This window comes from Camelus ferus, chromosome 10, assembly GCF_009834535.1.
Source record: "Camelus ferus isolate YT-003-E chromosome 10, BCGSAC_Cfer_1.0, whole genome shotgun sequence".
Lineage (NCBI taxonomy): Eukaryota > Metazoa > Chordata > Mammalia > Artiodactyla > Camelidae > Camelus > Camelus ferus.
The window spans coordinates 11,162,006-11,234,094 of record NC_045705.1 but is presented as its reverse complement, the minus strand read 5'-3'; the positions used below and the strand labels follow the sequence as shown (position 1 = coordinate 11,234,094).

General features: G+C 36.4%; 1 long non-coding RNA gene across 1 annotated transcript; it reads right to left on the bottom strand.

Annotated features, from left to right (window-relative positions):
* Nucleotides 1-26,234: 26,234 nt before the first annotated feature.
* LOC116666324 lies at nt 26,235-48,244 on the bottom strand. The gene is made up of 3 exons (XR_004323111.1): nt 48,234-48,244; nt 44,118-44,124; nt 26,235-26,316 (listed from the first exon to the last, which is right to left on the bottom strand). It is a non-coding gene; the product is annotated as an uncharacterized LOC116666324 (long non-coding RNA).
* Between the last annotated feature and the right edge of the window lie 23,845 nt (nt 48,245-72,089).

The window sequence follows — 72,089 nt, the reverse complement described above, 5'->3', positions numbered from 1 at the left end:
ATTGTTTAAGCATAATATAAAAATGCTAAATAAGTTTGCTCAGGGCATAACAAAGTAACACAGGTAAGTTACTATCTTAACAATAAAAGCTAAATATTTTTAACCAGCATATTATGTACCTCCTTTAAAATTGCTAAATAACTTGAATATTTACAAATTACCTAGCTTAGTTAATTAGTTACCTAAGTAATCAATTAGTTCCCTAAGTACTCAATTAGTTATGAAAGTAATTTGTATTTCAATTGAATGTATGTTAACTTATATCTAGTGGAAGGAAGGGCTCCCACGGAAACGTTACCAGAGGTAAACCTCTCTCAGAGGCACAGTCCCACCTTCATCCAGGCTGTCACCCCCACTAGAATAGTATCATTCACTTTGTAGGTGGCCATCCTGGATTTCTTTAATTAATGAATAAATCAGTAATCTATGAAGCTTTAATAATAGAAGAGCCTCTTAATTGACAATATCCCGAAAACATCACAGAGCCACTCTAAACTACTCAGAATCCCCATTTTCAATATTCTACTTAGTCTATACATTTCTTCATTTTAACTACATAATAAGCTAATCAAAAGCAAATGAACAGTAAAAACTGATTCCAAATATTATTGACCAAAAATTATACTTTGTGACACTTAGATTATGACAAATATAGACAAAAATAGATTAGGACAAAATACAAATGTCTATAAGAAAAATGGAAACACTTCCTTAGGTAAATGTGTATTTCTTTAAAAGCCTGTAATTCAGGGGGTGGGAACAGCCCAACAAAAGAACACACTGAGGTTCTAGAAAACATATTATGAGTTAATTAGGCTTATATAGGCCATCTGGTCACCTAACCAGAATTTATAAAATTGATTTCCTAAGTGAAATATTCTGGGATTTAAGCCTATTATTTTCAGATGAATTCTTTTAGTATTACACATTTTCCTGATGGTGTCTGATGTACTGGCATCACACTGCCACTCCCTTTTATGATGAAGAACATGTTAAATTACAAGTACCAACCAAAGGTAGAAAAACATATCGTGGAAGATTATTATTTTTCATAAATAATAATTTGCTTATCAGATTCTTTATTGGTCACCTGCTAGGCAGCACATATCTGATGGAGTGGAAGAAAGGATAGCTGATTTTTGAAGAATCAGACAGAAAGGGTTGTAGAAAAGAAAGCAATACATTTTGTGCGGGGTGGGTTTTAAATGCATAGAGTTAATGTGGCAAAGTAGTAGCAGAAGTCATCAGGCCAATGAAGAAGAGAGAATAAAGGAGAAGAGATGAATGAAGCCTAGTGGAGAATACTTTCACCTGCTTACAAGTCTTGTCTAGAACTAGTTTGGCTACTTTTGTGTCCAGTCTATGAAGCCTGATATCAAACAGCCAGGATAGCCTTCCTATGATTCTCCGAAGCCACAGAAATGTATCAGTCAAAGCATTTTCTGTCTTCAGTGATTTTCCTTGATTTCTCCACTTAAATATCCCAAATGAATTCCCACACTGATGATTTCTGTTAACTTTTGGGATTACCAAGGAGCTAAATGCATTTTAAAGCCAAATTTCAAAACTGTATGTTCAAAATTTGTTTTTACTTCTTTGTACCAGATGATGAATCTGGTAAAACTAGAGGAACAAATAAATTCTGTTGGACTATTTAATAGGGGGTCTCAATCAAAGTGCTTCTGGCTTCATCATTTTAGTCTTTTTAAACTAGACTGGACAAGTCACCAGGGAATCCACTGTGAAGAGCTGCCTCCTGGCTGTGGACTAAATGGCCAACTACACCATGACTTTCTTCTCTGTAATTCTGTTACAAGTGACAGCTGTGTTCCTAGCGCAAAAATAAGAACTTAAAACCACCCACAGAGTTCTTCCCCAAAATAACTTATTTCCAGAAGATCTGAATCTGTGCTGGAAGGATTTGGGGTTTTTTTTATTATTATTATTATTTTTTTGTTTTTTTTAAATGAACACTGAGATCAGTGTACTTTGACAAGCTTGTGTTTGGAAATATAAAATTCACTTTTCTATAGACTATAGGATGGAAATAATCAAATCTCTGGGATTTCTGATAGCATGATACACCCTGTTACGGTTGTCACCTAAGTCCCCTGGCGATTCTAAACTCAGGTGACCAAGGGAAGATATTTCCTTTAAAATGTGTGTGTGTGTGCATGTGTGTGGAGGACGGTGGGGTGGGGAGCTTCTCCTCTACCCCCTCCGCCAGCCTTACTGCAGCTTAATAATCACTGCTGCAGATTATATAACTGCCAATCAGGACTTGCTCTGGTTACTTTCCCTTAAGAATATTTGTTTCCAGTTCTTTTATCTGAACGTAATAGAATATATGATTGCTTCTGATAGACACAATTGTTAGAAAGAGGAGCAGAATTAATGTGACTGGTATTAAATCTTGAAACACACAATAGTTTTAAAAAGCTAACATATTGGAGCATCTCAATGCAATTTACAAGCGAATGAGTCAATGCCAGCTCTTCCACTATTTTTCTGAACAAATTGAGCAGCTGATATAAGCAGTTGGTAAGACTTGTTTTACAGACTTGGGAACTCTGATCTGTCTTCCTCTGATAATAGGAAGTTTTAGAGGTTGTTATAAATCCACAGAGTACCTCCTAACAGATTGACTGGTGCCAGATGAGCCATTTTTTAAATCGGATGTCTTTTTTAAGGTGGAGTTGCTGGTACACTACTAATTATGACTAGCTCCAATATCTCATTGCTCTATTTCAGTATTTCTATATTTCTTTACCCTGATAATCTGGTTTCAAATCTCTCTGTGTCCATCGGCTAGCTCTTTACACACCTTTCTTTCATTACTCTAGCCCCCTTAACCCCACTCCAGCCTCTCCAGTTTGTTTCTTGACTATCATGACATGGAGTTAGATACTTCAACTCTGTAAAATGGGGATGCTGTCAGCACTTGCTTCACTGGGTAGCTGTCAGATAAAAGATAACTATGCATGTTAGGTACTTTTAAAATTAAATACAGACTGGAGACCAGACTCGAAATTCCTTGAGCAGGCAAGACGATCTAAGCCACGTAAATGAAACTTAATTTAGCTTATCCTGCAAAACATGTGAAACTGTAAATGCCTCTGATAATCATAAAAGAAACATAAGTCATCTTCCTAAAAATGGTAAGACAATCAACTTTTAACCAATCCTTTGCTGTTTGGTAACCTCTATTGTAATAACCAAGCATTGTAAAGGTTAAACAACTTTCCCATTTTCACTTTATAAGCCGTCCTGTAAAATCAGGCCCATGAGTTTCACGTCAGTCTTTGAATTTGAAAACTCCAAGTTCATGAACTGATTACTGTGTGCCCAATAATCAATAAATTTTACTAATTTCTATTTCTGTGATCCAGGGTTTGACGCCTGCTATTTCTAAGATGTTGGCAGTACTTGGCCCGGGACCCTCCCACTAGAATTCCTGCAAACAAATTCTTGCTGTTATTAGTATTATTATTGTCATAGCAATAGTATTTTCTGTGCATCTCAGCCCTGGTTTTTATAGCATTCACTTTGGCCTTATCTCTTCCTGTGCTCTTCATACAGAATTAGCTGAGCACAGATCTCACCGAGGTGCCCACAATAGCCCCCTTGAGTTTTCATCATCTAGCTGCCTTCTCTTATCTGATTCTGTCTTAGACTTGGTGGAATTCTATACATAGTTCCACTGTTAAATCTGGCTTGTTTGTGAGGGAAATGATAGTCAATATCTAGATTTTACCTACATGGTGGGCAAGGAAATAGTACAGATTTTAGATATTTGATGAAAAATGGTTACCATTAACTGGAGTACTTCTCTGTTTTTGAGTTTGTATCTTCATCAGGAAAGCATTTATTCAATTAAAAAAATTATTCTTTTGAATGTCTTCTTGGAACTTCAGATTTTATCAGTATGTAATCTTTATATATATATATATATTTTTATTTCAATCAGTTTGCAATGTTGTGTCAATTTCTGGTGTACAGAGCTATAGTTCAGTCATATAGGAACATACATATATTCGTTTTCATATTCTTTTTCACCATAAGTCACTACAAGACATTGAATATAGTTCCCTGTTCTATATAATATAAACTTGTTGTTTATCTATTTTATGTACGTATTAGTTAGTATGTGCAAATCTCCTCACCACAAAGGATAAACTACTTGTTTAATTGAAATTCTGCTCAAGAGAGGTATTTAAAGAGCTTAGAGCTGTGCTGTCCAATATGGAAGTCATACATGGCTATTTGAATTTAAATTTAAATCAACAAAAATTAAATGAAAACAAAAATCAATCCTTCAGTCACACTAGTCACATTCAAGTGTTCAGTTGCCACCTGTGGGTAGTGGCTACCATATTGAACAACACCGAAATAGAACATTTCATCATCACAGAAAGTTCTGCTGGGCGCTGGTGATCTAGAGAAAGGCAACCGATATTCTATTCTAATTTATCTAATGTAGAGATGTCAAAACTCACAGAACAAAATAGAGGGCCAGATGTAAAAAAAAAACTGGCCTTCAAGTTGCCTATGATCTAGCAGCCAAAAAAGATATTAAGTACTGTTTCTCTGAGTATCTGTGTGTACTTTGTCCTGGTGGACTCAATTTGGTTCCAACCACTGAAGAATTCCCTGTCAGACTGATGCTTGTTTATTAGGGGCACCCCTAGGTATCTGTGTCAGCAAGCTTATTCATAGCACAAATTAGAGACTTGGACATCACCTGTATTTGGAAACTTGTAATCTGGATCAAAAGAGTTTCTCGTTGGCATTCCTTTGCCAACATATATTGCTCCAAATATTGGCTGAATCATCAGCTGCAAGAAGAGGTGCAACAAATCCATCAATAAACTGGAAAAAAAAACTGTCTACTCAACCTAATTATTTAATACCAATTCGAACGGTCTGAAGTATCTACTGATCATCTTAGTTGACCCAGAGAACTTTGGTGACGCACCCCAGGATAAAGGTTGTTATTCAACCCTTAAAGAATTATGGTGTATGTCTTCTCCTATTAGTGTTCCTGCCATACTGGTCATTAAATGCCATTATTTGAGTGTCACTCTTGCCCAAGAGTCAGTCTGTAGAACCCTAAGTTAACTCCTATGTTTACCAGACAGCTGGATGTTAGAATGTTGATTGGCCTGTTTTGTTTCAGAAGTCTGGTTTTTAAATTTGATACTTAGAAAAAATGAAAATATTCAATAAAGTTTAAACATCTTAAACTTTTCCAAAATGAGATTAAGAAACAATTACACTTTTTTAGTAAAATAGGAAAATAATGCTATTAAAACATCAAATGGAATTGGAAAAAAAAACACATTGTACAAGGTTTAAAAACTCTAAACCATGTAGGTGATTAGTCTTCCCTTTGAAAACCTTTTTAAAAATTACATTCTTTGTTTAAACACTTCTAGTTACAGTAACTCAAAAAGAAGTGCATGCCATTAAAAAATGTATTTCCAAAATAAGAAAATAATACATGTACAAATGTACAAATTTTAGAAAACACAGAAACATATATGGCAGGATCATGTATTAAAATGTTAATTGGTACTTTGCTCTTAAAATGTTTTTCCACCCCTTATTCCAAGAGAGCGGTTAGAGCCCTTTGTTCTTCCTTACTCAGGAAAGATTTCTGTTGCTAAGCTGAAAGCAGCTGTTTGCAGATAATGTCCTTTCTTGGATTTAGTTTTCAGAAAGCCTGAGCTCCTGGGGGCGAAGAGTTACTTTTAGGAAACAAGACATATGAGTGCTTTTAGGAAGAAGAAGTGGCCTTAATGGTCCTAAGACTATGAAAACTGGTAAAACAAATGTGAGCTCTTAGGTTTGAAAGGGTTTGGGACACATGACTCAATTATTTGCAGTAACTGAAGAAAGGGTGGCAGGTCTAGGGGGGTTGTGGATGTAAATGAGATGTACCATGGTTTAAAAGTATTCTGAAACCACAGGGAATGAAAATAGAGCTCTAAGATTTCAAAAGACTATAGAGACATTCAATGGACATCTTACCAAAACCTGATACCAGAAAATCTCAGATATTTTACACCAAATCTTTTACTCCCATCCTTGTATTCCAAACTCCACAGGGTCTTCACATGGCTTGTGGAAGGAGAGTGGTGGTTAATAATAATAATTGAAATAAAATTTCTCGGCAACCAAGAATGGGGCTTGTAATTAGGTTCCACTTAATTAAAATAAATAATAATTCTTGCGTACTTGCATTTGTGGAGTAAAATTCACATGTTCTATATATGTATAGAACAAAATTTAAATCTTTTAAAAAAATTTTATCTATTTATTATTGTATTACTTTATTATTTTTTTTGGTGGGGTGAGGGAGGTAATTAGAGTTACTTATTTTTAACAGAGGTACTAGGGGTTGAACCTGGGACCTCGTGCATGCTAAGCATGTGCTCTACCACTTGAGCTATACGCTGTCTCCAAAATCTAAATCTGAAGATGCATGAGTCTAGTTCTGTTCTAGGATAAGAATATGTTGAAAATGATAGAGTTGTATTGTAAAGGTGAGTATAACTGAAAAGTTTAAGTACAGAGTCCCTTTCATAAAGATATTTCTCTTATAGACATGTAATGAAGGAAAAAATATATACATGGCAGGACTAATACACTATGTAACTAAGAATCTCTGTCCATTTGACATGTCCATTGTTGTCCATTAGTAAATGAAAGCAAGTTTGGATTTCAAAGTGTGCTCTTAAAACTCAGCTTACATTTCTGTAATTCAATATGCATAATAAGGAGCTACTTAAATCTTACTTAAATAGTTAAGCTCATTTTTGTGGATTTATTATTACTTGGATAATTCATAATTTGGTTCATCTTAATGTATTTAGAGGGGAAAAAAAGCATGTAATTCATGCTTTGGTCTTCTTCCTTTTCTGGAAGAAATAGCAGTTCTAAGCTTCTGGCAAACTCCCAGTACTTCCAATTGCCGTTCCAATTTTGGCAATATTAAAAAGTTTGGTACTTGTTTCAGATACATCATATAAAAATCCATAATGAGATAAATGTATATGAAATAAATGCATATGTATGTATATGTCCACATTAGAGTTTAAATTGAATAAACAGAAGAGGTCTCTCATATACATCAATTTATATCAGTATTTTAAAGCTCAAAGTCTGTATTCTAACTCATTCCACAGTGATGAACATGAAACCTCTCCTCACCTCCCAACAGGAAAAAAAATACAATTTACCCATGCATTAGTAACCTGCAATAAAAAATGTGTGCCCTTTAAAGTTGAGATTTTCCCTTTCACTACTTAAATAATTAATTTAAAAATGAAAAGAGGACTCTGAGCATAATCAGAACTCCCTCTAGTGTTCAGAGTTGTTTGGTTCCACTATGAAACAAAAAAAAAAAAGAGACAGAGAAAAAAATAGAAGAAACAGCTTAGAAATGTTCCTTTTCCTTCTGACCAGACAGCTAGTGTGGTTTCCCTGTTTGGCTCTATAACACAAGCATGTGGGGAGACCCTGGCAGTTACTGACTGACTAGGAGGCTCCCAGGCAGGCTGTCCCTGTGACCTTGAGCCAAGAGCACCAAAATGCCAATCTTGGCTCTTAGAAACAATTGCCCTTCTCTGTGCATCTTGATGCAAAGGCGAAAGGGCATACTGGTTCCATTCCAAAGAGCAAGCATTAATGCTATGCAACTGGCAGGAATCGCCTTCCTTCTTGAGACTTTGAGTTCTCTGGTAGCATATGTTATTCATCTAAACACAGCTGATTTCACATGTTCAGTTATACCATGAGCATATACGCTTATAACGCCCCCTGTAACTCCTGAGTTAGGTGAACATACCCCCATCTTCCCTTTGTCTCTTTTCTGCTGTGTTCTGAGCCTATTCTTAAGGTGTTGCCACTTTTTTTTTTTTTTTAAAGGAAACTCCCATTTAGACTTGCCGGCTTGTCAAAGCCACGGTGGTGTTGTGACTTGTCAGTGCTCACTATGAAAGGAGACGAAGCAGAAATTAATAAAATCACCCACAAGGAAATCTATGCAGATGTATTCACCTTGAGCCAAACGCGGCTGCTGGCTTCCCTGGGAGTCGAGTGTGAATTGCATGAGGGGTGGGCAAAGTGGGAGCTTTTTGAAGGTAAAATGATTATTGATGGACTGGCCCCCCTGAGGCTTTTGGCTGTGGTTTTCCTTGGTTCATTATCAGGGGCATCTCTCCGATTTCCCCCCACAGTTGTTCCTTTGTTTCCCTGCAAGGAGATGTTAATTTTCACATCTCCAGGTTCCTAACATCAGCATGACATACGGTACTAGATATTGACACTTTAGTTGGATTTGCAATGACGCTTCCTTTCTGAACCATATGTTTTAGGAGATTGGATACTTGTATATTGGTGGAAATGTTGTGATGCCTGATTTTTATTTAAAATCATTTAAAAATCTTTAGTCAGACAGTTCTAAAGTTTCTCCAGTGTATAAGAATACAGATTTGTGTTACTACTTACTTAGGAACAATGCTGTAGCAGGCACTAGGCAGAATATCAAGTCGCACGAAAAAAACTGGGCTCACAGATAGCAGGGCAAGAATGGCTTTTGGAGTATGTGTGGTCTGACAAAGTATTATTTTGAATAATTAAAACTGGCAAGTGATTTCACTTCCAGCAAACATTAATCTTTTCCCAGCAAAGTTAACAGGATGCTAAACATGAATTAACATTCCTGATGACCATCTAAGTATTTCTAGGGAGTCTAAACTTTGCTCTGAAGGGTCCTGAGTAATCTGCCTTCCTAAACCTTTCCATGCCTAGGAAGTAGAATTTAATTGGTGTAATAAGTTTCTCCAAATGAAGCAGGGTCATATGAATAAGTATTCTTGATAGAGAAAAGGAGCTAAAGAAACATAAATTGAAGACTGAAGTGGAATTGTTTAAAAAGAAAGAAGAAATTCTCCCCGCTTTGCCTCCAGTGTGTAAGCATAGGTTGTTGAGATGATTCACTGGAATAAAGAGCTTGGCGTGATGACTGCCCATGACACATGCGCGATACATGTTAGCTGGAATATTAGGATGTCAGTACAAGTTCCTATTCCCTTTTGTACGTTCTTAATTTGGAACCAGTTATACAAAATAAGTGGCAGCTTTATTTCTGACAAGCTAAAAGGTGAATGTAGCTCTGACCTGAAGGCAAGAGGGCTTTCTACCATTATCTCTAGGTCCCCTATAAGACTGCACTGTGGAAGCACATTCAAGGAACGCCTGAGTGCAGAGGGCAGACCTCTTTACCAGGAATGCTGTCTCACACTGGTCTGGGGCAGAGAGAAAAGAAATAAAGAGAATGCATCCCCAATAACTGCCACAGTTTAATAAAATAACTCATGAGCATGGACCAATGAATTTCACTCACCAGTTTACTGGAGTGTAACTCCAGTCAAAATTCCTCCATGTAGAAGTATCAGACTAAAGGGAAATAAGGGCTACTCCCCAACATTAATTGTTACTATTTATTGTAAGTATGACTACTACTAACACACATTTACAGTGGCCTTTACTTGCTTGTTCAGCTCAAGAAGTAAAGAAAGCAAAACACATGACCTCAAGGAGTTTAGCAGTTTGGAAGCAAGAAGGACCTAACACTACTGTTGCACAGGTTATTTCATTAAGGTCATTTTTCACACTATTTGCAAACAAACCCTTTCCTGCTTATGGACTTTCTAATATACTCCCCAGATGCCTGTGGCCAAGATTCATGGTCCCCAGGGACTTGGTCTCCACCAATGTAAGTGAGTTCCCAGAGCAAAACAGAGCAAAACATGGTGAACTTTGCCGAACACTGAGGAGAGTTTATAAAGTTGATGTGCAGGAAAATGGTCATGTGCTTTCATTTCAGGGATAAAAATTCCTATGATTGAAAACTTTTTGTGTGTGGATATTAAAATCTGTCACAGCAGGAGAAGGTTGGGGAGGCTGTGGGTAGGAGTAGGAAAAAACATACTGTTCTTGTCAGTCATTAACACACACACACAGAGTTCGTTTCTAATGAAAGAGTAGAAATTCAAAGAAACAAAGTATTTAGAGTAACTTGGGTTAGATGAGGAAAAGAAACATGTGGAGTGGAGGATACTCTAAGAAAGTAAGAATCTATAGTGAGGAGGCAGTCAGCTAACTCTGGGGTTTGTGGTGGGAAGAAAGTAATAGGACAGAGAATACAAAAATGGATAGAGCGCCGAAAATGGAAACCAAGTATGTTTAGAGTGTGATAAAAAAAAAAAAAAGAATAAATTTACCTAGCTTTCCTTCTTTCCTTCCTTCCTTCCTTCATTATTGTGGCAAAATACACACACATAAAATGTACCATTTTAATCATTTTGTAGTACACAATTCAGTGGCATTTAGTGGCATTCAGAATGTTGTGTGATCATGGCAACTATCTAGATCCAAAACAGGTTTGTCACTCCAGAAGAAAACCTCATATTCATTAAACAGTCGCTCTCCATTCCCTCCTCCCCCAATCCCCTGGCAACCACTAATCCATTTTCAGCATCTATGGATTTGCCTCTTCTGCAGATTTCATATAAGTGGGTATGATGGCTTGAACTGTTTCCTCCAAAACTCTATGTTGAAGTCCTAACCCCCAGTATCTCAAAATGTAAACTTCTTTGGAAATAAGTTTGTTGCTGATATGATTAGTTAAGATGAGGTCATACTATAGTAGAGTGGACTCTTAACTGAATGTGACTGCTGTTCTTAAGAGAAGAGACAGATACACAAGGAGAGATGTGCTATCCAGAGGCAGAGGCTGAAGGGCTGCAGCTTCAAGTCAGGGAATGCCAAGAATTGCCAGCAAATCAACAGAAGCTGGAAGATGGATTCTCCCCTACAGATTTCAGAGGGAGCATGGTCCTGTCAATACTTTGATCTCAGACTTTCAGATTCCAAAACTGTGAAAGAAAACATTTCTGCTGTTTTAAGCCACCTAATTAGTGGTACTTTGTTACTGCAGCACTAGGAAACTCATACAATGTGATCGTACAATATGGGGTCTTTTGTGTCAGGTGTCTTTCAGTTAGCATGTTTTCAAGTTTCATTCATGATATTGAGTGTATTAGTATATCATTATTTTATATGGCTTATTAGTATTTTGTTATATGGATATACCATATTTGGTTTAGCTAATCACTAGTTGATGGACTGACTTTTTCTAAGCACTCTCTAAACTGCAAATAATGTAATAACTTTAATTAATATAAAAGACATGATAAAACGTAAAAAAATCTGGTATTTAAAAATCAGTGCACATAAAACTAAATTCTAGCCCCAATAACCCCACTAACTAGAAGTTATTTGAAGTAATTTTGTTATTTTAATACTCTATATATTTCATATCACAATAGAAAAAAGATCCAATGGAAACTTTAAAAATATATATATAATGCTTCCAGAATTGTTTTTAAATGAGTCATCTTCACACTTGTCCTTAAGGCTAATGCTCCTTAACAACAGACCCATCCTACATGCCTGAGCCGGGACACCCACTCCTGGCTGTTCACTTTATGTGGAGCTGTCTCGGCACTCATCACACTGTATTATAATTGCTTGTTTATTCTTTTCTCTTTCCTTTAGACTTTGGGAGAAAGTACTGTGTTTCACTCATTTTTGTATCCCTTTGTATACTTGGCACTTAGTGCGTTCTCAATAATTATTTCCTGGCTGATGAAATAATTGAGTGAATAAATAAATGAATTAGCCCAGTCTGCTCTCCCTCATTGGGAAGAATATCATTCTACCATTTTGCTGAGCATAGAATCACTTGGCAACAGTATCAAATCTTTGATCGGCACCAGCTAGCGTAGGAAGGATTAATGATCACCCTCAGTAAAGTTTAAGAGGCTGAGCCCTGCTCACTTATTAGTATTTATATCTAGAGGAGAAAATGCTTAATTAGCTTCAATTCTGAGTTTTCCCTTTATCCATTCACATCTCTGCTTCAGTTTGTTTATTTTTGTATGAAGGTCAAATATATATAGTTTCAAATACACACTTGCTTTTGAAAATTCTTACTTTTCCTCAAACTGCACATTTTAAATAAATAGTGAATCAATCATCAAGAGAATACATGACTTCCTTAGGAAAGCCAATGATTGCCCAGAAATTCAATATCAAATTTTTGAAAATACAGTAATAAAGGCTGTTAAATCCATGGGATTATGATGAGTTCAATGCAACACACTCAGTATCCATTAAAAACCGATTCTGTCCAAGGTGCAGGGATAGACCCTGTGTGTGGTAAAAGGACAGCCATGACATGGCCTAGCACTGCACGGAGTTCTAGACAGAATAGACGTCTAGAGAATCAATCACAGGCTCACACAAAGTAGGCAGAATACAATATACGTTCAGTTAGCACCGAGGTATAAACAGTCTATCCTGAAAGTCTCAGAGGAAAGAAGGCTTCATTCTTACTAAAGGAAAACTAGAAAGTAAATTTTCACAGAATAATACTTATTTGAACTGAATTGCTTTGAAAAATAACTGACAAAACATAACTTTGATTAAATGCTTGACATGTTCCTGGTTTACCGTGTATCTCCAGTAAACAAAATACTGTGTATCAAAATAAATCTTTATTGAATTGACTACTGAATTAAAGCAGAGATGGAATATTATAGTGAAACAAAATCTTCATATATTGATCATCAACAGGTATTGACCCAAACCCTAACTCAGACTTATCAGATTTGTACCATCCTGTGCAGGATTCTCTGTGGTCAGGTCAACACAAGGCCACAACACGTGACGGTCTTATCAGAGCACACAGGAGAAGCTCAGACCTATTTCTCCTGGAAGCCCCTTCCTTTACAGTCGATGTTATAGTTTGCTAGTGAGAGAATCTCACACAAGTGTGCAAGCAGAATAAAAGAAATGACTATCAATCTCCCAGAATGGCTACAGGCAAATCTATGAGAACGTGTGAAGTCCCTACAATAAATGATCTAGTAGGGGGCATAAGTACAGTAATTCTAGCTTCCTGCTTGGACACAGGCTGATACCCTTTATTTCCTCAGTGGTGGTGCTGTTCTCCTTCTGTTTGTGAGGGATGTGTCAGCTGTGTCCCAAGAACTCACTTGTAATTCTTTTTGGATTAATTTTTAAAGAAGGAAGTCAAGTGCTTCCCCATGTTATATATATCTCAGCTGTATTTAAGATTAAAATATGAAAAACCCCTCTACCCCAGAGACTTACCAATCATCATCCCCACCTCTTCCCCTAGTGTCCTGCATGCACACACACACTCACACACACATACACACTCCCACATACACACACTTCCACACACTCACACTCCCATACTCACACATACACACACTCTCACAAACATACACACTCCCACAGGTGTTTTCCTTGTTGTTTTGATGTTTGTTGTTGTTCTGTTTTATTTTAGAGAGAAGAGCTCCCCTGTGCCCACTTTTTAATCCTATTAACAGGTGTTTAGGTTGCTCATTCCTGCTTCCGGTAATCAGTTAGATTATGTCATCTCGTAAGTGAAAACTTACTTTGGGGAACCACTTTGATAGTGTCCCCCCTCATCCTTGATTTTGGGCTTAAATTTTTAAAAGGACAGAGATTCTAACCCACCATTAATAAATACAGAGTCTACTTCCAGAAGTCAGTTTAATTGGGAGACCCAAATTTTGCATCAGCATTTGCTCCACTGTATGTGATTCCTGGCATTGTACCTGAGGTGCCAAGTGCCTTTTCACAATGTGAGACTGAACTGTGTGGAAGCTAACTATGTCACTTTGAGCTACACATTTACCTTAGCAATTTGGTGGAAAGACAGTTCTCATTTATATCCATACTGTCCCTTCCAAAGCTGGAGGTCAAAAAAGTCAGAGATGCCATTCAAAAAGTTTTTTAAAAGAAAGAAATAAAATAAAAGCACAGGAAAGCAAATGCCTTTTTATCTATAGTGGTACTGAAAGAAAAGTCTCCACTAGCATTTCAGCTCTGGGTACAAAATACCTAAGGTATTTGAAAAAAGTGTTAAATAGCTAAGGTTATGGATGGTTTTGACAATGAAGAAATTATTCTATGTTTTATTATATCCAATAATCTCTCATAGTCTTTTCCTTAGCGAGGTAGCTAGTTATGTGAAAACTCATAATAATAAAAAAAAATTTTCCACAATACCAATGACACTTGACTTTTTCTGGTAGTTAGTAAAACACACTTTGATATTGTGAATGCATAAAGTATGTATAGGTTTTAATTGCTTTATTCTGAAGACAAAAAGTCAACATAGAGATTGTGGGTTTTGGTTCTAACTTGTAAAACCTTTTAAGTCATCATATTCATTCTTATAAGAGAAGGCACAACAAACTGAAAATCACTGACTTTTCTTGGAACCAACAGAAAACTGAGTTTACAGGGCAAACCGCCACCCCAAAATCTGGAGGAACAGGGAAACCCCAAGAGTCATAGCTAAGATCTGCCTAACTAGAGAAGACTACAGTCATAAACCAGTAGGAAGATTTAACCAGTAATTTTGGTAAGCTGGTGGAGGCTGAGTGTGGACTACCTTGCAGGTGAAAAACTCCTGAGGGCCACAATCTTGGGAGTCTCCTACAGGTTCTGGGATCGTATGTCCATGATCTCTACCAGGTGGTTATGGTGAAGCATCCAAAAGAAGCCTTCATGACCATGGCGGGACAGGGAGAGAGAAAACACTGTGAAATAACTCCCACGGCTTTCACCACAACAAAGAGGTGTTCTCCAGGGTTGTATATGACCGAGGGCAAGGGCATTTCTCCTCCCGTGGCTGCACTGACTGTCCTGTCTAACCTAAGGGTGGAAAAATAAAGCTGAGAAACACTGGTGAAGATTATAACCCTGAGACACAGACCTACTAAATGACTGAGAGTTAATCATAAGGTTGTAGAGTGCTTCGCCTCCTCCACACCTAAGCACCACACTTCCAGGAGTCTAGCATAATAACAGCCTGTTGTGGCCAAAAGAGCTGTATAATGCAGACACCACTTAGAAATTCTTAAGGAGTTTTCAAGACAACAGGAGGGACAAAAAAAAAGATAATTTAAAGACTTCTGAAGAATTTGAAGGCTCTAACTCTTACAGCGATAGGAAATCTTAGACACAGACAAGCTCCTAACCAGATTAACTTTAACACTATTTATCTCATTTCTTTAACATGCCCAGATCTCAATCGAAAATTACAAAGCATGCTAAAAGAAAAAAGAAAGACAATTTTAAGAGACAAAGTAGGCATCAGAACCTTACTCAAGTATGACACAGGTTTGGAGTTAACAGACAGGGAATTTAACTGATGACTGCGGTAAGGGTTCTGGTGGAAAAAGCAGACAACACGCAACAACAGATGGGTGATGTAAGCAGAGAAATGAAGATTCTTATAAAGAATCAAAAGGAAATTCTGTAAATCAATACCATTACAACACTTTAAATATAAAAACAGGTTAAAAATAAAGGTGAGAAAAAAATATAACCTGTTAACATTTGTCAAAAAGAAAACCATCTTCAAAATGTATGGGATGTGGCGAAAGCAGTAATTAGAGGGAAATACTCAGTATTAAATGTAAACATTAGAAGAGAAAGTAGGTTGTAAACTAAAAAGCTAAACTCCCACTTAGGGACTCTGGGAAAGGGGAGCTATGCAGAAATAAAAACAAGAAGAAAAATTAGAGTACAAGTCAAGGAAATCGAAAATAGGAAAATAATTTTAAAAAGCAATGAAACCAAGCACCAGTTCTTTGAAAGATCAATAAAACTGGTATGATAGATTTTTCGGGCCAGGATAACCAAGACAAAAAGGCAAAAGATACAAATCACCAATAACAGAAATGAAAAAGGGTTATTACTACTGATGCTGGACATTACAATAATAATGAAAGATTACTCTGGACAACTCTACGCCCACAAATTTGAAAAGTTAGGTGAAATGGGCCAATGTCTGGGAAGACTGAAACTACCAACTAAGCAACTCCAGATTCCAATCTCGGTCTCCTCCGCGCTGCAGACCTCGGACTGTGTGTGGGAGCAACTTCCCTGCGCCAATGACAAGAAACTGCCTCCAGGCAGAGAGCTGGGTTGATGATAGGACACATGTCATTTATTTCTCTTTCTCCAGGAATGAGACTTGTGTTCTATTGTTTGATTTGTAAAACAATTCATTTTTCATTTTTTGTCTGTTTTTACAGTTATTTATGACAAGAAGCTATTTCTACCCCTTTTGCTATCATGGTTAATTTTGGAAGACTTTTGACTTTTTCTCTTACAAAATCTTGAATTTACATTACCTTTTTACCAAACTCAAGATTTTCTGTATTTATCTACACACAAATCATTCTCCTAATGAAATGCAAGAACATATAGATTCTTTTTTTCTCTCTTTTGTTTTTATGTATGTCATATTCTTAGTATTATATACTTTTTACCCATAATTCAAATCCTTCTACCTCTTGATGAGAAAATACATTCAGAGAAATAAATTGAGTTTTACACGTTCAGTAAACAACTGAAACATAAGACACTTGGGATATAAACCAAAGTCTCTAATTCCTTTCTCTTCTCATTGCATGGTCCATTAAAAAAAATTAGACAGATAAGAAGTAGAATTGAACAAAGAGAAATAGCATTCCTTGGAAAAGGAACATAAACATACTTGTAAATTCAACATCAATAGAGAATTTCAGTTAAAAAACATTTTTTGTGACTGTCCATTCCTCTACCATCTTCTGGATTGTCTTATTCCAGAATGATCACCATTTATAAGACATTGCAAATAAATTAGGTTACTTATTTGACAACAAGTTTGCATACCAAGGTTAAAGAGGAAAGGGGAGGGGATGAGGCACCTGGGAAGGCTAGCAGATATATTTTGTAATTTCTCAAGTCGTGAACACCAACAGCCAATTCTCTTCTTTACTGTGTTTCTCTGATCAGCATCTGAGAAGCATAAATTACACAGACCAGTGTCTGCTTCCTCCTAAGGGCCTCCATTTCCTAGCTGCTGGTGTGTCTCCCATCTTGCTGACTCTCCCGCATCCCATCCTGTCCTTCTTAACACAACCACTAAATGCGGTTCCCAAGATGTTTACAATTTAGTAAATGAAGCTACGATATACTCGAGCAGCTAGAAAATGTCTATTTATTTGACCCAACTAGCCAAAATTTCTCTAAAAGATAAGTCTTTTCCTTTGAAAAGCATCTCAGGCTTTTAATAATATCAGAAACACAGTTCATTCTCATGTTCAATAACCGCTCGCTTCTGAGTTAGCCTGTCCTCAAGGAATAGGAAGCTTTGGCAGCAGCCTTAGTCCTCTGTGACGGTGAGGAGCTGCATCACGCTGCATGCAGCTGTCTGAAGTGCTCTCCCTTAATTATGAGTATTGATTGTACTCAGCCGGCTCCATCCAGAATTCCATTTCCATATATTGTGCTAACTGGCCTTCCTTCTTTGCTGATTTAAAGAACAGGCAGATGTCAGCTCTTGTGCTTGATACAACTGCCCAACGAATATTTCCCTAGGCTTTTCCTTGCATACACCAAATATCTACAGCATTTGACAGGGTTTGCATACATAGTCTTTCTACAGGCAGCACCACATTCACACAATGTGTGCTCACCGGTTTTTACTCCCAGTCCCACACGCAAGGATAAATCTGAGATTGATTCAGGAGTATTTTCACTCTTGCCTCCTTTTATTTCACTATTATCACAAGATCTAGCAATAAAAATTGGTAAGGCTTTAAGATTTTTTTCTTTAATAATTGTATTTTATTATACAAATAATATCCAATAATATGTGAGGTTGGCTATTCATATTTTCTTGAATGATTAGTGCCATCAATACCTGTTTATAGAAATACTGTGTAGGTGCCAGGAAGCATTAGACACTGAATGTTCAATGTTTAAAAGGCACTCTGAGGACTAGGCAGGACAACACTCTTCCTTCTCCAGGTGTGATTTAAACCACTGAGAAGTGTGCTTCTTCAAATAATCTAATATTGCCATAGCCAAATATCAATAAACTTTGTCAAAGTTAAACTCTGTAAAGAGGATGCTTACCTGGTTCAGCCCACTCTAGGCAACAGAACATTAACTCTTACTGTCAAGTAGCATCCACTAAGGATGTAAATATGGTGACAAAAATCCCCTGAGGAAATTTTTTTAATGTTGGAGAAAATAAAAGAACTAGTTGAGACTTATGAAAGCTTCACTGTGTGATGAGATATGTATTCACTTTAATGCATTAGGATAAAAGTGTAAGTGTTAATGTGTGTTGGTGGAGACCTGTGACATTGGCCTTCATCTGTGGGAAACTAACCTCTGACTCCCTCAATACATCTGCATAATATGGGTGCTAGCATGATCTTCATTTATCCCAGTCACTAGCACAGCCCAACCGAGGATAAGCAACTGACCCACGTGGGAGAGAATCCTTCTCCAGAATGTTTGAAACTGAACTTGGGAATAAACATGTATCCCCATGTGGTGGCGCAAGCTCTGTAAATTGAGACTTGGCAACGCTTGGGAGCCATGATCCCTGTCACGTGTAGCAGCTGACCTATCACAGGAAACTATGGAACTAACACATAAAGAGAAACAAATGAGAGCAAGGGAGGCTGGGAGGGAGGTGGGGGAGACTGAGAGAGAGTTGTGGGCATACCGTTACCGAGTCTCTGGCTGCAGTCACCATCCAAACGCAGGTCTTCCCCTTACTTAATTAACCTTCTTTCAATTATCCTCTTTCCATAAATTTCTCCTCTTCTGTCCATGTTTATTTTCTGCTCAGCATATTTTCCTCTCTAACGTTCTACTAAACACTTTGTTCAATAGTGTACACTCAGTGCCTACAATAGTGCCTGGCATAATGGGCACTGAATAAATATTTGTTGGAGAAATGAAAGAAGGAAAATGATAAGAGATGTCCTGATATTCTTCTTAAAACCCTTCCACAAGCTCATTCAAATTGGTTTTATTTCCTTTGCACGCAAGAGTTTTAATTAACGTATATAGAAAACTTAAGGGCATATATTCATTTCCTCTCCTCTAAAAAAAGACTTTGAAACGCCATTTACTGAGGTAAAGTCAGGGATCCTAAATTTGTGGGGAAATGGAACTAGAGACATCATTCAGGAGAGACTAGATTATATTACAAAAGAAAAGCAAACCCATAGAAGCAAACTCACAATCCCGGCAGATTACGAAAATAAAACTTTAGTTTTCATTAACTTATGTGCCCAAAGCAGGGCATCAGGAGGATTAGACCAAGAGTCTCCGAACAGGCTTCTAAGGTCACTGGGGCGGTGATGACGCACTGGTCTCTAATGTGTCTACTCAGAACAGACACACGGCACATTTACTTACAGTGAACTACGACCTACCACAGGTCTAAAAGAAATAGAATAATTTGTGGACAGCAAAAATGAATGCCACACTGAGATTCTATGGGGACATTTCCAGCAACTTGGAACCTCATATGTACACGAAGCATTACTGTCTACAGGAGGGGCCAGCACACTAGAGTCCCTGGGCAAAATCTAACCGGTTATCAGAACATAACCACACCATTCATGTATGTGCTGTCAAGGCCAGCTTTCACATTACAATGACAGCTGAATAGTTTAAACAGAGACCAATATGGCCTGCAAACCTTAAAATATTCACTCTAAGCACATTAAGTCTGCCTCACATATATTTTCTACTATTTTAATATTCTATTTGACTAACAAGTTATAAATATATTTATTAAATTCTTAGTAATTTTGCCATATTTCTAGTAAGTCAGTATGATAAATTTTTCTCATAAAAGAGAGCCTCATTTCTTAAAAAGTAGTAGAATTCATAACTCACAGGATATTGCAGAATAAAGTCTGTTCTGTTCTGATGTGGATTCTGCTTCTTCTCGAGTCCTATAATTATCTCTAAGTGACCCCTAAATGATTTAAAAAGTGATAGAAAGAACCTCAAATTGTCTCAATTGCCTCTCCTAATAGCAGCAACTCTGCCTAGAGTCTTATCTAAAATATAACTGTTAATACCGAGAATTAAAATTTCCTGAACACATCACTTTTGAGACAGTCTTTCGAGCATGAGACTTTCACTATCTCTTGGAGTCCTCCAGAGGCCCTGCCTCTCCCGCCACAGAAATGGGCTGGCACGTGACCCAGGGAAGGCCTGTGGGAGCCCCTCTGCAGGGACTAACATGAGCCCTGGGATAGGGTCTCTCTTCTGCTGAGAGAGTAAAATTTAGGGGCCAGGTAACACTGGACCTACGGTAGGGGATTGTCTTAGTCTAAGCTGCTATGACAATACAGTAGACTGGACGGCTTAAACAACTAACATTTATTTCTCCTAGCACTGGAGGGTGAGACCAAGATCCAAGTGCCAGTGAATCTGGTTCCCGGTTGAAAGCTCTCTCACAGACAGCTGCTGTCTTCCTGTATTCTCTCAAGATGGTGACAGAGAACACAGGTTCTCTGGTCTCTTCTACAAGAACACTAATCTGATCATGAGAACCCCACCTTCACAACCTCCTCTAAACCTAATTACCTCCCAGAGGTCCCTCCTCCTCATATCACATTAAGGTTTCATTACATGAATTGGGACTGGAAGGCACAAACATGCAGTCCATAGCAGGGATCTTCCCCGTCAAACTCTGAGAAAGGAAGAAACCAACATGAAGGAAACAGAGCCTACAAACCAAAAGAGACAGAGATGGTCCTGAATACCTGCTTTTGGCACTTGCTTCCGCGCATCTGAGCTTCCATATCTTAATTTGTACAACGGGAAACTGATTCCTTTAGTTCCAAGCTTTTTTATGTCCTTGAAAATAAAATATTTCCAGGAAAAGTAAAATGTTTATCCCTCTTTTAAACAGGAGTTTGGGATTAACAGACACACGCTACTACGTATAAAATGGATAAACAACAAGGACTTACTGAATAGCACAGGGAACTATATTCAATAGCTTGTAATAAGCCCTAATGGAAAAGAATCTGAAAATATATTTATGAATGTATGTATATGTGTAACTGAATCGCTTTGCTGCAATTGGAAATCAACTACACTTCAATAAAAAATAAAATTAAAAAAAAAGTAAAATGTTAAGGCTTAAAGGAATAGGAATTTCTTGTAACTTGTTCCTGATGGAAGATTTGAACATTGAGAAGGAAAAAAGTATTAAAAGTCATCAGGCAAGAAGAATGTATAGAAGAAGGTGAAACTTGGAAGATTCATTTCATAGTTTTTCCTCGGTCCTAAAAACTAACACTGAACTAATAACTGGTGCTTATAAATGGGATCAGCTGTACACGTGGGGCACACATAGGTCATCTACGTGGTGAATTTAAAAAGCGATAGAAAGCATCCTGGCCTCTCCTTACTACCAGCACCTCTGCCCTGTGCTGCAGTCTGAAGCCAAACCTCTCGGTTCTCCACTCACACTTCAATATGGGCCCAAATTCTATTTGATCTTTTTATCTCCTGATGCTTCCTTCCTTACAGTAAATTCCTAGGCGCTGAACTCTTTGAGGGAGACGACCCCCTCTTGCTTTGCATCCTTTTATCCACAGCATCTAGTGCTTTGCAATCCATCTATGAAATGCTTTAAAAAATTATTTTATTTAGGTCATTAAATGCATATCTTAACAAGATTAAATTTTGAAAGCAACTCTGAATTGCTTTAACCAGAAAGATAATTCCGTTGCGATCATTCAGACTTGGCGCGATGCTGACAAAAGAGATGTTTGGAGATATGGGACCAGTCCTGCAGGGTTTACTGAAGAGACTACAGAGTTTAGAACCAGGCGGATCTGCACTCACTAGCTGGGCAAACCAGGAGAGGTATAATTTCTCTGGACCTCAGTTTCTTATGTAACTCATGGGAATACCATCTGTAAATGTGTGTGGATTAGTTAATATAATGCTAAGCCTCACTTTTTTTTTTTATCTTAAAGTAGGTGATGCAGTGTAAGCACTAGCTTATTCTGAAGTTTAAATGAAATCTTACTTAAGGCACCAAGACAGTAACTTGCACATGGTAGTTAATCAATTTTTGTTTTCTTCATCTCTGTTCATCTCAAAAGTCATCACACAATACTCAGTTTTCTCAAATTCCATTCAGATATCCCCAAACTTGAGAAAAACCTAGCCTTAATCAGAACTCACCTTCCGCGGCCTTCCCACCTCTCTTGGCACCCCCTCATGCTAACCCGTTGCTTGTGGTGGTTAGCAGTCTATAGAGTTGAGTTTGCTTGTATCGCCTTAAGTCGTACATTCTGTGATCATCCACATTTTACGGATAAAGGAAATGAGTTCACAGAACTGTTCTCTAACGTGAATATGATCTGACGTTTACATTGACTTTGGGGAAAGTTGGAACAATTATCCTTCTTGTCAGCTGAGTACCTTTTAAGGTTCTTGGTAAATAAATACTTTCTTCAGGTCTAATACTGCTGATACTTTTAAAGAATTGGAACTTGCCTAATTGATTTGGAAAGTAAAAATCCCTCTCTTTGTAAAAATTTTTCACAGTTAGCAATGTTCCTAGCATAATCCTCTCCCCCAGCACTGGACATTTCTTCTGTTTTTACTGTGTTTGCAGTACACTGAGACTTCTGGCTCAGATAGCAAGACTTTTCCATTATGCATATGGAAGCAATTACATTAAAAATATGTCCAAAACCCTCTTTACGTGAGAAACTTGAGATTCACACATTTTTCATAAATTCTAAACCATGTTTTGGTCATTTGTTTTTCACTACTTCTCCATAAGCCATTTCATCCAGTCCATTAATCATGATTTTTAAAAATCTTCTGTGAATTTCCAATGAGTTTGACTTTATCTTTTGATAGTGAGGTGTCCAGAACCCAGTTTATGTTTCAAGAAGAGTTTCAGTTATCCAGTGAAAATGAAATACTTGTCTCTTAACCCATTGTCTTAATCTATGCTATGTTACAGACATAAAGTAATTTTAACTACACCCTTTAAAAGAGTTAAGGATTTTCTTGTCTTACTTCTAGAAAAATGAATCAGAGTTTAACAACAAGGTCTATGATAGAGGTTTTGAAAGCTCCTTTTATTCTAAAACAAAACTCGGAAAGTATTTGGATTTACCTTATGGTCATGACACCAACATTCTTGATAATGAGTTTCCTTTTGTTTAACATACCCCAAATTTGTTCTCAGCCAACACCTTATCTCTGAAATGCCTAAGGTTTCTTCTCCTATTGATCTATGCATCCTCTTTAAAGCCCCAAGAAACTCAAAGCCTTCCAGGTTCATTACATCTTTAACTTCTAAGGCCACTCACCCTTTATTTCTTACCTCTAGGCTCCATCCCAACATTCCCATTCTTATACCTTCAGGGTCTTAGCCCTTTTCCTTTTCTACCTCAACATTGACTTTTGTAACAGTGACATTTACTGAATGTTTAATGTGTACCAAAGAGTGTGTTAAGTTCTTTTCTTGCATTTTTCAATTTAACGATAATCTATGAGTTGGATCATATTATTCTCCCCCATAAATTGAGGAAACTGACACTCAGAAAGACTGAATTGTAACAGTCAGGCTCTAGTGAGAAAACAAATCACAACCATTATTTTAGAAGAGATAATCCACCCCACCCCCCAAAAAAAGAGAAAGCAAGCAAGCAAGCAAGCAAGCAAGCAAGCAAGCAAGCAAAGCAAAGCGAGCTAATCCAGAAGGGTAGGGAGTACAGCTCAGTGGTAGAGCACATTCTTGGTGTGTGTGAGGTCTTGGGTTCAATCCCCAGTGCCTCCATTAAGGGGGTAAAAAAGAGAGAGAGAGAATCCAATACAAGGAATGGTTACCTAGGCATAAAAAATTGTTAGCATTAAAAAGGAACACTGAGGTAGGAGGTAGCACTGGCAGGAATTGTTGCTGAAAGTCATTTTTTGGTAAGTGACCACTGCTTGACAGGTGCTTGTCTGAGAACTCAGAGAAAAGGTCTGCGGAACTGATACTCAAGCCTCTGAAGAGAGGTTCCAGCTAGCTAGTGCTGACGGCTCTGAGTTTTGGAAACACTTCAAACCAAATTCAGCTGCTTCTAAACAAAATGCTGCTGCCACAGTGAAGCAGCAACTTTGCTGGTGAGGCAGATGAAAACAGGAAACCCAACCACAATTAAGCAGGAAATGAACCAGGTGGAAAATACCCCTTGTGTCTCCTCCAGCTGGTTGGTTCCAACAGCCACCTGAGATTCCAGCTAACAAGATGCAACGTTTTTTTTGTTCACAACCTCTTTTTAAAGTGAGAGGACACAAGTCCAAACAGTCATTGTCATTATCTCTGGAAAACAGTCACACTAGTTATCTTAGGGCTCTGTTATTTTACTTGCAGTTCAGCCATCATCCAATTGCCGCATTTCTTGTGCTGTGAAATTAGTTCCTTGGTAAGAAACAATTTAATAAAGAATATCTTGACAGTGAATATGGTATTCCATAAATCCATGGACATCAGTGCTGGCGGAAGCTTCACGGACAAGTTCATATTCAAAATGCATGTCTACTCCAGTGAGGAGATTAGAAAACAAGTGCCAGACATCCCAGTCTTTGTGGTGACCATAAATACTGCCTCCGCCCATTTTCTTTTCTCTCCCTTGACAACTTTCCCACAACCAAGTTCTTGTTTGATGCTCAGAACCAACCCCAGGGCAATACTCCCAGCCAATCCCCTTCCATGCTGAGAGTTATTATCAATTTTTAAGTTACTTTTGATTTCATTATATTTTCAAATTTTATGAAAATATTTTATTTTCATAATAATAAAAATATAAGTTCTATTTTTTTTAATATTGTAAGTTAATGTTACCACCCCCAATATAAAATACCACATGAAATGACTATCATCACCACCCACAGCAACTTTGGTTATATGTTGAATGAAAAAGTGCCCCAAAAGTATCAAAGCACAGACCAAATTCAGTATTTTATAATGTGCAATCATCAATTGAAAACCAAATTTATTTATTATTTATTGTATGCCAGTCATGGAGTAAGCGTTTGGGATTCAAAGATACCCGTGCTTTCTGGGGGCTCAGTCTATGGAGGAAGTCAGGCAAGCAGATTAAAATACATTATGAGATACTTTATGAGTACATTCAAGAATATTATAAGATACATTATGAGTGCTTTTAGAGAGAAAGTAACAAAGAGATTTGAGGATCCAGAGCATGGATCCTGACCTTGAAGCTCATAGATGTATAACAACTTCCTGAATACATTACTAAACAAAACAAGTTGAACAGAGGCTTGAAAAGCCAATTCAACATTATTCAGTGCACTTACTGAAAATCCATTCTTAGTTCTCTCATGTAACATTTTTCTTACTTTCTTGTGCCATCAAATGACCCCAAAGCCAGTCTCCTTCATAATAGTTCATAATCTAATTCTAATGACTGTATATAAAATAGATAAACAACTAGGTCCTACTGTATAGCACAAAGAACTATATCCAACACCTTGTAATGGCCTATAATGAAAAAGCATAAATGAATCACTATGCTGTACACCAGGAATTAACACAGCATTGTAAATTGACTATACTTCAATAAAAAAAAAATAATAATACTTCATCTAGGATATGTCCTAGTGAATCTCTATTTTTACCCTATGACTGTGTTATTGACTGTGAAGAATACATAAATGCATGAGATAAAGTTTACATTATCAAAATCTGCATCTGGAGATAAAAGAAAAATGTATTTGCCTGGCTGGGGAAAAAAGAAAAAAAAAGCTAAAGAATCTAAGCTAATGTAGAATTATGCAGAGCAAACTGCAATTTTGCCACATTATAAAATTTGATTTAATTCCTCCACTGATCTTGAATTCATGTTTTCATTTCCCTATGAAATATAGTAATCTTAATTTTTGATGTTTAATTTGAGTACTGAGTGGAAAATACATACATGATTTTCAGTATTCGAAAACAATTTGATTGATGCTTTCAGTTGTTAGGTATTTTATCATAGTTAAAGACTTTAGAGGTTTTCTTTCACTGTTTAAGACCTTTCAAAACAATTTGATGATCTACTAATTAATACTTTTTTATGCTGGTCTCTACAGAACCTTAAGGCTTTGATATAAATCCCTTAATATTTTAAAATGTTATTATTTGGCTTAAAAAATCAATAGCATTTATCAGAGATCTATCACATTTTAAAAATATTCATTTGCATCACGATATTTCCTTATTGAGATTCAAATACTTGAATAAATAGATTAAGATGTTCTGTACTCTTCATTCTTATCCGTCTTCTCTTAATTCTTCTGGAGAGAAATGAAATACAACATTGAAACACCCTTTATTCCCTAACACAATGATAGAAAGCCAACATCTAATCTACAATGTGCTAGTATGCAGTTTTTGGAAAGGTGGTTGATTTATCTAACCCTCAGTTTCTTCATCCATAAAATGGTAAGAATTATGGCTATTTTATAAGTTGCTGTACTACATGAGTAATACACGCGAAGTGCTTTGCATCCTGTTTGGCAAACAGTAATAACTACCCAGCACATGTCAGCTTTTTAATTTATTATGATGATGATGATAATTATTTTTAGTTGGTTTCTCTATTATGAGTACTTTGTTGGTAGTTTGGAGTAAAACATGTCATGCCATGCTCAAATACCTAGGGTTTAAAATAAAGCAGAAAGAATAAATGATTTATAAAGTATAGTAATAAAGAAGTAGCATGAACATGGAATTACACATCACATTGCCTTTGTTTCTGCTGGATAAGTAGCAATCATGTGCCCTCTGCTAGGGTAGAATTACTGCCAACTAAATTACAGCTGGCAGGGAGCTGCAGCTGCATTCGTCCACATCGCAGGGAAGATGCCAAGTGCCGATGAAAGAAAGAGACCTACCGAGGCTAACAATCCCAAGACTTTTCTTTCTACTTTAAATCCCATTCCTGCCTATATTTAACTTCTTTTAACGTGGCAGTGTTCCTTTATTTTATATATATATACACACACACACACACACACACATATATAATACATGCCTTTATTTGACATTAATCCCCCAAATTAAAGTTTTTCCTACTTTAGAAATGGTGCCACTGTGAGGAAAGAAAAGTACTTATTTTAACTCATTGAAACAGAGTAGTAATTGGTTAATACACAAGCCTCCCTGAGTACCTTTGGACACTCATACACATATGCTGTGGGAAACATCAAGTAATTGTATTGATATCACTAAAAATCAAGGTTTTAGGGTGTTTAAAAGGAGACAAACTGAAAATTGATGACATCAAATAGAAACTGTAAACTTGACTTTGAAATGAAAATATCAGTAGTACTCAAGTTGTATTTTTATCTTATAAAAAATTATACATTTTGGGGCTCTGTTCACTGAAAAGGCTTAGAAATGATGAACAATCCAATGGCAATAATATCTCCAGATTATAGATTGTGCTCTTTATTATTTCCAATTAAAAGGAATTAGAACTCTGTGGAGAAATGTCTTACTTCCAACTCTCTGATAGGAAGTCTACCTCATAAGTGTGGATTCATTTTGTCATGCCAGAAAAAAATGGAAGTTATCTATGTTTTGTGTGAAAATGACTCAAAAGCCAAACTGAAGAAACTGTCATTGGTTCAAGACAGAACAATATGAGCATCAAAAGTGTTTAAAACCCTAAGTTCATAATGATTCAAGCAAACAAATAAACAAACATAAACCTCATTGATCACCTTTAGAGGACACTTAGAATCAGTAAAAGGAACGATTCAAACATTCAGCTGTACCTCCGCATAACCAAAAGTTGCTGACAGGAAGGATCTTTTTATAGAAGTATTCTAGCCAAAAATGGAGAAGAAATCTGAATTTTCAGATTAATGGATCTGGTAGATATAATTAATGACTAATAAAATTACAAAAAGAGAGAACAAGATGTTGGCTATCACCTGTTGGTGATAAATCACACCATCTGTGAAATAACCTAGCCCCAAAAGAGCAAAAACTCAATCTGTATACATCAGTTTACAGGATTTGTAAAAATGGGCTTCAGTCAAAAAAAGAAAAGGGAAAGAAAAATTAAAAGAGAGAGAGAGAGCAAAAGAGAAAATTATAAGTTTAGAGCAAGAGACTTAAAAGGCTTACCAATAAATTGCAATGTGTATATTTTCTTGGATCCTTATTCAAAAAAAACTTTAAAAACAAATCATAAATTGTTTAGACAAATGTAAACACTAACCATGTTTTGATGATTTTATCGTTAATTTTGTGGTATTGATAATTTCATGATATTGTAGTTAAAATTTAAGGAGTCCTTATGTTTTAGAGATACATGTTGAAGTATTTACAGACAGATAATGAGATATCTGGAGTTTGCATCAAGGGAGTTCATAGAGTGTGTGTTGAACAAGCTTGGCTGTGTGTTCAAATAACTGAAGTTGGATGATGACTAAATCAGATCCACTGTTGTGTTCTTCAACATTTGCACGTATGTAGAAGTTCAAAACATAAACACGAAATATCAGCTTTATATTTGACATATATTTTCTCCCCAAACACAGATGTAAAATATGAGATAATTCTTGGCCACTTTACTTTCAAAATTATCCCAAATCACTCCACTTCTGCCAATCGCTACCAGTGCTACCAGACCAAACTTCCATCACCTCTTTCTGGCCTTCCCCTCGCCTCCCTGCTTTCTCTCTTGCCCCTTGACAGTCTGTTCTCAATCCAGGAATCTAAAAATGTAAGGCAGGTCAGGCAGCCTGTTGCTCAAAACTCCTTAAGAGGATTTTTTTAAAATCATATTTGGAATAAACTTTTAAACAGAGCCTTCAGTGATCCTGCCCCAGACTATCTCTCCCACCTCATTTCTTACCACTCTTTTCACACTGTGCTTCAGCCACGTTCTGATTCCCAAACCTCTGCAGGCTTTGTGTTTGCTCTTGACCCTGGAACTCTCTTCATCTCACTGTTGGTGTGACTTGCCTCGTTGTGTCATTCAGTTCTTAGTTCAAAGACTACGTTCTCAAAGATGACTGCCCGCCTGCCTGATCTAAAAAAATACTGCCTCACACTCTCCAGCCACTTAACACGCTTCATTTTTTTGTATCGCACATTATTGCCATCTGTTTGTTTCTGAGCAGGGTCTCTCTTTGTTTACCCCGAGACTGTCACCTGACACACAGGGAATGCTCAACAAATGCCTGGTGAATAAGTGAATAAATGGGGGACTTTTAACTGATGAATAGCCCATTGATAGAATTTGCTTAAGTCCCTGTTGTGTATCACCTAAGCAGAGTGTTTGATATTTCACAAAAACATCTCATTTGATCTACATATAAACTGTGAGCTAGGCACTACAATACTTTTTATAGATAAAAATATTGAGGCCCATGGTGTTGAAAGACACACTCACATAGTTAAAAAAAAAAAACAAAACAGCACAACACGCACTCAAACCTAGATCTTTTAGTTCCAAAACATTTGCTCTTTTTGCTATATCTTTTTACCACATAAAAAGCACATCAGGTAGGTGCAGGCTTTCTGAAATAAATATATCAACCCTCTGTTATTACAAATACTAACACCAAGCTTTCTGATCAAAAGGAACAAGTGGGTCTGGCTTTACCCCCATTAGATATTTGTCTGTTTATTCACCACCATTGAAGTATTCTTTTAAAGCTGGTCTCTTTGGGGACTGCAAATCTCTGTTTGATATGTCCTTTCTATAAACCCACAAAAGAAACCAGCATTTACCTGATCCGAAATAATGGAAGTGCACAAAAATCAATAATGGGAAAAGAACAGCTACCCTCAGATTATGTTTTTCAGCAACAACAGCAGTGAAGAGGAAAAAGACATGGCTCACTAAGATGCTACTACTTTGTACTGACCTGATATTATTAGAATTTGCTCTCTGGGTAAAATTGACCTATTTCAGCATTAACTTGCTGTAAAGATGTAACCAAGGTTCACATATGCCTGTCTTTGATCTTCTAAGATCTATAGGAGCCAGACACAGAAATTTGGTGTCCTGGGTTCTGGTCCTAGATAGATTTTCTTGTACTTTCTGAGGAATGGTGTTGCAAAGCCTATTTTGCTATACAATATTACAAGAATACAATTAAATAAAGGGCCAAGATAAAGTTCAGAGAATGAAAAAGGCCTGAGAATGAAAGAGAGCACAGATTTGGAAAAGAGGAGGAAAGTATAATATTTAATTAGTAATTACATGCCTTGATGATTTTTTTTTTATAATTTCCTTCCAGATAGTCATATGCTTATCCCCACACTTTATGCAAGGAACAATGAAAAATGGATAATTTCATCATAGAACTAGAATTTTCATTGTCTCCAAAATCATTTATTCATTACAGATAATCTGTCTATGATTGTGGATGAATCTTTATATTACCCAATTGTAACGATTAAAAAACGACACCACGGCTTTCGTTTTCATTCTGAAGACGATGTTTTTGTACAGCGTGAGTCCTCCTATAGGCAGATGCTAAGACAGAATGAGTCACACTGCAAGCGACATAGGAGGAGATGCCCTTGAAGGATAAGTGGGAGATGGAACAGGATGAGGTATGAAAGGAGAGAGAGAGGAAGGAGGACTGACTGGGGAAGAAGAGCCTCCACCTGCAGTGCAGCTCTGGAAAGTCTCAGCCAGGCCCATGAGGAGTCCTCAGGCAAAGCATGCAGGTCAGAGAGGTCCTTGCACCAGCCCCCTTCCCATGTTCAGTTCCTCAGGAGCAGTGGGGAGCTTGGGGGGCAGGGGACCTCGCTGTGAACACTGTTACAGGTCCGAAGGCACAGTTACTGGACACTGTTAGCCAGCTGTGTTCCTTATAGCAGGTTCTCTTCAAAGGAATCTGAGTGGCGTGACTCTAGGGCCACCAGAAGCCTCAATGAACATGTTAATATCCAAGTTCTAAAAGTGACAATGACACCTAATATATAGAGTTTTGTCTTCAGTTCACTATTCTCCACATTCTGCATTATTTTGTTCATAGTGATGATTTGAAATATGATGAAGAGGTAGGTCAGACCACAGAGGCAGGTCTGGGTTACAAGTTTGGCAGGAATGACCAATCCGACCAGATTTAAACCTGCTTTAAGTTCTGTTTTACCGTTTCCTCAGCATACAAAGAGTATAAGTAATGTATACAAGAAAAAGGGATCAAAAAATAAAAATAGATAGATTCCTCATTTTCTTCATTCCTTAGATCCAGAGTATTGAAGAAGTTCAATGATTTTAACCACTAACATGGTCAGATGAGACCAACCTTGTGAGCTTGCTGCCCTTAGGTCATTAGGCTAGTGCAAGGGTCATGTTAACACACATATAAAGAAGCTCTTATTCTTTTATATCATGTACTCCTGCCCTCTATTACTTACTGCTTGATTAGGCTTACAGAATGCCCAGTCCTGGCCGATCAAAGATTGTGACACCCACATTTGTTCTTCTAGGTCTCCCTTACATGTGCAGACTTCTGAACTATCTATCTACAGTATATATCCCCATATCCAGGCTTTTCACATCAAACTGAACTCATCATCTTCCCCCACAATTTTTTTCCTCCTATATTATGTCTCAGTGGCACCATTGTCCATGCAGTCAGGCAAGCTGTATACATTAATTTTAGTTTTTTAAAAATAAGATAACTCTATCAGTATACCAGAAGAATGCTGAGGGTATCATGAATCAAGAAGGCATTTGATTCTTTTTTCTTTCTATTTTTGTGGTCTGCATGGAGAATTGCATGTTGCATGATAATAGGTATATGAGTGAATATCCAGAGTTTTAAGAAAATATTTGCTAATTCAATATAAAACAGACAAACAACCCAATCAGAAAATGGATCAAAGATCTAAATAGACACTTCTCCAAAGAAAACACACAGATGGCCAACAGGCACAATGAAAGATGCTCAACATCACTAATTATTCTAGAAATGCAAATCAAAACTATAATAAGGCATCACTTCACATTAGTCAGATGGCCATCATTAAAAAGTCCACAAATGATAGATGTTGGAGAAAGTGTAAAGAAAAAGGAATTCTCCTCACTGTTGGTGAGGATATAAATTGGTGCAGCCCCTATGGAGAACAGTAAGGAGGTTCCTTAAAAAACTAAAAATAGAAAAAAATAGACTTACTAATATGATCCAGCAATCCCACTCCTGGGCATGTATTAGGAGAAAACTATAATTCAAAAGGATACATGCATCCCAATCTTCATAGAAACACTATTTACAACAGCCAAGACACAGAAGAAAATGTCCATTGGCAGATAATTGGATAAAAAAGTTGTGAAATACATATGCAATGAAATATTAACCATAAAAAAGAATAAAATAATGCCATTTTCAGCAACATGGATGGACCTGGAGATTGTCATACTAAGTGAAGTAAGCCAGAAAGAGAAAGAAAAAATGCCATATGATATCACTTATATGTGGAATCTTAAAAAATGACACAAATGAACTTATTTACAAAACAGACTCATAGACACAGAAAACAAACTTACGGTTACCCGGGGGGTGGGGAAGGGGGAGGGAGGGATAAATTAGGAGTTTGGGATTTGCAGATACACACTACTATATATAAGATAGAGAAATAAGTTTTCACTGTATAGCACAGGGAACTATATTCAATATCTTATAATAGCCTATAATGAAAAAGAATATGAAAAGGAATATATATATATATATATATATATATAACTGAATCACTATGCTATACACCAGAAATTAACACATTGTAAACTGACTATACCTCAATATAAATAAGTAAATAAATACATACATATGTACATACATACTATATTTTTAGGCTTTATCTGTAAAAATATGTTCAGATTTGATGTACTACATTAATTGTTTTGTTTTAGCTAAGAGTCAGTCCTGTTGGATTCAGATCACAATTCCTGACCTGCACTCTCTGGGCAATTAATCCAATACTATTTTCATCTATAAAGCCTTTGCAGTGCCATTATGATTTTCACTGCTTATGCACCTCTTAGGTGTCATCCTGAAACATGGGCAGCTTTTCACTGTATGTCAAATCTCAAAGCCTTTGCTGGCCTTCTTCTCATTCACAACAAGCAGGTGCAGCTTTGTGGGATTCCCAGGACTTCATACAGTGATTGAAAGAATTCCTTCTCAGGATGCCTCTTCTCCATGGCCCACTCTTGACTTTCTAGTTTTCAGAGTTCCTCCTTAGTGTTGCCTCTAGAAAGCCAGTGATTTATCCTCCCCGTATTGCCTCATAGTAACCATAGCTGTTTCCATCTTGTAGCAAAGCACCAAGGGGGGGAGACTGGAGGACCATTCACAACTGCCACGATCTCTGATCAGTGTAGGATAGGGAGAGACAATAAGACTTTGCCCTGCTGGGGCAGTTTCCCATGTGCCAGAGAGGAAGGGATGTTGCCCCATTAAAAAAAATCAATATGCTGTTTTCACAAGGTAGGTTGAAAGAAGGTATATAACTACGCACATAACAACAGTGCAGTTGGGAGTTAAGCTATAGATTTGTGGTAAAGTCCTAAAGGAAACGTTCTATATAGAGACACTGAAGTGGGGACTTCTTACTGGGGAAAAGAATTTCCTTGCCTGGAATGAGAGAATGAGGGCCTTAAGCCACGAAGAAGAAAATCAGGCACACGATTTTTCAAAGAATATTTAGTGTTGAATTTATCATCATAACGAGGAACTTTTTAAAATATGTACTTATTTATTTCTTAATAGAGGTACTGGGGATTAAACCCAGGACCTTGTGTATGCTAAGCATGCATTCTACCACTGAGCTACACCCTTCCCTCTAAAGAGGAAAATTTTGAATGGAGTGAAAGCTACCTTCAAATTGTGAGAGTGATAAATACATTATTTGTAGACTCAGTGAAATGTTTCAAAGCTTTTATTTCTTAGTAAAAATGAGACCAGCGCTCGTGAGACACAGTAAAAGAATTCCATTGCCTTTTAAGACAGAGTTTTAGAAAAACTTGAAATTTTGTGAGAAATTAGGCAGCATTGTAAAATGATAATTTCCTTATTTTGAACGTTTCAAGAAGATAGTCCAGCAGAAGCTGGACGACCACCTGACAGGAATTACGTGAAAGGGACCCCTGCTCTGGGAGTAAGACATCAACAGACAGTAAAATCTCTTTCAGCTCTGAGAGGCTAGAATGATTAAACTATCAGAACAAAACCATCTGCAAGGAGATAAAATTCAGAACAAAAGTAGTAGCTCAAAAACATGTAAAACGTTGAATAAAGAAACCTTAAAGAACAGTATTCCTTGATTTTCAAACTTCAGATTAATAGTATAAGTGAAAATTTTCCCACCTAATCCCTTAAATAAAATACAGGTAGTATTGTCTCTTACAAGCCAATGAAGTTCCATTTGGTTTATGAATAATAAATAATAGAGCACCTAGCAGGCTAAATTTATGTTAAGAAGATAGTTTCCATAATACACAGATAAATGTATTGATGATTAATTAGCTTAAAGACTTATTTAACATTGCTGATTGTGTGATATGTGAATTAATAGAAGCTTATGCCACAATTTTTAATATATGACTAATATTTTTAAAAGCATACTCATTAGCCACTTCTTTTTTTACTTGAATTGCAAATAAATAATAATGAGTAATTTGATTTCATTATCTATGCAAACTGTCCTAATTTCTTAAAATTCAAGACTCTTCAATAAATGCCAGTGAATCTACTTAGTCTTCGCATTCCCATTAATTTCTAAGATATCCCCCCAGAATGCACTTATTTGCAGTCTTGCAGTCTTCCTTCTACCAAGACTTACTGGCCACCTAATATATGCCAGATACTTCAATAGGCATTGGAATATAAAATTAAGGATATAGTCACTCTCCTTAAGAAATCGACAGCCTAGAATAGGTAGATACACAAGTAAAAGTGCAGTAGTCATAATGATAATTATTTTGGCTTCCTAATGTGTGGATTACACTGTGCTGAAATATTTTAATGTACTTTTTAAATTTGAGGTCACAACACTACAAGGTAGAACTTGCTTATCTAAACCAATTAAAAATTACAGGGGTCCGACAGTAGTACTACAATCCTTATCATCTGCAGTGAGTGCTGTATAAAAATTACTAGTGAGCACAATGAAGGGGTGTGTGGCAAATTCACCGTCCACCATTTTGGGGGCATGTCATTCTTCATGGAAAAGACAGGGAGGTTGGGACACTTAGAAACCTGAGTTTTCTGCTCTACCATAAAACTGGGATTCTGTACAAAATTTAGTTTCCACAAACCAAATGTTCTTAAACAAGTCTGAAAAAGAACTGGATCATTTGCGGAGAGAGGGAAGAGGCAGAAAATTTCTACTTTGATGATGTACATCAGCAGAAAACGTGTAGTTCTAACACTAACAGCTTCTCCATAAAGTACTTAGCTTTCTAATCTGGCAGCCACCCAGTTACAGCAGACACGGCTTGTCCTGGAGCCAGCAGCCACAGGGGTAGTTTCCTGGATCTGCAAATCACGGTAGAGGCAGCAGCTCCCTTGACTTTGCTCTGTGCCCTGGTTCTGGAAGTTTTCCTAAAGCTTGGCTGGGAGTCCTTTTCTTCATCCTTCCTGAAAATACTGTAATCTCTTCCTAACAATACTGTGAGCGGTTCATAAATTCCTTTCTGCTGAAACTAGAGTGTTTCTACTATCCTATAACTAAAGGTTCTGGTTAACACTGAGCACTCAACCCAGTCTGACGACAAGGGAATAGATATAAAGAAGGGACCCTGGAAAAGGTGACTTCTGTGGTGAACCTTGGAGAGAGAATCCAAGAAAAGAGGTCATTCCTGTACTACTAGAGTGTGAAAATGTGCAGATGAATCAGAAGACACATCCAGGGCACTACACGCAGTGGAATATTCTCTATTGACAAGGTATTGCCTTGAAGTTTTATTTTTGACACGGTATTCCTCCTTAAAATAGATGCAAAATATCTTCACCATTTAATTAAAGCTTTCTCAGTTGTGCTGGCATCAAAAGACTCAACAATAGAATCTGATCAATGTAATTATAGCTTGTCTGCTGTATGATTAAGGACATGTCTATTTGACAAAAGCATCTCTGAAGTCACGAAATTTCAGGTCAAAATGTTTTTTTTCTTCTGCTATGAATTCCATTATATACTATGCAGATCATCAATAAAATCAATGATTTGCCCAAATAGATGGCCTTTTATTGGTCAACATGTTTAGACACATGTTCAAATGTATCCAGTTTTGTTCTCTCTCTTTTAACCATGATTCCTTCCCAAGTTTTGCTCTCAGAGTTCAACAGTTTATTTCCCTATTCAATTAACTTCCCTAACCTCTGTGCCTTATAAAGCCAAATAACAGAAGCCCCTAACAGCCCCACTCTTTTCCACACTGTGGAACACGTAGTCCAAAGGGTTAAATAATTTGCTCAGTTCACGTAGAGTCAAAACCAGCATGGTCTGCATGCTCCAGAGACCTGACCTTAACTACTAAGTTACATGGTCACATTAATATCCAGGAGAAAAAAACAGGAAGATAACTGAAGATCCCTACAAAGAAGAAGCATTAAGAATGTACGTATTAGTAGCTAATCTGAATCAAACTACTTATTCCGCTCTGAAAATATGTTCAACCAAGGACATAGTGTTCCTAAAACAAGATGTATCTGACCATTAGACCCAGCACTACTAGCAAATACAATAACATGAATCTTTACATGGATTTTCTTATTAAATATAGTTTTATGATTTAAATGTGAAACAGAATGGAAGGATGTGCCAAAGGAAAGAAAAGCAATTGTTAACGGGGAGGAAAACTGGTTAATAGCAACAGAATCTTAGACTGATAGTAAGTCTTAAAAGCGTTTGAAAATATAAAATGGTTGCTTTTTATTCATCACTATTTTTTTTTTAATTCCAGAAGCATTTTGTTTCGTTTTGGTTTTTTGTAACTTGTTATCACCTCAAATTCAGTGAACACTGAGTCATTTTATGATAGCTTAAAAGTGGGGGTAATAATGCATTTTAGTGCAGCTTTTGGAATTATTTTTTAACTACTTTTTTATTGTTCTGCAGTGAATGTAATAAGGCAAAACTCTTCTATTTTCAGAAGAAAATAACATGTGAATATAGTAAATCTTTTTAAAGATATCACTAAGAAAATTTAAGTGTTTTGGAGTAATTTGAGAAAAAGAGCCTTGTTCTTCCATAAGGTATCCTTGGGAGTTACTATCAAAGTAGAAGTTATCACAAAGGCAAGACTTTGCTCGTTCTCCTCACAGCCAAAAGACGGAAATTCTGTTCTGTCAGATTTCAGGTTGTTATTGGGTTGGATTTACAGGTGGGTGTGGTCCTGTGAGGACCTGCATTGATGCACTACCTGTGGTTTTGATTTCCTACCTCTCCATAGCAAACTTAAACAGATCTGAAAATTAGACCTCTCTCTGGCCAGCTCCTTCACTCCACAGAGCAGCATCAAAAGCTGAGACAAAGTCACTAATTTCTGTATCCCTTAAGCAAGTGCTGTAAACACATCAGAATAGTACTTAGCAAAGAAGGAAATTCTTCTTCATATAATATATTTAAAGTATGACTATTAAAACCAATATAAATATAAATTTGCTTGTCTTTGATCTGTATGTTTGTGTTACTAAAAATGAGAATGGCTTAGAAAATATGTTTTGAAGGTTTACATCTTAAAATAAGAATTAAAGATAAAAAAACACAAATTTTTTTCTATATAGCACAGTGAACTACATTCACTATCTTGTAATAACCTTTAATGAAAAAGAATATGAAAATGAATGTATGTATGTGTAGGCATGACTGGGACATTGTGCTGTACACCAGAAATTAACACAACATTGTAACCGAATATACTTCAATAAAAAAAGGAAAAAAAAAAGAATTAAAATGCAAGAGTAATTCTGCTTGTGTTACTCTGAGCGAACAAATTCATGAAAAATAAAATCACACCTGCAAGTTCATGACTGCTTGATCTAGAGGAAAGTTACAACCTTCCCTACTCATGGGCTGCTTGCTGTGAAGCTAGTCACGCTCTGAAACTCTAGCCACACATCAAATCACATTAGGCTGAACTGTCATTTAGATTATTCCCTGTACCAGATTACCTCACCCACTTGTGAAGATACCGTTTCTGTATTATTTTACATAAACGATACACAATGCGTTTTGTGTGGCTGGTCAAAGAAAATTCTGATAGCTCCCACATTGCAGATTAAAAGAATTGACAGCTCTTGATCTCATAGAGAAAACTGTGAGTTATCATTCCCATTTTGTCTTAAATTACAATATTTTTGAACCTTATGTGCAGTGTTACCCTTTGTTCACACGGGCAGCTTTCCATAGATGTTCATAATTGTTTTCCTGAAAGAAATAAATAAATAACTCTACTTTGGTTTAACGGTGCCCTGCGTCGTTTATAAGACAGTGCTATGAACTCAAAAGGACTCTTCTCATCTTATACATACGTAGTAAGCTGTTTAACAAGACAATGAAATCCAGTGGTTTAGGGTAAAGGTATGGGCAGTGTTCAAACACTATTTTGTGCAAACTCTATTTTGTGCAAACTCTATTTTGTAGGATCAATTCCTTCTCCTAAATATTGGAAACTGTGCTTTCCTAATGTTTTGTTTTTTTATCCCCTAAGGTGCTAATCACATTATATGCTGTTAAGGAATAGAAATATTATAGGTGGTTTCCAACCGGAGGGAGTTGGAGGAGACTTTAGTAAATTATGTCAGAACAATATATTTAATTCCGTACGAAAATCCCCCAGGGGATAGCACAGTGTGGGAGAAAAATATATTCCATTATTTATACACGAAAGTAAATCAAATACATAAAGGAAACATAAACATACAGGGGTATTTTTAAAACAAACAAAAAAATAGATTTAGAGGTAAAAGATAGCAATCATTCTTACCACTTCTAGAGATTCTTACCTAGCAGTGAGTCTGGAATACAGTCAAAACTTAAGATTTCCCACCAGCTATCACCCTATCTTCTGTCATGTTGATAATCAACACCATGAAAAGTGTCAAGAAATCTCCAGCGAAGTTAAATCTCTAATGCACACTCTGAGACCTATTAAATGATTTTTTACTTAATAGAGATGGTATGTAATGTTTTTCCTCTGGTGCATCATGCACTGGCCAACAAGAATGACCAAGCAAATGCCTCTCTTCTCACAGTCCAAGAAAGTATCCCAGAGTAGAACAACACTGAAACAATAGTGACATCTAGCAGCAAACATAGTCAGTATGATCTATCTCACATACGCCTCTTTCAAATGCATCACAATATAATTAATTCAAGGCACCTAGCCTTTATTCAAGGTGACAAGTACAATAATTATTTATCAAATGCCCCTTTAAGTAAATGTCTTTTATAAAGTAACCAAACACAAATCATATTTGATTTCTGCCTCCCAAACTACACCTCGTTTTCAGTATTCAAATGAGGGCCACGATTGGCTTTGATTTTAAGACGCATTTTTACAACAGGTGCTGTTGTATTATTGAATCTATAAGCATTGCAGATTAGCTTTCACATGATGCATCTTAAAAAATAAAAGCTACCTCTCTGCTAGCATATTTGACTTGCTGCTTCTAAGGTGTAATTTATTTCACTCACATGGCTTGGAAATAAACAAATTTGATATCTACTTTAGAGAAATAGGATGTAATGGGAAGCACAAAATTAAAGTTAAGATAATTTTAAATAGAAAAATCATTTCTTGACTATTAATTGACAGATATTTAAAGCTATCTAAGAATTTTATTCTGCAGCGTAAGTGGAGCAAGACTGTCTCATTCTTTTCTTTAAATAGAACTAGAGTTTGAGCCATATGACTTGCCTACAGACTGGACAGTTTACTTGGTTTTTATTTTGCTTAACCATAGATGTTCCTTCTGATTAGTGTAAGAATGTGATTCCAAGTTGCTTTAGTGAAGAAAAAAAAAGAAATCTGGAGAGAATCCCTGCACTTGTGCCACTCTCCACTGTTAAGATCCCAATGTCGACAACTTAATGTTGTAGAAAATCAGACCTGGCTGACACTGGAGTTTATATATTACATTAAAATATTTTCCAATTATCCCTGTTACTCCTGCCCACTGAGGAAAAAAAAAATAGTTTTTCCTGTGTGGCAGCAAACATTAAACTTTCTGTTTATCAATACTCCATAAAGATAATAAAATATATTTTATTCTGCAAAAACTCACCAAAATATGATGGATGAACTGCCAATGCAAAGGAAAGAAAAGGAAGGTATGAGCAAGCCAAACTATAAAATTATGTCTTGCTCTTTTAAAAAATGCTATTTGAGAAGTCTGGGCAAAATTAAAAGAAAGTCTCTCCCTTGCAGACAGTATGTTACTATATGTAGAAAACCCTAAAGGCTCCACCAAAAAACTATTAGAAAAAATGAATTCAGTAAAGTTTCAGGATACAAAATGAATATACACAAAGTTGTTGCATTTCTATACACTAATAATGAATCATCAGAAAGAGAAATTAAGAAAACAATCCCATTTTCAATTGCATCAAAAAGAATAAAAATACCTCGGGATAAATTTAATCAAGGAGGTGAAAGACTTGCACTCTGAAACTAAAAGATATTCATGAAAGAAACTGATGATGGCACAAATAAATAGGACCTCTTGTGCATGGACTGGAACAATTACTATTGTTAAAATGCTCGTACTACCCAAAGTAACACAAAATTCAATAAAATCCCTATCAAACTACTCATGGCATTTTTCATCTAACTAGAACAAGTAATTCTAAAATTTGTATGGAAACACTGAAGACCCTGAATAGTCAAAACAATCTTGAGAAAGAACAAACTGGAGGCATCACACTTCCTGATTTCAAACTATAATACAAAGTTACAGTCATCAAAATAATTTGGTGCTGGCACACAAACAGGCATATAGATCAATGGAAAAGAATAAACAGAATAGAGAGCCCAGAAATAAACCTACGCACACATGGTCAATTTACCTACAACAAAGGGGCAAGAATATACAATGGGGAAAAGACAACCTCTTCAATGAATGCAATACATATATGAATACATAGCAAAAGAATAAAACTGGACTACTATCTTGCATCAGACAAAAAACTCAAAATAAAGACTTGAACATAAGACCTGAAACCATAAAACTCTTACAAGTAAACATGGGCAGTCCACTCTTTTACATTGGTTTTAGCAATATTTTTCTGGATCCGTTTCCTCAGGCAAGGGCAGCAAAAGCAAAAATAAACAATTGGGACTACGTCAAACCAGAAAGCTTTTGCACAATAAAGAAAACTATCAACAAATCAAAAAGCCAACGTACTGAATAGGAGAAGATATTTGCAAATGATGTACTCAAAAGGGGTTAATATCCAAACTATATAAAGAACTCCTACAACTCAACATCAAAAAAAAAAATATTAAAATATGGGCAAAGGACTTGAATAGACATTTTTCTGAAGAAGACATACAGATAGCCAACAGATACAGGAAAAAGTCTAAAGAGTAAAAAATTTTCAAAAGACTTTAAGACTCAAATAACAAGCACTGGCTAACATGTGGAGAAGGGCAACACTCATGCACTGTTGGTGGGAATATAAATTGATGCAGCCACTATGGAAAACAGTATGAAGGTTCCGCAAAAAGTTGAAAATACAACTACCATATGACCCTGCATTCCAAGTCTAGCTATTTATCTAAAGAAAATGAAAATGCTAACTCGAAAAGGTATCTGTAACCCGACACTCATTATTGCATCACTATTTAAAATAGTTAAGGCATGGAAACTACCGAAGTGTCCATTGATGGGTGAGTAGATAAAGGAAATGTGTGTATACATATATAATATACACCACGTTTATTATAATATATATGTATCATATATAATATGCTTAAATAATTATTATATATTATAATTACATATTATATTACATATAATTATATATTATACCATATACCATATCATATATTATATAATTATTATAACTTAAATAATTATTATCATTGTAATTATTTACTATATTATATATTTATATATTTAATATATTAATATATGTTTTATATATTATAATTATATAATATATAAATTATAATAGTATAATTTACATATTATATATAATACATATATACATTTGAATATCATTCCAGCATATGAAATAATAAAATCATGCCATTTGTGACAACATGGATGGACCTAGGGGGTATTATGGTAAGTGAAATAAGTCAGACAGAGAAAGACAAACATTGGATAATTTCACTTACATGTGGAATCTAAAAAAACAAAACAAACGATCAAACAAAATAAAACAGAAGCCACCAACGCATAGATATGAAGAACAAACTGGTGGTTGCCAGAAAGTTAAGAGGGTGGGGAGATGGGCAAAATTAGGAAAGAGGGTTAAGTACAAACTTCCACTTACAGAATAAATAAGTCACAGGGATGTAATGTATAGCATAGGGAATATAATTAATAATATTGTTACAACTTTGTATGGTGACAGATGTAGTTAGACTTATCGTGGCGAACATTTTGTAATGTATAGAAATACCAAACAACTATGTAGTACATCTGAAATTAACATAATATTGTAAGTCAATTATAGTTTAATGAAAAATACGTAAAATAAATAAAAAGCATTTTTTTAAAAAGCAAGTCTACCCCTCTCTCCATTGTTTTATTAATTGAAAAGTAGCAAAACCATGTGAAGTTTCATAGTGGTGTGGTTTTAATTTTCATGAATTTGGCAAATGCTGAGAAGCTATTTCATTGGAGAGGAAAAGCTTATTTCAAGTCAGCTGAGAAGAAAAGAAGGAAATGAGACCTGAGACGGATTCCAGGCTCCACAAGCAGCTCTTAAAGACATACACCATCTGAAGAACAAGGCTGAATGTCTTTCCAGCGAGACCAGTTCTTTTCCTTGATCTGTTAGCACAGATCTTCAAAACTAGTCTGCACAGATAAGAAAAATGACTACACCCTCGGGAAAAAAAACAAACAAATCAGCATTTGAAAGGAAATGGAGGGGACCAAAGACAAGCGAGAGAAAACAAGCAGACAAACACATAGTAAATAAGCCCTATGACCAAAAAAAGAAAAAAAAGGTGGAAGAAGTGCATGACACTGAGGAAGAGCAGGATAAAATCCTCTAGACTTAGTAACAGTGATTATTGATTAATAGCTAACATTTTGGTACCTTATTATGGGCTAGAAACTCTTCTGTGAACTTTTACAAACTTTTTTTTTTTTTTTACAATTTACATTTACAAACTCATTTTCTCTCTATCACAACCCTATTAGCTAGATGCTATTATTAAGTCTATTTCACAGATCAGACAGCCGAGATACAGGGAAGTCAAGAAAGTGACATAAATATATTCAGCTATTAGGTTGTGAAGTTAAGATTCATACCCAAGCAGTGCTACACTATTAACCACTGGACTAGAGTACATCTCAAATCCATCAGTTATTTTCGTGCGCCAGGCACTGATATAAGCAGGTACACCTGTTTACCTCACAATACTATGAGGGAGGCATATATCTCTATCTTACAGGTGAGAAACAGGCTTAGAGAAGAAAGCCCCAAAGCCTGGTGGCTTAACACAATTGCAGTGTTTTCTTCATACTGCATTCATAAAGTAAAAACAATGTTATTTCATGATTCTTTGCTTCTGATAAAGAACTATCATTAAAGAACTGAAATCCATCTCTGTATTTCCTGTCACCATCAAACAAAAAATGTATTATTAAAAAGAGATCCTAGTGTGGAGATTCCTCAAAAGACTAGGAATAGACTTACCATATGACCCAGGAATCCCACTCCTGGGCTTGTATCCAGAAGGAACCCTACTTCAGGATGACACCTGCACCCCAATGTTCATAGCAGCACTATTTACAATAGCCAAAACATGGAAACAGTCTAAATGTCCATCAACAGGTGACTGGATAAAGAAGATGTGGTATATTTACACAATGGAATACTACTCAGCCATAAAAACTGACAACATAATGCCATTTGCAGCAACATGGATGCTCCTGGAGAATGTCATTCTAAGTGAAATAAGCCAGAAAGAGAAAGAAAAATACCATATGAGATCGCTCATATGTGGAATCTAAAAAACAAAAACAAAAACAAACAAACAAACAAAAACAAAGCATAAATACAGGACAGAAATAGACTCACAGACAGAGAATACAGACTTGTGGTTGCCAGGGGGGTGGAGGGTGGGAAGGGATAGACTGGGATTTCAAAATTGTAGAATAGATAAACAAGATTACACTGTATAGCACAGGGAAATATACACAAAATGTTATGATAACTCAGAGAGAAAAAAATGTGACAATGAGTGTGTATATGTCCATGAATGACTGAAAAATTGTGCTGAACACTGGAGTTTGACACAACATTGTAAAATGATTATAAATCAATAAAAAATGTTAAAAAAAAAAAAAAAGAGATCCTGTAACTAATGGAGGGAAGACAGATTTCAGAGCCTGATCTCAGCTTGCCCATGTCCTGGCTGTGTACTCCTGGGAGAGTTTGCTAACATTGTCGAGAATCAGTTTCCTTAAGAAAATGGAAAGGATTGATACCTTTCTCATAGTATTGCAGAAACTATTCAAGATCAATTATAAAATATGTTTATCCTATAGAGAGTGCCCAGTAAATGGAAGCCAGTTTGAATTTTTAATTATTTTATTTATCTGTGCTTTTATTCTAAGGATGGCTATAATTTATAGGAGATCCTCAAAGAAATTTTAAAAGTTTCCAGGAAGAGTATGAAAGCCTGAGACAGACTGGCTGGCTGGTTTTCTAGACAGATATTCATCCAGTAGAAATGTTACCCTTTAATAAGCTATTTTGAAAGGCAAGGGCTCTACATAGGGAAAAAATACATAGAATATCCACCATCAGCATTATATAAATAACAATAAAACTGGACCTTCTGTCATAGCCGAAGAAAAGGTTTTAAGTATTTTTCCATGGTTTCACAACGTTGCTCAGTGCATCAGGGTCTTTCTTCTGTTGAAGTGTCTGGTGGCTGGAACTGTCTGCTCTAAAAATTTCACGAGCTCTACTCTTGAATATGCTATTTGGCAGTTTTTCTTTTGCCCTCCAAGCACAACTGAATTATCTCTTCTGAAAATCACATCTCTGACTCTTAGGCATCAGTGAATGAGATGGAGATTTGGAATACAGTGGAAGCCCACTTGCCCGCAGGAATCATATTAAAGAAAACCCTCCGCTGGCAAGAATCCATTTAAGCTGTTTCTCCCAAAGGAAGGGGTACAAGGCCCATTGCCTAAGAAAATTAAAGTAAAATTGAGGAAAGGGTTGTAAGTTATTCTTCAGGGGATCATTCTGTAAAAGCAATGGCCTCCATAGGTATTGGCTTTTATGGGACAGTCTTGTTTTCCTGGAATTTTATATTTTTCAATTAAACCATTCTGTTAAATGCATAACTAAAGTGATTTTACTCCTACAATTTTTTAAGACTTTTAAGACAATTAGTTTATAATTTTAAAAAAATTACCTGGTCACATACTCTGATTTTAGGATCACAATATTGTCAATACATGTAAAAAACTAGCACCGTGATAGGATATTTTCCTATAGAGTTAGTCAATTTTCATCCTGATCAGAAAACAAAAAGGAAATTATGCTTATGACTAGTCTTTTCAGATAAGCCCAGTGAGAAAGGAGTTTAAAATACTTATTGTTTATGCTGCTTGGAAACTTAACATTTTCTTGCCTTTTAAAATTGTATATTTATGGTTGATAAAGTGACTTACAATTTCTTATTGTTGAATTGTCATAGACTGATAAACTGACTCAGAAAAAGAACTTCAAGTCTCAAATGCAGAAACTGAAATTAAGCTACTATGCAGAGGGGTTTTTCTATTTCGATTTCAGTATAGAAATATTCTTAAAAGCTTTAAATCGAGCCCCTTGAATACTATGTACTGCCAGAACCAGCTCAAAACCAGAATTTTCTTTACAAGTTGAGAAAATCTTAACAAGAACTCTTCTTCATTCTCTCTCTTTAGTTTCCAAACCCAACATAATTTGACTTTTTTTTTTTTACAGTCTTGATTAAAGAAAATTCGATAATGAGTTGAGCCATATATTTCTACTGTGGTAAAAACACTTGACATCTAAGATATACCCTTAGAATGAATTTTTAAGTGCACACTGCAGCATTGCCAACTGCAGATGCTGTGTTGTACAATCTCTAAAACACGTTCACTTTCATTACTGGAAACTTCACACGCATAGAACAACTCCTGGGCTCCCCTTCCTCCAGGCTCTGACAAACACTGTTCTACATTATGAGTTGGACGATTTTAGATGCCTCATGTAAATGGAATCATGTAGCATCTGCTCTTCTGTGACCAGCTCATTTCACTTAGTATAATATTTGCAAGATTCATTCATGTTGTCGCATATGGTAGACCTTCCTTCTTTCTTTAAGGCTGGTATAAAATCTAAAAGAATAAAGCGTTACTATAGTCAACAGGCAATGTGGGTAACCTCACATGGAATAGCAATGGGTGTTGTAACTAATCAGTGTCCTTAATTATATGCTGGTCATCTTGGAGTCTATGGAATAGCTACTGTTTCTAAATCATACAGTGAAAAGTATGAGGCTGGATTTTTTTTTTTTACAGTTTTTTTTTCTCCCCCATGGAAAGGCATAATTATCCAGTCATTCTTAGTGGAGCTTATTCTGATTGACAAATGTTACCATAAAACTCACTTAAATGGGCAGGTAGCAGTTACATCAGTAACATTATGTTTTGGTAGGAAAGTCTCATGGAGAAAAAGGGATTCCTCTCTTTCCTCAGCCAAAGAACTTATCCTCCAGCATTCTGGTAAGCTAAAAACACACACAAGGCAAATGCATCATCTTATCTGTAGACACTGTTTATGTATTTTTTTCTCCTTAAAAAAAGTTAAGGTGAACATGGGGCAAATTGAAAAATTGAGGCAAGTCCTCGACCCTTCAGATCATCTAGTACAGAGCTATCCCTCCAAGTTAGAACAAATCAAACCATCTCAGACAGAGAGGGCTCTGGGAAAAGTCCTCTGCTTCACTTACCAAACTATCTTAATGCTTCCTCTGTTGCTCCACAATCACATGGCATTTTCAACTGTAAAGAATTTCTGTTACAATGGATCAGCCAGGAGATTTCTTATACCATCTCTTCTTCATTATGAGGGGAAGGTGAGTTACAAGCAGGAAGGAGGGAGATGTGGACTCACCCATCCAGAGGGTCGTGAGGGTTGAATTCATGAGACAAAAAAGCAGAACAGTTGTACTGAATTAAAGACTAAAGGCATGAAAGGAAGAGTGAGACAGTGGGAAGAAAATAAACATGGGATTTGTATGACGGAAGCATTATGCTGTACACCAGAAACTGACACAGCATTGTAAACCGACTATACCTCAATTAAAAAAAAAAAAAGAAAAGAAAAGAAATAGTGGAATCAACAGATCTGGGTGTATACATGCATTCTGCCACCTACTAGCTGGGTGACCCTGTAAACACATTTTTCAAGTATCTGCTTCCCCCTCTGAAAAAATGTATCTAATAACACATGAAGGATGTTTTTGAGGACTAAATTTTAGCAGCACAGAATACAAAAATGAATATATGTACACATATGCATGACTGGGGCATTGTGCTGTACACCAGAAACTGACACATTGTAACTAACTGTACTTCAATTAAAAATAAATTAAATTAAATTAAAAAATAAAATTTAGCACCACATCACATATTATACAGCACAGACTACACACATGAAAAAAAGTTTATCTTTGCATTGTTCAACCTTTTTTGTTATAGAGATTCCAATGGTTTTAGAAGAAATTACAGCTTTTAGAACTATCTGTCTAACTATATTCCTAATTTCCAAACAACCACTTTTGTTTTGGACAATATGAGTATCTTCTTGCTTCAAGGAACTATTTCTTCTGCCTGGATCTAAACCACCACCATAATCCATTCATCCCCTCCTCCTGGTTAATTATTTTTATTTTTACTTTCTCAATGTAACTGTTACTTCTCAAGGATCATTTCCCTATTGACAGACCTCACTATCTAGATAAATTTAGCCCCTCTTTCACAGGTCTCACAATAAACTGAGTTTTATCCTCTCTGTTTATACTTTCTTCATACATTCATCCATATGTGCTGAGCATTTATTATAATTATAACTAATTCATGTATGTAATCTCTTGTTTTATGTCACCTCCCAAGCATTGCATGCACCTAGAGAAACAGTTTAGAATACTTTTTTATACGTTCACATCTAGAGTGCTGCTTGCTATAGGAGGGTCAATAAATACTTATTGTTTATGGACGTTGAATATTTTATATACACAACACAGAATTTTAAGATAATAAATCTTATTTTACATCATTTAACATCAATATTCTAGCCAATGTTTGATAATTAAAGGATCTATGGAAATAATCAAAAGCACAAAATTAGAATCATAATTTATTCCAAGTCAAGTCCTCAGAGATTAGACACACATTCTCAGGATGTTTATGACTAAGAAAAGCCCCTCTCTCATTCTCCTCCCTCCAATCTCTCTCTCTTTCATATACACATTACACACATATTTACAGAAAAGCATTAAGAGTATATACTTGGGGTAGATAATCATTGCAGCCTTCAGTTCTGTGCAAAATGTGCAGTTACAGACAGGAAAGCATCATCTAGAAGGCAACTAAAAATGGATGAGCTATACTGTAATTCTGAAGAGTTACTTATTAGAAACTCATTAGAAGAACCCATTTATTCTTAGACATTTTCTTAAGCCATTTTTATTACACTCAAGGTATTAAGACAAGCCCATAATAGCCTTGTAATTAGGATACTGTATCAGTCATTAAAATAGAAGAAAAGATTTACAAATAAGAAATATATAAGTTGAGACAATTAATGGACAACTTGAATGGAGTTGCTTTTTCTTCTTTCAGAAATGCTAAATTTTCTTAACAAAAAAGGACAAATAAAATACAGTGCTCTAAATATGTGTGACCATGAAAACAAGAAAAGCAGTCTTGTAACACTTGTACTATTAGCATAACAGGCGCCATTGCTTCTCTTTGACAACCTCTGCCAAGACGTGCCTACTCCCTTCCCTAGCTTTAAGGAACAATTTCCTCTAAGAAATACTAGTGCAGCATAACCCTTAAATAATTTTTTTATTGAAGTATAGTCGATTTACAAAGTTGTGTTAGTCTCTGGTGTACAGCATGGTGATTCAGTTATACACACACACATGTATCTTTTCCACATTCTTTTTCATTATATGTTATAGTTAGAATCTACAGAGAAATTAACACCTTGTCAATCTAGAACAATAATGACAACCATTCCTCATATGCATGTCTCCTAAAAAAAGAAGAAAAAGAAAAAAAGAAATGACAGGATTTAACATAGCATAAGAGAAATGAAAGTAACTCCATTTAGCATCTTTAAATTCTGCTTCATTTACTCCAGCACTCTTCTCACTTCTAATTAGAGATGATTATAAAACATCTTGGCCTTAGGCAAATAAGGCTAAATCTGATATTATTAAATGGCTTGTCTTCTACTCTGAAGGGAAACCCCAAACCCAAAATTGCTAAACCTGGTGAGGAAATTGGCAGACAGACTCGATAAGCACTTGCTTTGTGGGCAATCCATGGGATGGCTACTCAATGCTACATTACCTTTATAAAGAACATAGACATTCTAATACTTAAATTCCTAAGATTATTTGATACAAGTGCTATTAATATAAAAATCACTCTAATTTCTAGACAATGAACAGCTTTAGAATGTAGTTCAGTCCACTCAGAAGCTGATCTGCTTTAATTTTGTGGGTTTCTAGCATTTGGATTTGTGTTCAGGCTGTAAATACTCACTCATCTCCAACAATTCAACTTTGTTGTTTCACCTTCATTACCAGCTGGTGTTTTGTCCCTAAATCCCAGTGACAACTACAATAAGGTACAAGGTGGCTGACTGTTTTCAGGGTGAGATGGCATAGAAAAAATATTAGAAATTTTTTTAATTAAAATAAACCGATCTTTCTTGGTAACTCAAGAAGTGTGAGGAGCATCGTGGGGAATGTGAAGCATCCTAAAGGTTGCTAGTTATCCACCACAGCAGCTGATATGCTCTAAAGCTCAGCATTCAGGATGGCATTAAATTATTTAGAAGTAAGAATTAGGAGCATGTGCACAGTGGGCCAGAGGCACGAATTGTTAAAAGCAATGCTAATTATTAAACACTCTCTAGGGTAGCAATTAATATCAGAAGATCAATTTTACTTTAAATACAGAAAAAAATTCTTAGCAAACCACTACATAAATAAAACGACCATTAAAGTCCTCATTTTGAATGCTGTGGATTGGGTCATCCGATATGGTCTAGCGCACATTTTTCACAAAATATGAGAATGCTTCCGTCATACTGCAGAGAAAGGCTCCTCACCTTGTAAGATCCCACCCTTAGTGCATCACGGCTTTAACAGGATCCTTTGAAGCCACAATGGATTTAGGCTAATGAATCATTTAATACCTACGCCAGGCTCAATCACTTTCACACACAATCAGGTTTATAAAAGAAGCACTAGCCACCACAAACCGAATCTGTATTCAACAGAAAGCCTACATGCAAATTACATGCTAAGATAAGGATATACAGTGTGGAAGGACGGGATGAAGAGTAACTCTACAAGGAGAAACCCGGCAAACACTACCTCAGACAGGTGATCATCACCAACAGTGATGACTCACATTTATAATAAGCATCCTTGACATGATGCGATCAAAATGGCACTTTGACACTGTGGTGTTCCCCACCCCCCCCCAAACATATAACCCTTATATAGTCATAATAACGCATTTATAAACATCCAACAAGTCCCAAGTGGGAGACATTTTAAAAATGTCTGAATCACAATCCTCAAAACTGTCAAGGTCATGAAAACAAGGTAAACCTAAGAAACCAACACATCCAAGAGCAGCCTAAGGAGACATGATGAGCAAAGGTAATGTGGGATCCTGGTGGGATCCTGCAACGGAAGAAGGGCATTAGGTAAAAACTAAGAAAATCTGAACTCATGTATGGGCTTTAGTTAATATATAAACATTGGTTCGTTAATTATGATAAATTTACCACCATAATATATGATGCTGACAATAGGGAAAACTCGGCGCCGGATATATGAAAACTCTCTGTACTATCTTCACAACTTTTTTGTAACTCTAAAACTCTTCTAAACAATAAAGTCAACTTTTAAACATCATACAATGACCAAGAGTACAAACAGTAGGAAGGTGCTGGAGGCAAAACGGCACGTGGGGAAGGTGAATCTGAAAGGCTCCTGGCGCCTGACAGGGAGTGTTTTCTCTTCTTAATGGTGCTTAAGCAGGTTAATTTAGGCAGAGGATTCTTAATACCAGCAGAAGATAATTATTTGAGAATGTCCGGGTCCACATTACAGAAGAAACTACAGCGACTGGGTTCATAGGCTATGTAGGCTTATACATATATGAGTTAAAGAATAAACAGAGCTGACCCAGCTAATATGCAGAGCCATTGCATTACAATAGCAATACTTGGGATCTAACACCAAAATCTACTTAATTTTTATCTTCCACTCTCACTTAAGTTTATCTGTTTAGCGTAACTATTTCTTTCATTGACTCTAGATAAAAATTTTGGCGCCTCCATGCTTATCTTGTTCATCCTACGGAAGAAAACACACTATGGTCACTTCAAGCCACAGTTTCAATTATTACTTGTATTATACATACAATAAGTCAACGACACTTGGGCATACCTAAAAGTCTACTCCATTATGCTCTTTTGAATCCTTTTTCTTCAAATCTTCTTAGCATGCCTTTGGACTGGAGCTATAATACTTTGTTTTTCCCTCTCAGAGTGGTTAGTTGGATTCATAAAAAGCTGTCTCTGAAGAAAATTTACAAAAATTGTCACCAGATTTTCAGTACTGGATCGTTTTTTACACTCCATATGACTGAGTATTAAAGAACAGTAAATAGTAAAAAAAAAAAAAATTAAATATTTCCTTTGTAATTGCTGCATAATCTAGTGCTCTTTTGGAAGTAATACTAATTGCCCACTGATGCCTCAACCAAAACTTCCACATTAACATCTTGTTATGTTTGCATGTGTGCATTACTTTATAAATAACTTACAAAAATAAATCCTTGGTGGGTTCCAGAAGAAACTATAAGAACTTATCCACTAAAACAGTAGTTCTTGAAGTGTCATCCTGAGAGTAGTAGAAACAATATGACATGGGATTAGGGTTGCCAACTAAAATGCACACTACCTAATTAAATTTGAATTCAGATATACAGTGAATATTTTTAGTAAAAATGTGCTTTAAATACTTCATGAAACACAAAGTATTTAATTTTAACTGCATTTTTATTTGCTAAATCTAGTAACACTACTTGAGGATGTGTTAAGCAGGCAGATTCCTTCCTTATTCCCCAAACCTACTGAATCAGATATTCTAGGGCTGGGTTCCAGAACAGCTCTGATGCCCATTAAAGTTTGAGAAACACTGCTCCAGGGTATTATGAATCTCTTAGCCAGCAGTCTTGATGATGCTCCCAGTCTGGTCCTTCTTTCACAAGCTATCAGTAGACTCATTCTTGCCAAGCCTCTGCATTAGTCAGTCATAAAAGCTTTACGCTAGTAGAAGGAGTCTAGAATGTAAGGGAGTCTGAAATGACTGATGCGCTAGACATCAGTCCCACTGGGTTCTAGGTTCCCTAGTTGTGAGAGGCAAGTCTGCCTCGATGACATTTTACCTGTGTCCCTGATTCCTGGTTTCTAAACTGTTTTCCAGACGGAAAAAGAGTGGTTCATGCCAGATTCCTCCCCTGAAATGTTCTCATGTTTAGAGTCCTTGGAATTCACTGGGATGTATCTTCTTAATCTACAACTAAACTACTCGTTGGTAAGAAAGACTGCCCTCTAGAAACCCTGCTGTTCTGTACTTTTGTCCTTAACTTGGTTCTCTTGAAATGATGTTTTATCTTAGATTCATAATATAGCCCACTGAGAGGGAGGCTCCTCTGCTTTGCTCAGTCCTCTTTCCTACTCTGGCATCCTCTGTCCAGTACAAATACATCTTGCCCTCATTCCTTTTACGGCAAGGTCTGAGTCTTACTGTCTACAACTACATAAAGTTCAAATATTCTGACTTAACTACAGCAGCTCATCAACTGTACTTCTATTGCCTTACCTACTTCTGATGCAAATTGCTATTGAACAAATCTTTACTAATGTAGGAAATTGAGGAGATATGACCCTCCATGAATACAAATGCATTCCACTGATGTGCTCTACAAAATGCTTCCTGTTTAAGGCCAAAGAAAGGGAAGAAATTGACATTTATTGAATGTTGACTGTGTACCAAGAACAATACTAGATGCTTTACATCGTTATATCTACATAGGTGGTTTTTTTTCCTGTTCTTATCACTCTCTTCTATTGCTTGAAATTTCTTAATTTGCAGAATTAGGTCTGGAATGATTAGAAAGGAGTGAAAAATCAACCAAGTGGATCTCAGTGAAATGATGAGGGGAAATGAGGAATGGATTTCTGAGAACTGAAGAAAGCAACAAATAATTTTTATTTGAGCTTCACAGGCTCCTATGTAAGAAGAGTAGAAACAAGAGACCTCATGCAATATCTTCTTGTCTTGTATGTGAAGAGAGACAAAGAAAGAGAAAAGGGGGGATTAAAAATGAGAGACAATAAAAGACAGAAACAAAACTGTGATTGTGCAGAGGGTTTCAAGCAAAATTAATTTTGGTTTCAAGGTAAACCAGTAGGTGGGCACTGTGACTACTTGAATGTGTAATGTCTACACTACTGATATAACATGATGATAAAACAATTTTAGAAACATAGACATCCTACTACCAATTCAAACTAAGATGCAAAGTGCTGCCATAATATGATTATGTAAAGCAGCAAGAGAAACTTGGACAAATTATATGTTTTCACCCTTTAAGAAAAAAGAATAATACAAGGCTAATTATGCAATATGTTATTTCTAGAACCCTGCTATCAGACTAAGAGCATTTGCACTGAAGTGGCAAAACAGGTTTCCGTTAGTAAGGTGACTGTGGAGCCCAGGGCCTCCTAGGGCATAGGAGTTCTTCAGTAAGTATCTGCTAAATGGATGGAAATGGGGAAATTATTTTCTATGAAGCACCTTGACTCAACTTGCTTGCATTTGCTTCAGTTTTCTTTTGTTGTTCAGGGTAATAGTCGGGTCAGTCACGTGTATTGGAGAATCACTCGGAGGACTTGTTGAAAGCAAGCTTGTTGTGCCCATCCCTAACGTTAATAATCCGGTATTCTTGGGGTCTGGCTTGTGGATTTGAATGCATAAGAACTTCCTGAGTCAAGCTGATGCTGCTAGTCTGGGACTCCATTTTGAGAACTATTAGTTTATGTCTTCAGTAAGTCCCCTGTGTTCTTTCCATGAATGGAATCAGGTGAAGGAAGAAAGTCAGAGGACTAAGGGAGGAAAAACAAGGGAAAAGGAATCCGACAGTCTTTAAAACTGACAAGCAAACAAATGAGCTTATTTACAAAACAAAAACAGACTCACAGACATAAAAAACAAACTTATGGTTACCAGGAGGGAAAGGGTGGAAGGATAAATTGGAATTTCGGGCCTTGCAGATACTAACTACTATATATAAAATAAATAAAACAGCAAGGCCCTACTGTAGAGCACAGGGAACTATATTCAATATCTTGTAATAGCCTATAATGAAGAAGATTATGAAAAGGAATATATATATACACACATATATATATATATAACTGAATCACTAAGCTGTACACCAGAAATTAACACAAAATTGTAAGCTGCCTATATTTCAATAATAAAAAAAAACTGACAAGCAATATAAGTTAAAGTATGCTCTTTTGTGATAAAATACAGCTTTCTGATAAAGCCATTTATGAGTCTTTGTATTAAAATTTCAGTTGCCTATTGCACACATGGATTCATTTATTTAAAAACTATCTCTGAGGTTCTTGCAAGATGTCATGTGCTACAAGCAATACATACAGATAAACAAGTACAAAAAATAATGTTTCCACTCTTAAGAAAGATAGCCTAGTTTTAGCATACCAGCTAGATTTTTATTTCCTGTCTAAATACCACTTGATTTACAGTAGCTTCCTGGGGTGCTTTGTTGAGATATCAAGTTCCTACTCTCCAAAATTATAGCCATTAGCCACATGTAGCTTTTTAAATATGAACTAATTAAAATCAATTAAAAACTTAAAATTCTGTTCCTCAGTCACGCACTTTTCAAGTACTCAAAAGCGGCATGTGTTTACTGTCTACCGCACTGGGAGGTGCAGAATACACAGTACAGGACATTTCCAGCACTGCACACGACCTGATTGGGAAGCACTGTCTTAGGTAAACGAGGAGGAGGGAGTCTGGATTACAGAAATCCTCTCCTCAAAACCCACTGAAAAACAATAGTTGAAACTAGGGGGCGGAAATCGCAGGCAGACTTTCTCCAAAGAAATGGGCAGAAAATGGCAGCTTCGCCAAAGAAATTTAGAATGCTCAGTGGAACTACCTACTCATCCTCGCAGAAGCATTACAAAAGAAAGTGTGTAGACACAATACTAAAAATGTCCAATAAAACTCTCCAAATTGGAAATAAGTTTACCAAGGACATGAGTGAGGGGCTCACAAAAAGCCTCTCAGAAAGAGCCTCAAACTCAGGGCAACTCTTACTAATACAGAATCTCAGCAGAGGCAGCACTGCCCAGTCCAGGGGACCGCTGGGAGTAAAGGCTGAAATAATATCAACCCATGCAAGTTATCTTCAAAGTAAATGTGTACTAAGTGAAAAAAAAAAAAAAAAAAAAAAGAAGAAGAAGAAGAAAGAATCATCTCAGGGTTTCTGAACAAGGGTGCTCTTAGCACTTTTGGTGGAACAGTTCTTTGTTTTGCAAAATTGTCTAGGACATTATAACATGTTTTGAACCCTTGGGCTTTGGGTACTAAATGTCAGTAGCATTCCAGTCATTGAGAAAATCAGAAATGCCCTCCATAAAACTTCCAGAAATCCTCCCAGGAGGCAGTACTATCTCCCCAGCTGACAACACCAATAAGTCTGTGAGAAAAAAATTGGGGTGCTGGGGTCAATGTATCAGGGAAACTGAGAATTCCCACAGACTATTGACATAAGGCACTTGAGGTTTCCATTTCATTTCATCTAGGGCGACTGGAAATGCTTTCTGAGAAATATCTGAGACAATAAACTACAAATGGAGTAATATCTGAGGCAAGCAATAGAAAATTCTACTATATGCCATTAGAGATAGAGGTGCAGTAAGAGGAGAGAGAGGGAGAAGGAGAGGGAGAGGGAGGGAAGATGCATCCCAGCTATTGAGAGCAGAAGAGGAGAAACAGATCACAAATACTCTTCAACACAGCCTCCAGTTTGTGTCCACTTTCCTCCTCCATACACATCTGTGCTCTCAGTCTACGTAGAAATGGTATGTTGTGAATCTGGACTTAAAATCTCAAAGGGGAAGGGGAACAGTTCTCACTCAATGTGGAAAGAAAAACATGGAGAAGCTACCTCCCGTGTATCAGAGGAGAAGGAAATTCTGCATAGACTAGCCCTTCACATCATACAAAGACAAGATGAAAGAAATGACTGCCCAATAATTAGGCACAGTAGAGTTTTTAAAGTTACCAAAAATAAAGACAAACAATCCTCTTTCTATAAAAAGATAATTTAAGGGAAAAGTATATTCTCACAGAAAAATTTATTTAAAACATGAATTAAATAAAGCAGAAACACAAATACAAAGTGATAGTGTCACTAAAAAGTAAATATACTTTTTCTTTAAAATTAAGCAAAACATGTTATATTTTTTAAATACTGCAGCATTGCCATTTCTTTCTATCTCTGTACTATTGAGACCCCAGGTTAAGGAAATAACAAAACACCATTATGAGAAACAGTTAATTGACCAGAAATGTTGATAATTTATTAATTATATTTATCTTTGTCATCTTTGGAAACATTTTTATAGGCTTATGGCAGCACTGAAACTTAATTGCTAAGTTAATTGCTAAATTAGAACTAATTAAATTCCTAGTGACTATATAATTTTTCTTAATTTATTTTAAGAATTTAGGGCATCAGTCAGGATCGTCTTGCAATTCAGGTTGTCCTAATAAAAGACAAGTTATAGTTTAAATTCTGTAATGGTATCCTATGACTGCATAACAAACTACCAAAAACTTAGTGACTTGGAACAATAAAGATTCATTAAGTTACGGATCTAGAGGTCAGAAATGACTCTCCCTGGGCTAAGATCAAGGTGTCAGCAGGCAGGGCTGCAACCTTCTGGAGGTTCTAGGGGAGAACCCCTTTCCTCGTTTTTTCCAGCTTCTAAAAGTTGCTCACATTCCTTGGCTTATGGCTCCATCGCTCCATCTTCAAGCCGGCAAAGTTGGCAGAGCCCTTCTCACGCTGCCATCTCTCTGGTTCCCTTTTCTGGCTCCCTCATACTTTTATAAGGAAACTTGTGATTCTCCTGGGCCTATCCATGATGCAGGATAATCTTCCCTTTCAAGGCTGGCTGATTAGGACCTAAATTCCCCTCTACCTTATAACCCAGCACACTCAGAGGTTCTAGGGATTGGTATTGGACCTATCTGGGGGTCCATTATTCTGTCTGCCACAAAAGCAGATTATTATTTATTTACCTAGAAAATTTAGGGCATTGGTCAGGGTTGTCTTGCAAATCATTCAGTCTTGACTGAGAAACAAGATATAGTTTGAACTTTAAAAATTATACGCATTTTATGAAAATTCTTCATTTGATTCTAATTATGCAGTTTGGATACAAGATATTCTCTCTAGGAAAGTTATCATAAAGGAGATCATTCCTGAATGATTTTGAAGAAACAAAAACAAAAATTGCATAACAGGAAGGAAACGGAAGACCCACATCTCAAGACAATCGTGTTTCCAGAGTATTGTACTAAGTAAGTTACCTGGGCCCAAATCAAGATTAAGATTTTTATATTTTTGAAAAAGTGAATCTGAACCTATTTTTGCAGCTTCAAAAATCTATTAAATGGAGTGTCTAAACATCAACATAGGAGTTAATATTATAAATTATTATAATATTGAATATTCAATTGAATACACATTAGAATATTCAAGATCCTGGATTCCTAACTTCTAGTAGCTTAAATTGCCATGGGAAAAAAATTAGTTATGATAAGAATAAAGTCTGCTTGATCTTAGAACAGAAATGTTGGCACTGTTGTATTTAATGCCTTTTAAAGCTACATCTAAAGATCTAGACTGGATTCAACCATAGTGCCAGTAAAATATGTATTTTTAAACACACATTATCTATTTTGATTTCATTTTATTTTTTCTCAAATCCTGTTTCAGATATTTCATTGCCTTTTTATACTTGTTATATTTCTTATCATTTCATTATTTTTATTACTAATATTATGCAACAATTTTCTATTAAATAGTTATCTTGAGGTTGAACAATCTTATTTGTTGTAGTAAAAGAAAAGGTTCCTCTTGGTATGTATTTCTTTTTGAGTGTCAAGGGGAAGTTAGTTAACAATATTACAAATATGTTTTGAATTTTTTTTTGTCCTTTAGTAAGATCACCATTTCATTTAACCTCTTTAGATGAAATCTCTGTTTCATTTACTCTAAATTAGGGTTGTTGCTGTTGACTAAATTATTTTTTAAAAGCAGTTTGAGATTTCTAATTATTCTTTCCTTCATGGCATAGAAACTCAATGGCCAACAAATTAAAGAAAGTGATCTGTAAACTGTAACTTGCTATTCAAATGTTATGTGCAGTTGTAAAATGTGTGCTCTTTTCGGAATTCTATGCTTGGAAATTGAGAATGACTGCAAATAAACTGCGCTTCATTTACAAAATATTTTGTCAGAAAACCATATTTTATCTGTGTTTCTGCTAAAATTCCTCTTGGGGAAAATGTATACAGCTTAGGATTTTTAGATAGTTAGACATTTTTAATACTTTTTTGAAATAAATATTTTCCAGTAAGGATTAAAGTAGTTTATAATACCTGAGGATCAGGCATCAAGCAGAAAAATTAGTATTGCCCCTTTATAAAAGTTAGTAATAATATACTGCAAATAAGCCCATCTCACAAATGTAGTCATCTAAGCCATGAAAATTTACATAGGGTTTCAATTACCCACATAGGGTTACACCTTTATTGTGTTTTGTTTTGCTTATGTTTTATTTTTTTAAGCTTAAAGGAAACCCTCTCTTCATAAGTACATAGCAGCTGAGAAAACTAAGAGAAATATCATGTTTGCTACCAAGTGACTCACGTTAAAGTGTCCTATCTGAATCATTAAATCAAGAAATAACCTTCTCCAAATACGGAAGCCTCAGATATCAGGTCTGCAAAAAATGTTGAAGCCAGAAAATCAGAGTTTTGGTTCAAGGGTAAGATTTTTGATCATGAGTCAGTGTCAAAATTAGGATTCATTTTGAAAGAACTACTGCTCAAAATAAAATAATATAATGAAAACCAAAGGAGTAGGACCGAAATAGAGTTTCTGAGACATGAGAACAAAGTTGAGATTTGGTCACACGAATTGAGAAGATTTACAAAGAATAAAACTGGGGTAAAAGATTAGACTAAAATTAGTTGGTAAATTTTTTCCACTTATATAAGGATAAGTCTGTCTACTGTTGGAAAATAAGGAAAACCACTTGATGATAAATTGCTGCCACTAAGAACTACATTTGATTAGGAACTCAATAAGTTAACATTTTGATGGCCATGCTGAATAGCCATCAATATATGACCCCTCAGGAAAAGCCTGGGAAAGGCCGTTCCAAATGGTCTAGTCCTTCACCACCACACTGTCATAAGGTCATTCCTAGAAGGAAAGAGGAAAACATGAAATTAATTCATGAAAATGAATTTTTTTAAATGTGCGTGGGAGAGGAAAAAGTATATTTTGAAAACTCTTTCTACATCATCACTTTAATTTTCTTGTTTCTGAGATGCTCTACAAATATCAACCAGAGCACATTTTATTATCCTTAATTCATGAATGAAGAGTTGGACTGACCTTACGTAACACACAAAGTAACTAAAAATCTTGTATTAAGAATTTCTAAATCTCATAATGATCCTTTATTTAAAAAAGTAATACTCAAAATCCTTGTGCTTATTAATAAGGTTTTTACCTATAGTCCAATGTTGGCATAAATTAGCTAATTATTTGTCTCTATCACAAACAAGGCAAAATCATTAGGTGTTAGTGTTTTCCAAGTTTAATCAAAGGAATGCAGACATCAACAACACTACTATTTTCTCAGTACCAGTTTGGCAAAGAAAAATTTTAAAACATAATAGATGCTTCATACACTGTGTTAGACACTATGGTTAAAAAGATGAATAAATACAAAGCCTAACCTGGATGAGCATACAGTTAAGTAAACAGGGCAAACATGTAAATAAATCCTCAAATCACATTTCCAAGTGTTACCACAGAGATATGGTAATGAGCAATTGACTGTGCCTGAAGGTAAAGACAGATGGCTTCTTAGAACATATAAGTTAGAAAGAAATTGTAAAAAATATTCAAGTAGAGAACTTTCAGTGGTGATTAAAATGTGTAAAGTTCCAAGAGAATATCACTCCATCACTAATCAAGAGAATAAGCAGAACGGGAAATGAAATTAGAGAACCCCAGAGCGCTCAAACCATAAAGTAAATCCACACTCACCTATCAATTCTTTTGCACAGGAAAAAAATTTTTCTTTACATGTACTTTACTGAAAAAACTGAAGACTGCAGCTACAGTAAGAGCTGATAAAGCTTCCCTCTGAAGTAGGAAAAGCTATCTCCAAGTACCAGGCTGAAACCAGTTAAAAACTAGGAGCAAAACAGAGGACCTCAGAGAATGGTCCTGAAGCATTCTAGGTCTTGAGCGAGTATAAGGCGATGATGCTAGAGGCCTGGGAACTCAGAGAAATCTAGGTGACACACATGCTTTTCAATGACACTTTGGAACATTCACAAGATAGACTATGTTATTAGATAATAAGTTTCAAAAATGTTCAAATCATAGAGATAACACAGAGCATGTTTTTCAACCCCAGTGGTGTCAGATTGATAATTAACAACTTTTAAGATACCTAGAAAATCCCAAGCATATGGAAAGTAAGCCCCACAAATCTATAAAACATGTAGCTGAAAGAAGAAAGCACGGAGCGAGTAAGAAATATTTTAAAGTACAAGTTTAAGGAAACACAACACACTAAACTTCAGAGTTAGCCACTATGGCAGTGTTAGAGCGACATTTATAGCTTTAAATGCCTATGTTGGTAAAGAAGAACTATGTAAAACCAATGGCCTAAGCTTCCAAGTTTAGAAGATATAAAAGAACAGCAAGTTAAACCTATAACGTGGCACTTTTTTCAAGTGCTGTTAATCCCAATTGATATCTAGAAAAAAATAGTCTTCAGGGGAAATCAAGACATTCCCAGATGAAAGAAAATAAGAGATTTTGTTGCAACATATCTACCCTACGAAAATGACTAAAGGAAATTTACTTAACAGAAAGGATATGACAGGGGGAGGATGTAGCTCAAGCTTAGCATGCACGAGGTCCTGGGTTCAATCCCCAGTACCTCCTCCAAATATGAATTAATAAATAAACCCAGTTACCTCCCTCATAAAAAATCATAATAGGTAAAAAGCGTTCAGAAAGGATATGACAAAAGAAGGAATCTTGGAGCATCAAGAAGAAAGAAGTAACAATGAAAAGAGGTTTTTTGTTTGTTTGTTTTTAAGGTATCGGCAATAGACTTTCCTTCTTAAATGTTTCATGGTCATGTATGTAACGTCATTTTTCTCTGGCTGCTTTTAAGATTTTCTCTTTACCTGTAGGTTTGAACATTCTGATTATGATATGTATGGGCAATATTTTTGTCATATTTCCTTTGATGAGGTTTCATTGAGCTTCTTAGATCTGTTGGTTTATAATTTCTATAGAATTTAGAAAAAAAATTTTTCCATAATCTCTAAAAATAATTTAGTGTCCCCACCTTGTCTCTAGCCTCTCCTCTGGGACTCAAATTTCACATATTTTAGGCCACTTGAGTTGCCCTACCTCTCACTGAAGCTCCTTTCTGTAATTTTTTAGTTCCATTTTTTTTGTATTTCATTTTCAGTGATTTCTATTGCTATGTCTTTAAGCTTACTAAAATTTTATGTCTGTAATGTCAATTCCTACCATTATTTCTATTTAGAGTATTTTTCAGTTCACAAATTTTAGTTTTCATCACTGAAATTTGTGTTTTCGTATCTGTGTCTTTGATTAACTTTTGCAGTATCTAATGCAATTCTAGTAACTATTTTAATGTCTTCATCTTCTAACATCTGAGTTCGTTCTGGAATGGTGCTGACTGATCAATTGTTCTCCTCATTGTGGGTTTTGTTTGTTTGTTTGCTGAGTATTTTTTTAATGTTTTAATGAAATGTTGTGCTTTATTATGTAGCACTGTAACAAAATTACTGGAATCTCCTTTGAGCAATGTGGAAAGGTGACCACTTTATCGCTTACCAAATGATATGCATTGATGAGTTTATTTTTTAAAAAGACAAAAAACTACATGTGACATGTTCAGAATTGCCCTACCTCTGATTCATAGGTCCTTGCACCTGTGAATCCCGGTGAATAATTCTAATGTAGGTAGCGGTAGGTTTTAATTTTATTGTAGATTCCAAATCAGGAAGTTTCTAGAACACATTAAAGTGAAGCCATGTCTCGAAGTATTATCAAATGTGTTTAAGCCCTAGAAGGAATCTTAAAGATGACAGTCTTGTCTCTCATGTGTACTTATAAGGGAACTGAGGCTTGTTTTGGTGACATGACTTGTCACGAGTTGCAGTGCTTCGTGTTAAGATCTCAGTTAGGAACTTTATAGTCTTTACAATCAAGAAATGTCACTGGGAAAATGAGTAAATTCCTTAAAAAATATGTATGATGATTAGGACTATAAATTTCTTATAAAAAAGATTGATAAAAAATATGAGCTTTATACAAATAGAAATGTGCATTCTATTTTGTTTGAATTAATTCCTATGAGTTATAAGTAGAATGTCACTTTCAAATTGAGATGAAACAAAATTACATACAATATATATTTCCTCCAAATTAAATATTGTATCATAAAATAATGCATGGGAAATTAGCATAATTTAGTTGCACTGAGTATCTTTAAAGACTAATTTACATCTTGAAAATCACACTCAAAGAATCCCATTTGAGAAGATCCTCATTAGAATATTATGCATTTATCACATTTATTTTCCTCCAATTTTCATGCACACATGTTTCTCTATTTCTCCAGATACCAAAGTCAGAAAAAGACACCAAAAGAAAAGAGAACTACAGACCAATATCCCTGATGAGTACACGTACAAAAATCCTCAATGAAATCCTAACAATCTGAATCCAATAGCAATTAAAAGGATCATAACAAGGTTATACCGTGACCAAGTGGGATCTACCCTGGGATCATATAAAAGTCAATTAATGTGACACAGCACATAAAGATTATAAAGTGTAAAATTTACATAAAGTATAAAAATTACATGACTCAATAGATGTGCAAAAATCACTTGAAAAAATTCAGCACTCTTTCATGATAAAAACTTACAACAAATTAGGAATAAAAGAAAAGTATCTTATCTGTGAAAAGCCCACAGATAACATCACACACAATGGTGAAAATGTGAAAGCTTTTCCTCTAGGATCAGGAACAAAGCAAAGATGCCCACTTCACCACTTCCATTCACATAGTGCTGAAAGTCTTAGCCAGAGAAATGTGGCAAGAAAAAAAATAGTAATAGTAAAAAACGTCTAAATTGGGAATGAAGAAGTAAAATTGTTCCTGTTTGCAGATGACATGACTTTATGTGTAGAAAACCCTAAAAATTTAAAAAAAAAAAAAGCTGTTAGAGCTAATAAATTAATACAGGAAAGTTTGCTGAGTAATTTTTTATTGGATGCCAGACATTAAGTATTTGCCTTCTTGGGGGACAGATATTTTGTATTGTTATAAATATTCAAGACTGTGGGGGGACTCACTAAAGTCACTGGGAAGGAGTTTGATCCTCATAGGTCTTGCTTTTAATCTTTATATGGCAGTAGCAGTGCAACATTTAGTCTAGGGTTGTATTCTCCTCATTCTGAGGCAAGAATCTTCCGTGTTCTCTACTCAGTGCCCCATGAGTCATGGCGTGCTTCAGTCTGTTTGGAACAGACACTTGTCACAGACTCGTTTAGGCACTAGACACTGTTACTTCTAATCACAGAGTCTGGTACGGTTCTTTCTCAGGCCCTGTATAGTTTCCTCACTTGTGTGAGCTGGTCAGCACTCAGCTGAATACCTGAGGAGAACCTTCTGCAGATCTCCAAAGTTCCCTGTTTGTGCAGTTCTCCTTTCTCTGTCCTGATAACTCTAGCCACCTTTTTCTTTCTGGACCCTTAGCCCCATCTACTCAGTTAAGGGGGTCCGTGACTTCTGCCTGGATGCTGCCTCCCTGTGTCATTGCCTGCAAACTCATGACATTCAGCTAGGGCAACTGCAGAACTCATTTGTTTCTCATTTTTAAGGGATTACTTCCCTTTATTGCCAAATATCCAGTGTCAATGGATATGCAAATCATTTCATTTTTGGTTGTTTCAAGTGGTAGCATTAATTTGTCCCTCATTACTCCATCCTGGCCAGAAGTAGAAATCCCCATGCATTTTATAAATGAGTGAAAGAATCTGGAGTCATAGTGAAATAAACTGAAGGAAATTCAGTCTCAGTCTCCATAGCCTAGAATAACAGATTGTAACATTTCTGTTACAGTATCTTAATAGTTTGAACATCCAGGCTGTATTGAAACCATCTATGGGCCCAAGTTCAGAATGTTTATCAGGGAATGTAAACCATCACCATCATCAGCCATGCCCTTTGGGCGCGTGGAGAAGAGAGCACTTCTCCCCCAGGACTTTCACTGGGCTTCTAGGTCAAGACAAAATTAAGAACAGAGAAGTATAGGATTTAAGCAGTCTAACATTTCCCACAGTAATCTTTTCTTTGCTTCTTCATAAATGTTTTTCTTCTATCTAGTATTTGTTTGGTTTAGAAGAATGTCTTCATAATTATAGTATCTGCCTAACTTAATAAGTGGGAATCCTGGGGGTAAATACTTTCTTCTTCATTCTTTAAAAGCTGTGTGCAGTATTACTCAGCCATAAAAAAGAATGAAATTTTTCCATTTGTGACAACACGGATAGACCTGGAGGGTTTTAAAGCTTAGTGAAATAAGTCAGACAAAGAAAGATAAATACAGTTATGTTTTCACTTATAGGCGGAACCTAAAAAATAAAACAAATGAACAAAGAACAAAACAGAAACAGACTCACGAACACAGAAAACAAACTTATGGCTACCTGGGGGAAAGAGGGAGGTGGAGGGAGGAGTTGGGAGTTCAGGATTTGCAGATACCAACTACTATATATAACACAGATAAACAGCAAGGTCCTACTGTAGAGCACAAGGAGCTATATTCAATATCTTATAATAGCTTATAATGAAAAAGAATATGAAAAGGAATATATATATATATATATGTATAATTGATCACTATGCTGTACACCAGAAATTAACACAACATTGTAAACCGACAATATTTCAATTAAAAAAAAAAAGAAAAAGAAACTATACAGCTTCCGGATACTCCATTGAACAGGTAAAGCAGGGAAAACCACAAAGTCAGTACATGCAGTGTTTTCTGTTCTTTTTCATGATATGGCCCCACATAGAATATCTATAAACTCACTAGGGCAAACTGAGAAACTGTTATGGGCTAGAAATAACCAACCAAGGGATCTAATTTTCCCAGACCCTGTCTGGGTGCACTCCAGCCTGAGGGTTTCAATCTTAAACCTATGTTTAAGTGACATACCTATTGGAAATGTCTGATCTATAAAACAACATTTTTCTTAGGCATTCCTTCCAAAGAGAGCACTGCTTGTTGTTGTTTTACTGTAGGATTACATCATATGACCCAAAGGCAGCAATCTAGAGGCAGAATGGCAGCTATGAAGTGGTCCCGCCTGAAAACTGACAAAAAGAGCTATCTTCAACTGCACTGTGTCTGGCTAACTAAATCACAACCCCTCTTAAAGGGTTGGAGGGAGGACTTCCAAAGAATACATACAGTGGAATTTTTGGACAGGGGGTAGCCTTTAAGAGTAAAAGCAGTATGATTTACCAGGGAACAGAAAACGTGGGTAAGGAGAAGCCATGAGGCGGAAAAAGAGGAAGAAAATGTCAAAAGCTGAACAGGAAAAACAAAGGAATAGAAAAGAACCAGAAAAGGATAGATGAAGTTAGGGATGGAAAGTATTTTCCTGAGAGGAAAATAACCTGTCCTCATTCTAAGGCACCAATTAGTTGAGTCATTGCCCCCGAGTCACGAGAACAGCCATCAGACCACGAGATGAGTGTTGGGCTCTGAGAGGCCATGAGACCTCATGCTGCTCCCACGCGGTCTCAGGGTCCCTTGTCAGAGCCCTCACTCTTCTTCCTTATCTCCCCTTGTATCAGACATGAGTTTATTTCCTTCCCTTGCCACTTGGAAAACATAAATAACACCACCCATGAAGCCAGTTCAGCACAGAAGCTCATTTCTCCACAGCCTTCCTCAGTGCCCACTGTGACCACAGGAATGTTCCTCAGCTCTAATGAAACACTGCTTTCTCATGAGTCATCCTCCAGGGTGGATAATAGTCTTTGAAACACTAGTTTACAAATGCCAGTGGGTAACGGTAAAGCAATTTGTCAGTTTCCTATTCTACAAGGAGGTATTTCATTTCTTACTCTTCTTCATAGATATCTTACTTTAGAAATTTTTTCATGACTTTTAGACACATCATCTAACATTTTTGTCCCATCAAACACATATCCCAGGCACAGCAAACTCCAATTCTGAGTACTTCATACTGTTTTCTCAAATTCCATTGTGGTAAATTCTCATTAAAATAAGGAAAAAATGGCCATAATTTCATCGCATCCATTTATGCATGTCCATACACAATGTGAGTTTGAACTAACTTCCATCAAGAGGTTAAGTCTATTTCTGAACCCTTGAAATTTAACAGAGAGCAAGGCAAAAGAAAACAAATATACATATAACCATGTGCCTTGCTTCAGCGAATGGGCATTGGCAAACAGGATGTGAGGTAAGGCCTGAAATGTTCTTGCACATTTGGGCTCACATTCTCTTGCAAGTCTTTGGAGCCCTTTGATTGCAGTCCGGGGAGTGGGGAGAAAACGTACACACATACTAAAGGAAGAGACCACAGGGAGCAGAGACCAACCCACCCAGATGCAGTCTTGCCATGGACAGCCATTCTGTAAACTGCTGAATCCTACGCAGAAGGTTATTTTTGGCCATGTAGCCCTAGATGAGCTGAATCAGACCAGAAGAACCACCCAATCAACCCAAGCAACTGTGAGAATTAATAAAGATGTGTCATTTTAAACCAGAGGTTGGGAAACTTTTTCTGCAAAGGGCCATATAGAAAATATGTCTGATTTTGTGAATCATTTGATCTCTTTCTCAGTTATTTAACTCTATAATTATAGCAGGAGAGCAGTCATAGACAATAAATAGAATGGCTATAGCAGTGTACCAATAAAACCTAATTTATAGTTCCAGTAAAAGTATTATTGCCTTAGTTTCATGACCCCTGTTTTAATCTAGTAAGTTTTAGGGTGGTTTGTTACATAGAAAAAGCTAAAAGAGACACTGATTTTATTGTAGTTTCCTTTCCCACCTTCCCAATCTAGTTCACTACTCCAAACTGCCCTTTAGAATTCAGCAGAAGCATTATTTCAGAAAGCCTGAATGTACTGATTTTGGAAACAGACCAATCTGAATGAGTCTTGATTCTACCACTTACTACATGTTTGAGACTTGGGAAAGTATTATCTTGTCTTGAGCTTTACTTTATTCCTCTACAAAATAAGCCTGACACAAAATAATTATTTATTTTTTTAGATAATTATAATATAGTTAAACATTGTATCATTGTATCCTTATTGTCTTCATCCCCAGTTCAGAATAGATGCTCTGCACGAACATGGTATCCTGTAACACCATCTACTATGCTATTAATTTTCAACTCTTGTCATTATTTGACACAAAGGAATTAATTCACCATCAAGGAGAATGTTTCTTCCCTCCTCTAATGATTCCTTCCAGAGGACACTCAGTCTCCCCTAGTCTCTCTCTATCATTTTAATGAACTCAAGATACTAAGTTCAGTTCCTACCTTGTTCTTCCTGGAGATGTAAATGCCCTCAGAGCACACACTCTCTTCTGCTCCAGGGAACAGCATCACACGTGGAGAGACCCAATCCTGAGCTCCTCGATGAGGTCACGACGCGTGTCTGGTTCTGAGAGAGAAAGCAAGAAGGCAGGGCACAGCCATGAAAAGAATGGCACGGCAGTCAGCACCAAGATGGCAGAAGAGTCAACTCCCTGTAGACCTTGAGCATACATTAGCATGCTAAATGGCACTCCCAGGGTGCCATGGCAGTTCCAAGGCTGACCATAAAAGGTCCAAAAGTGGGTGATGGCCCAGTTCCTGGAACTCCCAGCCCCTTCCCCAAAGTAGTTGGAATAATCCTCCTACTCGTTAGCATGTGGAGTTACCGAGCCCACGAAAACTAACCACCCCTACACCTCGTGGCCGCTCTCCCTTCTGAGTGAGATGGACCGCACTCTGTCTATGGAGTGTGTACCTACTTTTACCTTAAACACCCCCATGCTTCATCGCTCTCTGGCCTTCTGAGACAGCCTGCACTCTGTCTATGGAATAAATCTCTCTTTACTCAACTATGGCTCGCTCTTGAATTCTTTCCTGCGTGAAGCCAAGGGCCCTCACTTGGTGGGGCACATCCTAGGGACTTGACTGAGACCTGGGACACGGCCACCCTCTTGTGCCCCGTTTTCCTGTATCAGTTATAGGGTTCAGTGTTAGGTATAGGAGGACCTATTTGGCCTTCACATGAAGACTATCTTCCAACCTTTGTCTGTCATTAAGTTTACTGCATTACATAACATTATATAATTATATAACATTAAAAGTTTAATTTAGACTCATTTCCCTGCTTCTCTGTCATATGTTTCAATTGGTTCACAGCTCATAGGGAACAGAAACAATTTTTGTTGGGTCTCTTTGAGATCTCAACACACATACAATACACCTACAACAGCTCCTAGAAAATAGCAAGCAATTCCTGTAGGAGAAACAAAGTAGCATTTCTTCCAAATCCTAGGTAAGCAGAAAGGCTCCCAGAATTAGATCATAAATATTAAAATTTGCAGGGGGCATTTCAGCTTCTGCCGGCTACTTGCTGAGCTGCAGAAATTTGTGTGGTAGCTCCTAAGAGCTTTTGAGTGGCAGAGACCTCACTGGCAGGAGATGGACAAGCCGCACCTCTGCGGGGGTTTGCCTGTGGGCTAAGTGTGACCGTAGCAGGGCTTGAAGCTGCTTCAAAGGACTGGCCTCTAGGCATGGGCTATCCAACAGAAAAAAAGCTAACGGCACTGCTTGACTAAAAAGAATTAACAAGGAACATGAGCAAAGCTGGAGAGTTGTCCATGAAGCTTGCAAGGAAGCAAAGCCACGAGATATTCCTTACGGGAGGATTTCCAAACCAAGGATCTAACGTGATGCCTGCAATGACAGAGGAATTCAGCTGCCAAAATCAGCAACAGTTCATCTCCCCCGCCCCACCCCGCCAAAACCATACCCTACTTGAAACAAAAAGGGAAGACCTAAGAGGAAGTCGAGAATGCATAATGTAAGAACAAATTGAGAGACCCTTCTTCCTCTTACACCAGGAATTAGCTAGGGAGAAGGAAAAACCAAGTTTAAAATTTTGGTTAATTGATTAAATTGGTTAAATGGTTTAAACTTTGGTAGACTTATCCGATGGAGATACTTTTCTTACAACTAAAAGAGACAGCGTGGAATGCAAAAAAAAAAAAAGCTGCCTTCTGATTCTACCCTGTTGTGTACCGTCCATCCAATAATCAATATCTATGTGCATAGAAACATTAATTATTGAATATTCTCTTTAAATTAGACTAAGCTGATGACATTACAGCAGAACAACAAACACACTGCCAACTCCTTTACCAGCAGAAAGGAAAATCAGAGCTGATTATGACAGGTTAGTTCAGTGAGGTTATTCAGTCTTAGGTAAACCATCAAAAATAATTTTTAAGCACTGTTCTATAAACACCAAGATTATTTGCTCTTGCAACAAAACTAGAGCTCAGTCAGCAAGCCAGCCACAAACTCAACAGTGTTTATGTGTTTCAAGTAAAAAAGAAAAGAGAAATGAATACATGCCCTTAGAATACGGGTAAGAGAATAAAGATCGCTGAGCCTCCTGCACTCTGTAGAAATAACAGTTAGACCTCTCCCTTCAGCGCACTGTATTCTTTAAAAAACACGATACGGGTTCTCCAGTTAAATAGCTGTTTCTAATCTACTTTTATTGTTAAAATATTCTGCAACCAATTTTGTTTTCTTCTTAATTTGTGTACACTTCTTATAGCACTGCCGGGTTAAACTTTTCACCACAATATATTATCATTGCATTCTTGTTTAATACAAAGCCATATGACTGCTGAAAAGGTCTACAATAATTTAAGTGTCCCTAAGCACACCATTTCTCTGACTACATGCATTTTTTATACCCTAACTCTTATTGTAATGCTTATGATCAATAAAGATGCTTGCTCAGAAGTAGAATAAATTTGTGAACAATTAATATTTCATGCCCTGGACCTTAAATCATTGTCCACTCTTACCTTAATAAAGTTATTTTTTATTCTTAGTGGTGGCTTATGGAAACTGAGAGAGAAAAATCAACAAAATCATTTCTGTTCATAACAATATTAGAAAAACTACTTTTTTACATATTTATGGATAGAACTTCTCTCTTACTTATTGCTGCTGAAAGGTCATTCTGAAGAAACCTATGTAAGATGTGAATAGCTTTCAAGGAATTTTGTACTTGGATTCCCATCCCCAAAAGTGTGAGGGTCTAGCTAATTTAACCAAATAATAATGATGATAATTGGATAGGGGGATATAAGAAAGTACAGAAAATCAATGGATGGGAATACCAGAAATTGAAGCCCAGAAGTTGCTAAAAACAAAAACAACATCTAACATATGACTGGCACACAATAAACATTTGACAGATGAATTAATGAACAAATGATTTAATAAATTTAGATTTGGTACCAGCCAGATGCACTTGCGGAAGTCTTCGATTTGGAACTGAAGCACGATTATCTGACTGTATTCCATCACCTGGAAATACAAGTGGAGATGTCAAATAGGCAGCTGGTTACACGTAAGGCTTGCGATCAGAGTGTAATCCATGCTAGAATTGTACCTGTGGGAGTTTTCAGTGAGTACACAGCTTTTAAAGTCATGGGACTGGGGGAATTCACTAAGGAAGCAAGTGTCAGTAGTTTTTTTAAAAAGAGGTTGTGAAGCAAGTCTGTAGTGAAGCAACGTTAAGAGATCAGAGCTGAGAGACAGGATCAGCCAAGGAGACTAAGAAAAGGCCAGTGGGATGCTGACACACCCAGGAGCGTATGAGGTGCTAGAAGCCAAAAGTATTCATTTCCTGGGGTTTCCCTAACAAAGTATCACAAACCAGGTGGCTTAAAACAACAGAAATACATTCTCTCAGGGTTCTGGAGGCTGGAAGTGTGAAATCAAGGCATCGGCAGGGCTGTGTTTGCCCTGGAGGC